General features: G+C 44.8%; 1 long non-coding RNA gene across 1 annotated transcript; it reads left to right on the forward strand.

The window, feature by feature from the left end:
- The first annotated feature begins 21249 nt into the window (after positions 1-21249).
- LOC123623531 lies at positions 21250-52501 on the forward strand. The gene is made up of 3 exons (XR_006729875.1): positions 21250-21428; positions 50386-50564; positions 52483-52501. It is a non-coding gene; the product is annotated as an uncharacterized LOC123623531 (long non-coding RNA).
- The last annotated feature ends 19588 nt before the right edge of the window (positions 52502-72089 follow it).

Genomic DNA, 72089 nt, shown 5'->3' on the forward strand with positions numbered 1-72089 from the left:
CTGCATCGAGACAATCATGTCACCTGCATAGAAACACTCTTGTTTCTTCCTTTTGTATGTGTGTGCATTTTACTTCTCTTGCTGTATTTCAGTGGCTAAAATTGCTGTACTATGTTGAATTAAGAACGGTGAAAGTAGACATCCTTGCCTTGTGCCTGGTATTAGGGGGATGCTTTTTAGTCTTTCAGTAAGTATAATATTTGCTGTAGGTATTTTTAATTGCTTTTTATCAAATTGTAGCAAATCTCCCTCTATTTCTAACTTGCTGACAGTTATTTTTTATCATAACTGGATGTTAGATTTTGCCAAATTTGTTTGTGTGTCAAACAATATGGTCACATGATTTTTCTTCTTTGACCTGTTGATACGGTGGATTACATTGGCAGATTTTTAAATGTTGAATGAGACACGAGTCTCAGAAATACATCCTACTTGGTCATGGTACACAATTTTAGTACATTGTTGGATTTGATTTGTTAATATTTTGTAGAGGAGCTTTGCATCTAAGTTCATGAGCAAATACAGGTCTGTAGTGTTTTTGTTTGTTTGTTTGTACTGTCTTTGTCCAGTTTTAGTATCAAGGTAATATTGGCCTCATATAATGAGTTGAGAGTTTCTTCCTCTCCATTTTCTGGAAGAGACTGTGCAAGATTGGTGTAAATTCTTATTTAAATGTTTGGTGAAATTCTCCGGTGAAGCCATCTGGGCCTGAGATTCATTGGGAGTATTGTAATCACAAATAATATTTCTTTAATGGTTAGAGGACTACCAAGGTTGCTGCTTCATCTTGGTTGAGTTTTGGTTGTCTGTTGTTTTCAAGGAATTGGTCTATTTCTTCTAAGTTGTCAAATTTGTGACTGTAAAAATTTTTGTAACATCCTCTCCTCATTCTGTCTGCAGGATCTGTCGTGATGTCCCATTTTGGTAATACTGATGATTTGTACCTTCTCTCTTTTGGTCTTTGTCTGTTTGGCTACAGTTTTATCAATTTTATCTTTTCAAAGAAAGTATTTGGTTTTATTGATTTTCTCTATGGTTTTCCTAATTTCAATTTCAGTGATTTCTGCTCTTATTTTTATTATCTCCTTTCTGCTTGCCTTGGGTTTCTCTTTTGTCTTTCTTTTTTCTTTTTTTGCTCTTAATTTTTTCAAACTTCTAAATTTGAATGAGGCTACAGAAATCATTCCTTCTATATTTGCATTAAATCACACTCAGTATGTTCCTGGGGTGTAAGCAGAAGCCACTTTTCAAATTAGAAATTTAAGCATTTAGCAGTGGAGTGTTTGTGGGGCAACAGCCAGTTACTCAGCACAGCTTCTGGTTCACTATGTGTTTTGGTCAGTTGGGTCCAATGTTATAGAACAGACAGGGTTGGTAGTAGCACCAACGTTAATTTTTAATTAATCGTTTGAACATATAATTCTAGCATGTAAAATTTAATTTTATGCCCTTTGGTTGTTCTTCACCAGGTCAATTAAATGTAGTATCTCATATTCAAACTACAGTGACATCAGGAAATGTGTGAATTTTATCATTTACTAGTTGTTTCCTCCAGTACAGACCTAAACTGAGTCAAAAAGCAGCCTGAAGGGTAAGATGTAGGCTTTCCAGAATCTTCTTGGACTTTTTACATGTCCCCAAATTATTTTGACAGCATTGTCCTGTGACTCAAATGCATACCTTATTTTTAAAAGAAATATTGGTGGTATTTTCCCGTCTTAACCCCCGTTCAAAAATATTTTCTTTTATCCAACATATTGTATTTAACTTTCATTAATTTTCTGACTCATTCATTTCTTTGTTTAGAATCTATTTCTATACTAAAAGTATTCCTTTTCTTAGTATTATTTAGGGGAAAAGAAGTCTACAAACAAAAATATCATAGCTTTTATAATATTTACAGTCTAATGAGGAAGGTAATAAAAGCAATCTGTTGTTAAATACTTACTATGTATCAGGCACCATTCTAACTTCCCAGCACATATTAACTCATTTTTAATCTTACAATAACCATATGAAGTTTGTACTAGTATTATTCCCATTTTAAAGATTAGGAAACTGAGTCACAGAGAACTTTTAATAGGCATTTAATAACCTTTGCTATTCATCTAAAGATCACTATTTTTTTAAAATTGAGTATTTAAAAAATCACGTTGCAGTAGGATATAAGAATTTCATTTTGTTTATTTTTAAATATCACTATTATCATCATTGTCTAGGCTCAAGTAACTGTTTTGTTTGCCTGTTTTGGTAAATTCATGAGGAATTTAATGAGTGGACTTTGCCGAACCCGCAGTTCTGTTTGTGCCTCGGAAGCAAATGACACCAACTGCTGCTCTGGAGCAGACGCCCCCCTGCGGGTGGCGTTATGACTCGAGCCGTCTGCCTAATGGGCTGTGCCAGCCTCCCCATTTGTCCTGCACAGAAATGCAAATATGGACATACGTGTGTGTCTCTGTGCATGGGCACAAGCTTTAAAGCAGGCTAAATTTAATACTAATCAGACAAAAGCACCAATAGATGCTTTTCAAAAGAAAAAAAGAAGTTTTAAAAAGTTAACTAGATAGCTTAAAAGAAAAGAGAAAATGATGAGAACCCTGCACACATTTACGATGTTGATGAGAACAGACCCATAGTCTTAGCACAAGATATAAACAGGCAGGGGAAGGGTTCGTCCTTCATTATGAAATAATTCCATTATAATCACTTATTCAGTCAAGTCATCTGCGAAAACAGCCACATGCAATTGATCTGGGAGAGTGATGGTGATTCGGTGAAGGCAGCTCTTGATTTCCTGGTGGGGCTGGGAGGAGGAGAAGCATTTCCCACACGAAGGGTTTTAAGGCACAAGCAGACAGAACAGTGTCAGGAGAACAATGGTGCTGCCATCAACATGGTTTAAAGGACCTCATGACATAACTGGGAAGTGAGGTGATGTAAGTCAGCTCCATGCAGTGATGATTTTCTGATTATGTCCTCAGCGTAAGGCCCTACTTACCAGACCACGAGGGACATGCAAGAACGGAAGACAGAATCAATCCACCAAATAAGGCTGCCATTTCCTTGGGGAAATGGAGCAATTATCAAATAAGTATTTCTGATCTGAAAATGAATGCTATATCTCATCAATAGCACATTAAACTCAGAATTATCTTTCTTACAATGTCATCAGTATTACACGGTATGTTTTATTAAACATGATCGCTATTCAGGGGGCTCTTAACTAAGCGTCACTTATTTCTTATGTTCCTGATATGGACCTATCACTGGCGAGTAATTTTAAAATTGCTTCGAGAGTATCTAAGCCCTCACCCTGAAATCCTGCTCTAATAACAGGCACTTCCGTATGTTAACTACATGTTATACCCAACTAAACAAACAGTGCATTCTTTCTTTCCAAAATTACTTTCTTTAAACTCCCATTTCATAATTTGAGTCTTTCATGAGGTAGTGAAGTTGTTCCTTCTCTCTCTCTCTTTCTCTTTTTTTCAGACCACAAGAACCAGAGAAATGGGGTTGGGAAGAGTTAAAATTTATCTCAGGTTTGTCATTTTATTAAAGACTTGCATGTGGCTCATCTTCAAAAACCTTTCAGTGGACTTTTTCTCCGTGTGAGTCAGTGTGCTGTCATCGGGCAAGAGCTGTGCTTTTCCTGACCACGTAGAATTGGGATCATGGGAGAAACATAGACCTGTTAACATGCCAGAGTCCGTCCGACTCTCAGGGCAGCTTGGGGAACGGGGTGGACGTGATTATGTCCATAATCAGATCGTTTATTTATGTTTTATTAAGCAAACACAGGTAATACTGACCCTATGCCAGGCATGGGCCTCAGCTCTGGGAGGTGTTAGTGCATCATCCTCCATAACAACCCTACACAGCAGGTGCCCCTACGACCCCACTTTGCCTAAGATGAACTGTGGCGCAGAGTGGTTGAGTAACTGCCCAAAGTCACACAGCCTCAGAGTCCACGAGTTTGACCACTGTGCTACGCTCCCCGACCTATCTTTTCTAACCCGGAAAGCGGTCATCTTAACTACGTCAGTGGACTTCACAATAGATATACCTATGTCCCTGATCTCTCCTAAAGAAAAAAAGATATCAAAACTCAGATTTACAGGAAAAAATGTTACCTACTTGGCAGAGTATATTTACAAGGCAAGGAGAGAGGCATTATAAATGAAAAAAAGTTTTTTTGATTTGTAACTGGAAAAGGTTTTCAAAGAAGTTCTCAATCTTTCAAAATGCTTTCAATGCTTTTCAGCAGGGCCTGAAAGTAAGAAAAATGAAACTGATGAAATTATGCTGATTGCGTTAATGCCGTCGCCAGGAGCAGGGGGGGAGCCGGAGCCAGCGTGGCCCAGGAACGTGGGGAAGACAGGAGCAGACCGGAATTCATTATCTGACAGACTTCACCTAAACCTGGTATTCTTTTTCTTTAAAAAATGCTACCCTTTCTCTTTCTTTGTGATGGAATCAATAGGAAAATATATTGAAATAGTGACATACATCATTTCACTCTTTTTCTGACAAAAGATTCTGCTAGAGTTGCAGCTACCAAGAAGTTATAATTCTCACCCTGGTTTTGAGCGCAGAGGAACTTGGTCCAGGTATCACTGACTTACGGTAAACATGCACAGATGATTTAAGATAACTGTATGTGACTTGTGAAATCAGGAAATGTTTGAAACTCTAGAGTCGTGCTTATTTCGTTTTCTGGGTTGAAGACTGGCATCTGGTTGGAAGTCAGTTTTCCAACTGTTTGTACAAAGGACAAGCAGAAGAGGCTGCGCAGGGAGGTGGGACACCTTCCCACGTGGGGAGGTTCCTGTCCTCGTGGGGACTTTCCCCAGTTACTGCCACTCATAATTTTTTTAAGCTCTGTTGTATATTTATATGAAAAGTTTTGAATTTTTTCTTTTTCTATACCTTGTGGTTCCAATGCATCTTCACATCTTTAGTAATTTTGGCCAGGATACACTATAAGACGTTTGATTCATGTTCTCATGTTTATATAGTTTGTTTCTTAAAGTTCAGGACTATTCCGGGTGTTTCAGATTTCCACATCTTTGGGATTTCTATCTGCTGTGGATGGGAAGGGTTTTCCGCAGACACGCACTCATGCATGTGGGGAAGGGTGGAGGGAAAACCACTGGAATCTTGGGCAGAGACCTTGGCTCAGACTGGAAGTCAGCAGAGTGCCAGCTAGAATACTGGTCACATTTTTAGTCTTTGCCATGGTTTGTTTTGCATGCCTGACTTTAAACAGTATATTGTACAGCAGTACACACCCCATTTACCTCACGGGGCCATTGTGTAAATCAAATGAGATTGTGTATGTGAAGCTACCGCTAACTGGAGGCCAGAGGCATGTGTGTGCAGGCATTCATGTATAATACATGGGTGCATGAGTGATCTTTTTAATGATCCACGAAGGATGCAGAGGCCTGCAAGAACGCATGAAGTAAGATGATTAATCAAGGCAGGATGACAGGACAGGGCTGGGTGCCTGGCAGGCGGAGTGAGGGATGACAGACGAGGTGAGAAGGGCACCTTCCTGGCCTACACACCTGCCCAGGGACACCAGGGCCCCAGGGCCGCCTTGCCTCCTGGTGGTGCAGTCCTCGTTCCTCCCCTTGCAGAGCCTGGGCTTTGTTTCGGAGTCTCTTGCTTGTGACGCAGGCAGGGCAAACCTTGTCTCTGACTGCCCTGAACCAAGAAGGGTGCCGCTGTGTCCCTGTCGGTAACTGGACAAGGAGAGCTGGGGCATGAAGGACCCTAGATGGAAATCCCAGAAGAGATGGAAGCCATTTCCCCGGGATGTCGCGTGTGACTCCTGGGACCGTCTCAGTCACTTCCACACAGGCTTGAGGATGCAGCCAGCAAGTGCAGGAGGGGTGGCGAGAGGTCTGCTGACCACATGTCCAGGCAGCCTGTGCCCGACTCTGGGAGACAGATCCTCATTGTCTGAGCTGATTTGAGCTGAGGTTTTCTTTTACCTGTAGCCAAAAAAATACTTACTGATTCAGTAGCAGTCCTGATGCTTTTGGTTGGATGGTTCACAAAGTCCATGAAACACAAACCAAAGACTACCCTGCACTCTGAGGAAGTGCCACTGTGGCCAGACTGAAATTTCTCCCGTGGGTTCCGAGAAGAGCACCGAAATGCTGTGCCGACATCCTTACCGTAGACATGTTGGTGAGGTGCACAGGGCTCTTCTACACTGAGCCTCCCCGTAGACACCAGCACCCCCCACACCCAAGCCGAGACCACCTGCCACCACTGCCAGGGGTCAGTGCAGTCCTCCCGGCTTGGCGCCATGTGTACAGCCCACACCCCTCAACCTTCAGCCAAGCAGTGGTGTCCACGTCCGCCCTGGAAGTCGAGGGACCCTGACGTGTGCTGGGATCCAAGGTCTCCCTCTCAGGACGTGGGGGAGAGGGGGATTCTCAGGCCGCTTGGAGGTGAGCGCAGGAAACGCCCAAGCCCTGAGCAGGATTCTCCTCGGAGAGATTTTTGGCTTCTCCTCAGTGTAGACAGGCACTGCTGGCGTACTGTGTGCAAAGTAGAGCATGTCGTGAGACACGTATGTCGTGTTACCCATGTGCCTACAACGTGCATATGTATTAGTGTATACCTGGAGAGCTAACAAGGGAAGCAGCCAGAAAAATAATAATAGTTATTCCTTTGGGGCAGGGAGGAACAGTGATATTTCCAGTGATTTCTGTTTTCTTCTTGGTACTTGTTGATGCTATTTGCATTTTTGAAATGAATACACATCCCTTTTATATTAATAAACTGAATAGGATCCTATTAGAACTTGGGCGACTTATGAAGTCTACATATTTTGGTTTTGGGATTTTTACTTAGAGCCTTCTTTGTGATAACGCATCTGGCAAAACAGCCAGTTGGCTGTTCAGGATATTCATAGGTTGAAATAACAAATCCGTGTAGTTTGGGAAAATGAGGATCTTGCCTTTGTGTTCTCTATCATGTGGTGAGGTGCACAGATCCAATTAAGTCCACGGCAGTATCTTATTATGAGGACAAGCCGGGCTTTATTAATGATCAGGACATGATGCGAAATCTATCCCCTTGACCTTAAATAGCTAGATGACTGGAAAGAAATCCAATTTATTTGCTAAATCAAGAGATTGATTGTATCACAGCAATATTTTGTCTCTGTATCCTAAACCTAGTGTTTATGATAATTTATTTTGAAAAATTAGCACATAAATATAATGTCGAGTTTATTTGTCGAGAGCTCAGTTGTCCTGATATATTTTCACTTGCGTTGCGAACGCAGGTATGCTGTAAATTCAGATGATATCGTTGAAAATTTCCTGTCATGACGGGACATCACCAACCTTCACAGGGCAGCCCTTCCTCCCCTCTCTCTGTTTGGCCCACAATTACTGGCGAAGCTGCAGTCTCTAAGTCATGCCACTTTCTGTTTCCGTAGGTCTGTGCTCGCCTGTATCTTGGAGGAAAACAATTGCTTTGGAGAGAGGCAGATCTGGTTTAAACCCAGTGTCATTACTTTCCATGCCTGTAACCTTGGGCAACCCGTTTAATCTCTCTGAGCCTTCCTGTAAAATGTTGATAATGACACTATTTGAAGATGGATGATAATGTATGTCTTTTGTCTGCAACAGCATATGTGATCAATAAGTAGCAGCTATTATTCCTTGCAAAAAAACCCAACTGATGATGGGATATTGGATTAAAAATCAACGGACAAGAATTGAGTAAATAGCTCATTTTCAGACAAAGGGAAAAAATGCCATCTAGGGCACAAACGCCCATCTTGTCTGAGGCAGGAGAGGATATCCTGGCAGACCTTCCCAACAGAGGAGGAGCGTGTGGGAAACAAGACGGGGGAGGGGACACGTAATTTTGTGCCAGAGCAAATTGCCTTTGCTCTTGGATGCGGAACAGTTAACATGCTTTTTACAAACTCGGTATTGATAAAACTATGGGTTTTACACAGTTTCAGAACAAATGGAACTGCGCCTTATGTCTTGTAATTTATGTAGTTGATTTCACGTTCTGTTGTGTTTTAAGAAGATGTGTCATTTTTCCCCCTGTTGCAGAACAGTGGCTTTGACCCTGCAGCGTACGGGAGGCGGCAACCTGGTGAGCCCCTCGCAGGGACCCTCCGACACACTGCAGGGTCCTAGACGCATCTCTGCTTTTCCAGTCTCTTTGTGAAACTGACTCTTACTTTCCTTCAACTTATCCAGCACCAGCCAGGACTCCTTCAATGAGATACACGTGAACCTCATGGGTAGTCCTTCTGCCCAGACGTGCAGCAGATCTGGGTGGGCACCTCATGCCTACCCTGCCCAGAAGCTCGAGGGCCCGGGAAATCTCCCCGGCGTGGCAGAGTCCGTCGACAGCCTCGCTGCACACATGGGCCCTTCCCTTGGCCGACTCCTGCCCGGGGCCCCTCCCCCAGGACTCTTCCCTGTCTGCCTTAGTCCAACCCCGTTCCGCATCCTGCTTCCGCACGGCGATGCCACGGGACCCCACGCCCAGCTCCACAGTGCTGACGAAGCCGAGCTGCAACCTCCTGTGGACGACAGCGCTGGAACTGAGTCCCTGGAGGGTGAAGATGCCGTCGTCTTGCTCGTCTTTGTGTTTCCAGCGGCTGGACGGTCACCAAGCACGTTGACGCAGCCCGGTAATCCTCTAGCCACGGGATGGACACAGTCTGGAATCCTGCACTTGGCGGCGGTGCCCTCACGTGGCGAGGACTGAGGCAGCTAGAGTCCGGCATGTGTGGGAAGGAGACAGCTGGCCTCTGCACACGCAGGTGGACACACAACTGACCGTGGAAACCCAGATCTCCTGAGAGTGAAACCACGCACTGGGACGACAGGTGAGTCCAGGGACTACTCCAGGGAGACTGGACACATGGTCACCCTAGTCACAGGGCACGGTAAAGACTGGAGGCAAAGACACCATCCACCTGGGCCGGGTAAGAGCAGCAATTTCCAACAAGTGAGGGGCGGGGAGCTCAGAAAACCCGGCTGAAGTGTTTTTCTCAAAACCCAGCTCTGCACGCCTCAAGGGGGTCGAAGGGAGAAAGTGAATGGAGACACCCAGGTGTGAACATAGGTAGACACACCAGGAGGAGGTCCAGGTGTGAACATGAGTAGAAACACCAGGAGGAGGTCCAGGTGTGAACATGGGTAGAAACACCAGGAGGAGGCCCAGGTGTGAACATGGATAGACACACCAGGAGGAGGCCCAGGTGTGAACACGGGTAGAAACACCAGGAGGAGGCCCAGGTGTGAACACAGGTAGAAACACCAGGGAGAGGCCCAGGTGTGAACATGGGTAGAAACACCAGGAGGAGGCCCAGGTGTGAACACGGGAGGAAGCCCTGCGGGTGGTGCAGCAGCAGGAACTGTCTCGTCTGGGTGGGGACTTCAGATAAACCCTTGCTGTTTGAGCCCCTCTGTTTCTCTGCTCCCCAAACTCTAGCGACAGTGTTAAAGCAGCCCTCTGGCCTCGCTTGGGTCCCTGAAGCGGCCTCCCCGTTTAGCCAGGTGAGGGCAGCCACCTGTCGGATATTCCGTCAGACTTCACGTCAGGGAAAGAGGTGATTTCCCCAGAAGGACTTGGGGATGCTGTGGACTCTCGTTCAGCCTCCCCCTCCTCCTCCTCCTGGGAATGCGCTTGGGACTCTAACCGTGAGCAAGAGTAACAACAAAACACGCATTCAACCCCTTCTTGCCTATTTGTACCTCTTAATCTCTCTCCCTCATCACGGCAGCAATACTAATCCTATAAACATAAACAATAATGATACCCAACCCCAGTAGTGCACAGCTGTTGGCTAGGACCTCCTTTAACAAAAGTGCAAATGCTTTCCCCAAGAAGCAACTCCATGTTACCAACCTGAGGACATTACTGAAGAGTTAAAATCAACTTTATATATTAATATATACATTTTGTCCCATAAATGATTGCGTTTTGTGTATGTGTCATCAGCTGGTTATATTTCAGAATAAATATGTTGATTAAGTTAAAATGCACAAATGGGAAGTAAAAATTATGTAAATTTCCTTTGTTTTTCTTGGGCTTTTTTTGTTAAAGAAGAAAACATTTTTCATGAAAATGCATGAGTTGACACTATCGTCTAATCATACTTTATCATGTAAATGCGTATTTACAATATTTTAAAAAGGTGGATTATGCAAATCATTTTAGGGACATACAAAAAATGTGGATTATTTACCATCCAGAAAATTATGCATTTAGAAACATATTGAAAAGCCTATTCTTCCAATGAGAGATCCTAAGTGCTCATCTTTGTTGGAATGGTTGATCACACCAGTGTGTGCTTTATTTAGACAAAATACGCAGAGAGAATTCTTATGCAGTGAGAACCTAAATGTGCAAAACAGCGGCCAATTTCCAGTGTGCAACGTGATCATTGTTTTAAATTTCCCACAAGACTTTCTTTCACATCATCAGCCCTGTTCTTGGAGACTTTTCTAGGATTTCTTCCCCAGAGTATGGAAAAAGCCATTTACGCATTTGGGGGAATATATGATATTTAGGGATGAGCTTCCCCTGAACTGCTCTGCCTCAGTGTTCCCAGGTGTAGGGGTTTGGTTTTCCATACTCCCTGGACATTTGCTAACTCGGAAGTTCCCCCGGGAGGCCGGGAAGGCAGGAACCTGCTGGCTGCGGTCTGATCCTCACGCCACCCTCTCCCGCACGTGGGCCTTCCCTGCGGGTGGGTAGTTGAGCTGCCTGGCCTGAGCTGACAGCTGTGCGAGGAGCAGAGGTCAGGTCTGGGGGCTTGGGACAGGGCACAGTCGTGGCCTCCCAGACTCCTTCTGAGAATGGGGAGCCATGAGGGCTGGAGGACCCCACCTCCCGGCTAGGGGAGAAACTTCCTAAGCTGAGCATTCCGAGAGCCTGCCTAAAGGTTTTCCGAGACCTGTTCTTATTGTTGGGATCAGGCAAGGGCAGCTTCCTCCCCCTGCTCCCTGCAGGAAGGGAGGGTGGGGTGCTGGCCGTGCCAGGCCATGCCAGGCCATGCTGCCCTCGGGACTGTGGGTGCAGTTACGGACGGTAGCCGATGGGTGTCTGTGTATTTCAGCTCCAGATTAAAAAGCCTAACCTGCAAAGTCACAATCAACAGGCTGCACTGACCCATGGCCCAGGGGGGACCTGCCTTTAACAATCACGGTGTGGAGAGACAGAGCCGGGTGAGCGTCCCGGGGCAGCCGGTGTCCACAGTTGCAGGACAGGGCTGGTTTAGCTGCTCGTACAGAGGGTCTCCCCTGGGCAGAGGGAGAAAAACAAAGGCCTCCCCCGCAGACCCTGTCTTTGTCAGGGAGAAGCGCACGAGCACAGCGCCAGTCTGTGCGGGGAGATTGATCTCTGCCCGCAGCCCCGTGCTCTGGGGAAGGGCTGCGGAGACACTCACACAACGCGAGGCCGAGTGTCTGATTTCCGGAGATTGCAGCCCAGTCGCGGTGATAAAGTGCGGGGGCATTTAGGGAACAACTCACAACACATTATTAGCTGCTTACATGAAAGAGATGGATGGCGGGGTGCACGAGCTCAGAGACAGGGAAGCAGTGCTCCGGCAGGGTGGTGGACGGGCCGTGCCTGGACAGGACCCAGGGATGCCATGTGCCGGTGTGTGTGCACGTGTATGCACACAGGCGGGCAGGAATGAGCACCGTGTGCAGAGACTGATGAAGGCCTGGCCTGGCAGCACGGGGGTTGCCGTGGCGGAGGAAAGGGAAGTGGCGTGGACGTGGGCTGCCTGCCCAAGGCGTGGGGCCAGTGCGCACACGCCACGGTGACTGGCCAGCCGACCACGTTCTTTCTAGCTCTGCGTCCAGGTGGGAGCACCTCCCACACCATGATGAGGTCGTCTGCGCTCCCTACACCGAGTTCAGTCACAGCTCTACAAAGGATCGGCCCTGTCTGCTGCAGGGCACCACTGCTGTCTCGTGGCTTTGACAAGAGGAGAAACCAAGTCATGCCTGGCTGCCATGAGGAGTACTGGCGGGGCCTGGGTCGCGGGGACGGATGGCCTCACTGTGCTGGCGGACAGTCAGATAGGGAAAGGGGTCGGGGGACGGTGTTGGCGAGAAATGGAAAAGATCATGCCGGGATGGAAGTACTATTGGAAAATTCCGGCTGTCTAGACAGTGTCAGGAGATATCTGACGAAGACTGGGCTTGGGTGGGATTTTCTTATGCGATCTCCACACCTAAAGTTTACATCTCCTCACGACTCACACTTTCCACAACCCCGTGTCACGTGCCTGTCACGTGCAGTGAGAGCTGGAGAGAGACAGGCTCATCCGTATCCATATCATTCTCTTAGATTCATGGATTCAGCCAGGAAATGTGTTTCAGCAGAAGTAAACATGAACACAGAGAAGAGAATCAAAGAAAAAGAAAGCAAGTTTCTGAACCAACCGAAATATCAGGTCACAGTGTAATAAATTATGCACAGTAGCTTGATGACAAGTAATAAAGCCATTACCTGAATTTAAACCCCAACTATGGAGTAAGTGCCTGCTATTGCCAAGCATGAAGTATTTAACACGGAAATGCTTGTGCCATGAAATTATGTGAAAAATAAGACAAAATTATATATGAAGTATGCTTGTAAGTACGACCATGTAAAAAATTTCCCCAAAATCTGTGCCTTGGGTTAAATAAAGAGTTGGAAGGAATACTTTGAACTGTGTGCTTATTTATTTCTCCTCCACTGTTTTTACATTTTTCAAATTCCTTTAATGAAGAAAAAATATTAAATAAATTTCTGACCTAGAGGAAGTGCTACTAGAAACCAAGCGGCATGGTCCAATTGTTCTAAATCGGTCGCAGGAGTGGGGCCCGATGAGGGACTCAGGTCACTTTTCTGTGGGCTTTGTTCTTATTCCCGATGATGTCAAGGGGGTGTATTGGGCATATTTGTCTTAAATACAGGCTGAGCTCAGCTCGGCTTGTCACAGCCAACATCGCTTGGATGATCCGACTGGCTGGGCTCCAGGGCCCTGAACTTGGCAACTGTCTTCCGTGCTCCACGTGAAATACTGCATGGATGGTGTCGATGCTCTTGTCCTAGCGGCTGAAATTGTTCCTTGAGGAAGATCAAATACTTAAAATTAAATATATACATATAGCACTATGATCTGGCACATTTTCCCACAGTGCATAAAAACTTTTGCCTGGCTTCACCCCGAGCCTCTGCTTCCTACAGAGAATGTCTGCCCACAATACATTCTGCGTCTGACTAGGGCCATCCCCGAATGCTCCTGAGCACGGCTGAGTTGAGCTGAGTTAGACCCACACGTTTGTCGTGATTTGATGCGGCCTGAGCTAGGACAGTAGGTGGGCGACAGAGTCCATACAGAAGGAAGCGTCTGCCACTCGTGATGTGATAGTTTAGGATCTCCGAAGATGGAAGGTACGTCCAACATGGTCTTCCTTGCGTCTGAATAAGCTACACCATTAAGGAATATAAAAATAATGAAATTGCAGGAGAGTGTATGGTTGACACGTGTCTATATATCTCATCTCACACAAAGCAGGGCCTGTTGCTCTGAGTCCAGTACAAGCAGCGGCAAACAAGTCTGTCTAAATCTCCACTTTGGACAAAGTTAGCTTTCAGCGGCAGGAGACAGACAAGAGCATTCACACAAGCAAACAAGCACTAGGTGTCAGAAGTTTGTGTGCTGGGAAGTGACCGTGGCTCTTTTCATTGGTTGTTCAGGAACATCTTGTATCCTGTACTAGAAAGTGGCATTTATGAATAAGAATGAACGCGTCAGTTACGCAGGGATGGGAGCTTTCCAGCCAGGTGAGATGGTTCCTGGAAAAGCCACCCAGCAAGAGTAAACGAGATGTGGGAGAATTGTACTCCGTGCAAAAAAAAAACAAAACCAAAAAACCAAAAAAAAGCCCAAACCCCGTGCACTGAGGCTGGAGAAGTGCACGTGGACGGGTGGTGCCTGTGGACCCCAGTGCAGGTCTGGCGTCTTGTTCTGAGGCAACGGTGCCATTGCACAGTCTTCAGCAGGAGCACCGCAGGATATAGTTTCCATTTAAAGTTTCCTTCCAGTTTCTCTGTGGAGCCTGGATTGTCAGGAGGACGAGCCGAGCCATCGGGAGAGCCAGGCTGGAGTCATCCGGGAAGGGTGTGCGGAGAAGTCTGTGGACGACGTGTGTTTTCAGGCAGAGCAAACAGGATGCTCCAACCACGGATGGTGCACATGGCCAGAAGGGGAATTCACGGGACTCAGGTTTGGTCTGAGCACGGGGACGGAGGAGCTGCCGCCTCGCCGGGCTGGGAAGAAGCCAGGGGACGTCTGTGGTGGTGGGAGGAGAGTCAGCAGCTCGTTTGATCCTGACAGCCTGAGATTCCTACTAAACGCGCCAGTGGAAGTGTCGAGCTGGCGGCTGCATGGCGGAGTCTGAACTTCAGGGCCAGGTCAGGTTTAGAGATACAGAGAAGGGGAGTCAACAGAAGGCCTTGTTATTTTTAACAAGGAAAACACGGGTTATGTCATGCGGCTGAGAATAATCCAAGTAGAGCGGGACATGGACCGTGCCGGCGAGGGGCTTACGTCCGCGGGAAGGGACACGGCGAGGGGTGCGTCAGACTCTGGAGGGTGGCTGGAATGTCTCTGCATTTGTGGCGGGGAAGTGAGCTGGCCTTGCCCTGCTGTCCGGCAGGAGTGATTAGGACCCGAGTTTTGAAGACATCCCACTGGTTAAACCCTAGACAGTGGGCGGTGAGACGCCTCCCTCGGTGCCACTGTCCTGCTCCTCACTGTGCAGCCCCTGAGACTGGATGCAGCAGAGGGGACCCTCCCCCAGCCTCGAGGGGACACAGGTGCAGATGCTACCCTCTGTACATCCTCATTTTTCCTCCCTTCTCCCACGGAAGGGCCTTCAGGCATCACTCATGGAGAAGCGAGTGCGTGTGACCTCTGCAGAGGTCACAGTGGGTCTAGGAGACGCCATGCCAAGGAGTGGGCAGCTATACCCTTACCCTGGAGAGTTGGCCTGTGTGCCGGGAGCTGGGAGGGGGACCTCAGGGGTGGCAGGGAGGGATCCCGCCAGGCAGGAGCCCTGGGCAGGTGGCAGCAGCACGGACATGGGGCTGTCTGGAGTCTCCTGCCACTGAGAGCAGAGGCTCTGTCCTCCGCCTTTCCCGGCGTCCTCTCTACTCCAGCCCAGGAGACTGGCCCAGCCAGGGGGCCGTGGGGTAGCCAAGGCAGGTGATGTGCCCTCCCCAAAGTCCACCTCCTGGGCCAGATCCAAGGCCAGGCCTGAGTGGAAGTGTGGACCGTGACTGGAAATTCAAATTGGAACTTACTGCACTGGGCTGGGCCTGTTTCTACCTGCAAAGGACCAGAGAACTCCTGAGTCTACCTAAGACATTGCAGAAAATTCATCCTAACGGCTGAAGGCAGCAGTTATGAGGGAGAAAGCCCTTCCACACGCTGCTGTTTCCCCACCAGGTTGGGTGGGCGCGTCTGTGGGGGGACCACGGGGAGCCCTCGGATGCCACCTGTCTGGGCATCTGAGGAGACGGTGACAGGTAGGAGAAATCTGATGGGGAGGAGAAATGGATAAAGCTCTAAATACAAATGAAGTGAAACACAGGCTTCCTGGCCAACACCTGCACCCGCACCCCAGCGTGATTCCCGCAGGCGCACGGAGCTCCCGGAGCCTGGCTGGGGAATGGCAGCTGAGCAGCGAGGCCCGCCCTACCTGTGACACAGGTGCACCCTAAGAATCCTCACCTTTTGAATTGTATCTTGATCAACTAAAATAAAATTTAAGGCCAAAGTGAAAGATATTTCTAGAAATCATTTTACCATTTTCTCTAGCAGACCAACACACAGCATACTGACTCAGACAGCAGATTATTTTTTGACACTTTACCCCTCTATGTGATAAAATTATTTTTAGTAATAATCATAATATTAAATATAAAATAATAATGATGAGCAGAGAACATCACAGAGTGAAAATCACAAGCTTTAGTTCAGCTTCATATATATAAAATCATGCTAAGAAAAAATAAGGAAGAAAAAAGTTATAGTATGAAAATTTTAAAAAACCCATAATAGCTTTTAAAAGCTTGGACTTTAATGTTTGTATGACAGTCTGGTATAATAATATTCTCTGTGAATAATTAATTGTCTGGTAGTGAATAAATTAATTTTTATAAAACCCAAACATCACTAAAGGTGAAATGTAGGCAATAAAATCATGATTTAAGATTTTATGTTTCTGGTTTCTAGTTTTGAAAGAAGCAATTAATAATAAATTTAGATTTTAGATACGTTTTCTTATTTAGCAAAATAGGCCCTGTCTGAACTAAAATTTGCATTTGCTAAAAATAATAGCTCAAATGTAAACTGTTTCACTGTTTAAAATTCAAAACAGAAATACCCCAGGGTCCTCACAGAGGGACATGACTCACTTTCTCATCTTCCACGTCACGATGACCCAATGGCTGTTCAGCTGGAATCTGCTCTTTAACTTCGGGGACACGCAGGATCTCAGGGCCTGGAGACTGCAGGGTGCACACAGGGAGCTAGAACCGTTCGCAGCCGCTGAGGACTCACCCTGAAGCCAGTGTGTGCAGCTGGGTCCCGCAACGGGGCCGGGTTAACGGCTTTGTGGACTGCAGGGTTGAGGAAAGGGGAAGTCATAGAAATGTGTCAGTATAAAGCTTACATGTAGTAGCTGTTCAGAACATAAACCGAAAAAGATTTTCTTTTCCTGTGAAGGAGTAATGCGTTATTGGCAGTGTTTAGCCTTTCTGGGGCAGGACGATGACACAAAACAGATCAAGTTTTGCTCAATTTTGTTACTGCTTTTAAACCCCCAAAGACAGAGCACCCACTCTCTGCTCGAATCTGGTGCTGTTCCCCTGCCTGCCCTGGGAGTGCCAAGACTTCGCGAGAGACCTCACAGCCTCTGATTTTCCCAGTCATTTGATTCCTCCTGGCATTTTACACGGCGCTGCTCACGGGGTTAGGATTGAGTCGTGGGAGAACACGAGGAAGAAACTTAGAGAAACTGGATGCTGAAGTGCAGAGGGTTTCCTGAAACGCGCCCTGACAAGGCAGCCTCATCAGTATGGCCAGACAGCGCTTACTTCTCCCTTCTCCATGTCACTGGGAAATAAAATCACTTTTCAATTAGCGTGTGGTTTATATCCTCCTGCACATGGATGCTGTGTGTTCGTACTTCACGGGGGCCACACATTGACAATAGCAGAATGCAGCTGTCAGGGAAATTGATGGGGGGAATAGCATAATTTTAAAATGAATCACCCATTAACTGTATTTCTCCCACAAGCTTATCTGGAACACCAAACAACAGCTGTAGATCTAAGTACATTAATTAATACTGACTCAAGGAAACTCAGTTTTCAGGCCTCTATTGTATTTCTGAAGACACAAAGTGCTCCAAATCCCTTACCTGAAATCCTTGAGGCCAGATATATTTCAGAATTCTAAAATTTCAGATTTTAGGATGTCAGAGCTATGCCCACATTATATAATAGGTCGTATGGTAAGTGTGCAGAGAAGCACTCAGGAATCAAGCATAGTTTGTCTCCATTATTGGGAGGTTTCATGTTTATCAGTTTTCCTACTGGATAAAATTTACTTGTAACTGCAAAGTCAACACTCCCGGTGCTTTCTCGGTTATTCACAGACATGTGGAGAGCAGCAAAAAAAAAAAAAATTTTTTTTTGGAGCCATCTGTGGTCCCCGTGTTTCCAGCTGAGGTCATACCCACTGCCTTCCTGTTTCAGCTCAGACTGAACAAATTTCCTTTGTGCTGTCCCATTTCTTTGCACTTCTGTGCTTTTTGTTTGTGAAGCTGCTGTTCCCATGGCCCCCAAGCGGGCGGCTGAAGTGCTGCGTGGTGTCCTGAGCACCCGGGCTGTGATGTGCCTCATGGAGGAGACGCGTGTGCTCGATATGCTTCCTTCGGGAGTAGGTCACAGTGCTGAGTTCAAGGCTCACGAGCCCACTGTACACACTAAATGGGCATCTTTAAACAGAAACACATACAGCAAGGCCAGGTAGTGACTGCTGATGCAAACGCTGGGATCGGAGGCCTGCAGGAACCCAGCCCTGTGTCTCCCCAGGAGCGCTGGTTCTGAATCTGCCAGTTCTGTGTCACAGTGGCTTGTCGAGCAGCATTGCCCAGAGTGCCCAGAGTCAGCTGTTTGTGGAGATCTGCTCTGAGGAAAGCATCAGTATTCACGCGGTAGGAGAGAGAAAGACTTTAAATAGCCTTAGGCTGGTTTAGGTCAGGTTTTACCACTACAGCCATGCGTCATTTAAGGGCATCAACACACGCTGACAACCACTTCATGGCACAATTCCGCCGTCGTGCGACATCCCAGCGCGCACCCGCACAGCCCTAGGCCTGGGTTCACGGCGGCTCCCAGGCCGCGCCCTGTGCCGCGTCTTACTGTGCTGGATACAATCGTAACACTATGTAAACATTTGTGTCCCTAAACATAGAAAATGCACAGCAAAAATACGGTTTTCTAATCTTAGGGGACGACCACGGTGTGTGTGGCCTGTGGTTGAACAAAACACCGTTAGGCAGCACGTAACTGCAGTTTATTTCAGACTAAACCAGGTGCTGCCACCAAAGGAGTTAAGAAAAAAAAAAGGGCTGGCTTTCAAGCTTTCTGGATTTTGGAATTTCAAATAAGGGACGACTGTGATACTTTATTAGCTGGTATAAGTCCCTATAGTATCTACTTAATAAAATAGTGTGATTAATTCACATAGCATGGTATGTCTGTATAGGAATGTTTCGTTTCTTTAAATTTTTTCATTACTTAAAACATTCTTACAATTGTTTATCTTATCCTTTCGTTTAACAAATCTGTTTTTATTAATAAATCATGAGAGAGTTTCCACTGAGCACTGCTGACTTACCGCAGATGCCAAGGAAGGAAAGCACAGAGCGCGCGAGAACCGGGGACGCCAGCGCTTGCTGTCCTGTGTGCGCATGCGCGAGACAGCGCAGCGCTGTGACAACAGACGCGATTCAAACCCCTCCCAAGTTAACGGTCACGACTCCGCTTCGCATCAGGTCTCTCGTCAGAGCAGCCAATGACTGGTAAATCGGCTGATCTGAGAGTCACCTGTCTCTCTCCTGGCCGTCCCCGGGGCGCAGCGCTGATGCGAGGTGAACCGGCCACACCGAGGCTGCGGTGTCCACGCCCGGCCCGACTGACCCAGCGCGGACTGCAAACCGCAGGAAGTGGGAGTACATACACATATGTGAAGGATCCCTGTACATGTTAGGTTTATTTTAGCAATAAATATGGCAAATTTTCAAATCAAAAATAAAATTGAGATAAATTCGTATAGTAAATGTTTATTTGGAAATTAAGATTTAACGCTATAAAATTAAAAGACATAAAATCTGCTTTTGCATATTGGTTGCTTGTTCTAATTACCTTTAACTGTGTAATATATAAAATATATGTATTTTATATGTGTGTGTATATATAGAGAGAGAGACTCTTAATTTAAGAGGTGGCAACTTTGGCTACTTGAGAGCACAGAAGAGTTTAGAGAGAATCGAGAGTCCTTTCTCTTTTTTGATGAATTATATTATTTCATGCATAGCTTTAAATGCATAGCTAGGATGGTAATTCTTAGAAAAATCACTTATGAAGTAAGTTATTTGAAATATTTTTATTGTTGGAAGTCTTAAATATATGAAGTCTTAGTAATTCATATCATTAGTTAAAATTCAGCCCTAAATACATGAAGGAATAACTGTTAGAATTTGCTTGTTATGTGAGCACACAAAAGAAGGAATTGTGACATGTGCTGTTTTTTATACAGCATTTCCTAAATAGGTATTTTCCTTTCAACTTGGAGAAGACAGTATGTCTATCAATAATACATGAAATGATGACTCTGATTTTGAACACAATTCAGCATTTATTAGAACTTGGACAAATAAAAGCTGAATTGTCACAGACACACTAGTAACTAATCTGAGCAGAATGGGAGAGATCTTGGAGAATGTAAAGTTTGTCATTAAATGTCTAAAGCTCATCCATTTCCTCGGTATAAGGGAAGTTCTAAACTGAGAGTGGTCGTCTTGTGCATGACATCACTGTAAATCTCTGGTTTCCATGGCAACGCTGCAATAATCCTGGCGCGCCTGCTCTCCTGCTTTTATGACGGTATCTGCACCCTCACAAGACGGGGTGAGGGCTGGGGAGCCCCACTCTCCTGTGCGGTGGTTACTGCCGCTTCCATAAAGCTCTGCGTAGTCAGGGTCTCTTGCTCAGCTTCCTGGCCCCGGAGGCCGTGCAAGTGGTATTTCTTAGACTTTGTTAAAACGATACCGCCTTTGCGTGGCCAGTAGCCAAACACGAGGGTAGGACGGAGATGTGGGTCTGAGACCCAGCCACAGATGGTGACGTCTCTGTGAGCCCACACCTGTGAGTCCCACTGACATTGAGGAAGTGGAGAATTCAGAACAGCCGGAGAGAACGTCAGGTAATTGCCCAACCACTAAATGGGGAGGCCGAGAGAGGAGGCGCTTTCTGCGTGGCGGGTGAAGGATTCGGGCCACACAACTTCACTGACATGACAGAGGCTGGAGCGCAAAAAGTGGAGAGGAAACGTCTACAGCCGCCTGGGCTTTGGTGTAGACGGCTGCTGAGACCTCTAGCTCACTTTTTTTTTTTTTTTTTTTTTAAGCAAGCCCCTTCTATTAACAAGTTCCTCTGCCTTTTTGAGTACAAATTTCTCAGTCATGTTCCTCTTCAAGGGGAATTATGTGCATTAAATTGAGACACACGAGGGCCGTAGCTATTCATACCCTGTTAGAACAGAGTGATTTCTGCTGCTCTGATCCTCTGCGAGGTACACGCTTCCCGAGGGCACTTCCCCATGTACAGTGATCAACTCCTCCACTACTTCCCCAAGGAGTCGCAGTCTACTGGCTGTCTCTCAGCTCTACCTGACCTGTGAGGCTACTGCCTTGGGCGAATCAGGGGAAGCTCGGAGACTTCTCACTGCCTGGGGGAGTCCCACTGCCAGGCTCGGTTAGAGCACACTCTGCTGGACTTCAGTGTTGTTCACAACTGTGTCCCTCCCCTGGAGTATCAGTCCCCATCGTTGGCCACACACCCCAGTCATGGGCGTGGCTGTGTGGCTTGTTTAAACCGATAGAAGGGGAGCAGAGGCGCCCACATGAGCAGGAGGTGGCCCAGCTCAGCCTGGGGGCTCCTGCCCTCTCTCACAAGGACACCGCACCCCCTGTGTGGGTCCTGGAGTAAAAGGCCGTGCCATGTGGCCAGCTCGCGGTGGGTGCACAGCCTCGCTCAGAGCCCCAGCCAACCTGCAGCCCTCGATTAAGGTAAGAAAAAAGTGTGTGTTGTTGTGAGCCACTGAGATTTGGGGTTTGTGTGTTACACAGAGAGTATGTGTCACTGATGCACACACTAAAGGGAAGAAGAGAGGTTATCACTCTAGGTGAGGAACAGAAGAGGGTGGGACTGTATAGAAAGAGTGAAGAAGTGGGGAAATTCGCCAGTTTGCCGTGTGGAGTTCAGACACATTGAATGGGAGGAAGAGGCCAAATGCAGGTGCAGGAAGGGAAGCGTGAGCCTTTAACTGCCGGGACACGTCTGATGGCTTTCCTGTTGCCCCCTGATGTTTCTTTGCAGATGCCAGTGACAGCTCTTCTCACAGGGTCTAGTCAGGTGCATGTTTTAGTTCACGCCCACGCTGGCTAGTGTTGGTAGGGCAAAGGTTGGTGTGCGCTCTAACCCGTCCTCTCCTCAGCCCCTGAGCTCAGAGGTGACAGGAAATGTAAGACAAGGTCCACACTAGACCTGATGCCACTAACCATAGTCTAGTGACACAGTAGGGAATTTGTTACTTGGGTGTCTGAGTTCGCCTTTGGTGAGCTTTGATTAGCAATAATGGTGGCTATTACGTCGTTTCTCGTTGCTTCTAGCACAACATGGTGGGTTTGCTGCAGGAAAGACACAAAACTGAGTGGACTTCATTACGTATTTAATAAAGCACATTGAGCAGATAGTCTTTCTTCTCTCCAGAAAATAGAACTGGAGAACATGGGCTCACATTTGTAGAGTTAGTTGCAGTTAATTATAAGAAATAACCCTTCTGGTATTTCCGGGAGAGTTTGCTGGGAAAAGTCAAACACCTTATTTCCCATCAAATATTTAAGATTGGGAAGATTTAATTTTAATCCTACTCGATAGTGCCTGGGTCAAATATAAAATTATAACATTTTTTTTAAAAAAAATCACTTCAAAAGGTTTTTCTTTCATGAAGATTATCCTGCTAGGCTTAAAAAAGAAACGTATCATTATTTGAGGAATCAGTCTATTGTTATATTCACTCCACAGCTTTGCTGAAGACCATTAACCTTGTCCCAGAGACTATCCACTTGTAACATTCACTGCTAACCCTGGATCTTAGAGCAAAAGATGAGAAAATTCCTTCTTAGTTTCCTTTTTCTCATGGTTTCTTTTTAAAAAGAAAAGAATTATTTAAAAGTAGAAGTGTCTTTTCCTTTAAATTAACAAAAAATAACAGGCTAATAATGAGCCCCTAAAGCCGAAGTCAGGTGTTGGAACATACCCTGAACATCCGAGGTGGCTCAAAGTGGCCAAATCCTACAGTTCTGGGAACTAACCAACAGATTTCCAGGTCCAGCTCCTACCCAAGTTCAAAGCCAGACGAGGTAAAGTTAATCAAGTTCAAAATGGCTTAAATTAGTACATTTAAAATCGGTTTACAGATGCAGGTGAGAGCCCTGAGGTGACCCTCCAGCCTGTCGCCACACCTGCTTCCCTCCCTCCCTCTGAGCTGCGTGGGAGAGAACTGTCAGAATCACCCCCGGGGAGTCTGACTCTTGGGGGGCTCCCTGTCCCACTCCCGCCACCCACGCCCGTGGTGCCCGTGGCAGGGGCCAGCCACGCAGATGCAATTCTGCATGGACGTTTCCACCAAAATGGATTATTTCAGCCTCGTTGGGCACAGATTCTGTAGTTTTCCAGTGATTCATCTTACTATTAATAATGTCAGAGAATTTTAGGCCCTTGAATTAAATAATGACAAATAGGGGCAGGGTATGCGCCAGGCTGAGGCCACGCTGTTTATTTCAGCGCGAGGCACTGTCAGGCCTGATAAATCGGGTCCCTGGAATAGTTTATAAAGTACTGAATTGATGTGGCCGTTGGTGAGGGAGAGAATTAATGTTACGAAATAGGCCAGCAACCTAGATTGGATGAAAGCTGAGGAAAGCCTTTTATGTCAACTCTGTGTCTGTGCAGGAAATGGTGACCAACCGCCAGGGGTGAGGACGCCTGCGGGCAACAACGTGCCCCTGTGATCTCGGGCGGCAGGTCAGGGAGGGGCGGGGGCCCAGGTGGCAGCAGGAGGGCTGGGGGCTGCCCATGTATAACCCAGGGCAGGAAGGGCGAGGGTGTGTGCCAGGCCGCAGGAGAGGAGTCCGCCTGGCTAAGAGGGAGTGCAGGCCTCGGTGCCGTGTGGCTGCACCTTCCAGCTTCTCGGAAGAGAACAGCATCCCCCAGGCCCCAGGCATGCGGAGAGACCCTCCCCGTGTCCCCCAGCCCAGGCTGGGCACAGCACAGCCAGCCCACGCCAGCAGATGGCTTACAAAAAACAGTTACCCTGGGATAGTTACCTCATTAGGTCATTATACAGAAAATAAAGCTGATTTTTTTTTTTTAGCACTTCTGTAACCAACAACATTTTTCAAAATGCTTACATCACACGAGGAACAGGGGGCTTTGGAAATGTGCTAATTTTTAAGTCCTATTGAAACATTATTCCCATTATTAGTGGCATTTTCCTAAAATTTGAGCTTGGATTCCAATTTCTTTGATGTTAGAAAGGATCATTTTTTTTTTCAATGTGCCTCTAGAGCTAGTGCAGGGCCTACCAAGGTCTCCCTCCTGGCTTCATTCCTTTAAGAGACTTATACAAACGTTTCCTCTGGCCACGATTGAAGCAGATAATCAAACTCAACCCCTCGTGTTTTATACCTTCTCATATCACCATGGTATTAATAAAAAGTGAGCGGTGCTACATTTTTATCCAAGTAGGTCGACCCAAAGGCAGCATCCTGGGAGTCCCGGCCCCTGATGCAACGTTCCTTGTTTGCGAAGTTTTCATAGGGGTTTTCACGAACGCCTGCGGGAAAACGGGAGACAGGACTCCCGCTGACGAGTAACTTCGGAAAATGTGTGCTAGACACATCCATAGAGAAACAGCCAAAAATCATTAGAAATCACTGGAAAAGGACATATAACTAAATGTCGGTGTGCACACGATTCAACAGCAGGACGAGGTGGAATTTAGGTTGGAGGATTTGCTTGTTTGTTTTGTTTTTATGGAGCAACTTGTAGGATTTGGGAGAATTTTAGGAAAGAAAGAGTCTGATGCGGCTGTTACCTGGTGCCTCATTTCTCTCAAGATCGCAGCGGGACACTGGCGGAGACACGCGGCCAGAGAGGGCCCCTGTGCGCGAAGCCGTGTCTTGCCTGGCTGCTGTGGTTGTGCTTTTGCTCAGTACAAAGACACCAGGAGGCCAGGGTGTCGGGGGTGGAGGATTCCTGATGGAAGATCAGCCCACGGGAGTCTGGATCCAACTCTTCAAGGACGTGCCTTTCAAGGTGCCTGAGGCAGGTGCCCACAAAGGCCCCTGGGGCTGTTCTGTGGGGGAGGAACGGGGATTTCAAGACGCAGGAGGGAAGAAAGGGAGAGTAAGGACAGCAGACGTGGGGATGACTAGTACAGAGCTGTCTAAACGGGGAGTGATCATGCATGGCCTGTGGGCATCTTTGTGTGGCCCAGCGAGGATGAAATGTGGCAGCGAGGATGGGGCCGCTAAGTGTAATGGACACGCCGTGTCAAGAGCAATAAAGCAGCGGACGCACCGGCTTTGAGTGGCACTGCTAGGAGCACACCTAGAGCCGCAGCCGGCAGCAGTCCCAGGCGCACCAAGGCGGGGAGGACGGCAGCCTGCCGGGCTCTGAGGAGGGAGCAGAAATCTGCTCGCTTGATCTGACAGATTGAATCCCAGCTATGGCTCTAGAGTGCTGGATTGGATATCAAAGAAGGAGGAGACACACCCCTCCCTCGGAGGGGGGGGGCGTCAATAATTGAGAAGAGAGTCCAGATTTGCAGCTATAGGATGACCACAAAGCTAGAAAGAAATGACACATAAGGTAGGTAAGGATTTGTCACGCGGAGGAGTTGAGAAGCTTGAGGAAAGTCCTCTGGCCCTCAAATGTATGCTCTGTGCTAAATAAGAATAAAATCCAAACTGTGTCCCTCAGCCAGAAGGCCCGACATGATGTGGGCACTGCCTGTGTCTCTTGCAGGAAATCTCACCACCCTTGTTCAAACGCTCACTGTGTGGACACCAGGTCAGTCTTCTGTTGTTCAGTGTGCTAAGATGCTTCCTACCACAGGGCCTTTGCACGTGCTTCCCTCCATGGGCTTTCAGCATTCTTTGCCCCCACTCTTTCGGGGGCTTACTTTTTATCTTGGAAATATCATCTTAATATTGTCTTCCAAAGAAGCTGTTCCCCACCCTCACTGTATTTCTCAGGCCACCGAGAGAACACATCACTATCTGTAATGATTTTATTCCTTTACCTGGTTTTTGTTTTTGTCTGCAATGTAATATTGATGGGAAAATGTCTATTTTTAATTGTATTTTTCATCTCTATAAAACTATGACTAAGAACAATGCCTGAAACATAGTAGCCATTCAGTAAATACCGGCTAAGTGACTGAAGTGAGTATCACGTCATTCCTCTTGCATATGACACCATTTAGAGATTCAATTGGCTTCAGAGACATGACTTAAAAGGCACCTGCCAGGGGGCTGCCAGGTACCTTTAGTGCTTCGTGACAATTTGGTCCAGTCATCTTTGTCTTCCTCTAAATGCTTTTTTAGGACAGGAAGGTGAAATTAGGACACACAGAGAAAAAAGTAGAATTGTGTACTTCTTGTAAAGGCTGGGATGGAAAACTACAATAAGACAGCGTGAAAGCATCTGAGATCTCAGGGCAAAGGAGCCAGAACAGAAATGAAAACCAGAAGGTGCCAGAGACGAAGGTGCTTTATCAAAACCTTCCCTGGGAACACTCCTTCTCTCCTCTCTCTTTCCATCCTCCGTGTGATTTTTTTCAGAACATGAATAACATATTATTTTTATATTTTTTAACATTTAAAATAAGCATGTTTTTATTTTGAAATAAAAATTATATATGTGCACACACACACACACACACACACATATATATATAATATAAAATAAAAATTATTCTTATTTCTCATTCCTGCAACCTGGCTCCAATTTCACTCTCCTCTCCCAAGAGCAGTAACTGCTGTTAACAGTTTGGAAGACACATTTTCAAACAATTTTCTATCCATTTATATGGTTTCTACTGTACTTATCTATTTATATGGTTTCTATTGTATCTATTTTACTGATTTCTGCACTTTTCTTTATTATTTCCTATTGTCTATTTTCTTTGAGTCTATTCTCTTATTCTTTGGGTATATTCTGAAGTTGAATGCTTAACTCACCAATTTCTGCCTTTCCTCTTTTCTATGTGAGAAGTTAAGGCTGAATTTTTCCTAAGTAGTGCTTCTGCAGCATACCACGTTTTCTGATATTTTTTACTGCAATCCACTCCTGAGTATTTCTCATTTTCATTACAATTTCTTCTTTAAGTAATAAAATATTCATAAGTGAGTTTTAAATTTTTGAATTGTTTTGGTTTACGTTCAGGTATTTGATGATTCATTCCTTAGTTAATTGCATTGTAGCCAGAGAAGTACAGTAGATCCTTGAACTACACAGGTTTGAGCTGCGCAGGTCCACCTGTACATGGATTTCCTTCCACCTCTGCCACTTCTGGGACAGCAAGACCAACCCCTCCTCTTTCTCCTCCTCCTCAAACTACTCAAGGTGAAGATGATGAGGATGAAGACCTTTATGATGATCCACTTTCACTTAATTAATCGTGAATATAGTTTATCTTCCTTATGATTTTCTTAATAACATTTCCTTTTCTTTAGCTTACTTTATTATGAGAATACAGCATATAATACATATAATAAAGTATGCGCTAATCAACTATTTATGTTATCACTAAGGCTTCCGGTCAGCAGTAGGTGATTAGTGGTTAAGTTTTTGGGGAGTCAAAAGTCATATATGGATTTTTGACTGTGCAGTGCCAAGTGGCCACCCCGTGTTGTTCAAGGGTTAACTATAATTTGCACTCTTTGATATATGTTAACACTTGCTGTGCCTCAGTTTCCACATGTGCATAAAAGGCCTGTTGCCATCCTGAAGTGGGTTTTCAGCCTCTGTTTGCACGTCTGTCAGCTTTTCCTTTGTATATTCTGACATTTCGAGCTGTATACGCATTAGACCTGTAAGAACTTCTCTGAGGGTTCAGCCCTCACCACTACATACAGAGAAGCAGAAGGAAGCAGCAGTTTGGAATATGCGCTCTGAAGTTAGCGGTTCCAGCCATGGAACCTCGGGAAAAATATCAAACCATTCAGTATCGATGTTTCTTCATTTACAAAATATCTTGTCCAGGGCAATGTTCTGTGATTTTTCCATGTTACTCAGTGAAGTACTTTGCTCTTTTTTAAAAAATCATGGAGTAGTATTCAATTGTATAAAAATATACTACAATTCAATCTTTTCTTGATAGATACTTGTACTATTTTTAGTTTTTCGTTATCAGGAATGAATCTGCAGTGAACGTTCTTCTCCAAGTCTTTTTGTGGACATGTGTCTTAGCTCCTCTTGGGTACACACCTTACCGTGGAACTTCTGATTAATTTGGTACATACATGCATAACTACCTGCAAAACTGTCAATCTGTTTTGCAGAACATTGTTTCACACCCTTACCAGAAATGCATGACTGATACTTCCTAACTTTTTAATTTTAGCCATTCTAGTGCTGCATTTGTGGTTATAATTTCCACTTTCCTAATGATTAGTAATGTTGATCATCTTTCACATGCTTATTCACCATCAAAATATCTCTTGTGAAGTATCTATCTGTTGAAGGCTTTTGCTCATCAAAATATGGCCAGAGGTAGGGGTCTAGTTTCATTCTTCTGCATGTGGATATCCAGTTTTCCCAGCACCGTTTATCGAAGAGACTGTCCTTTCCCCACTGTATGTTCTTGGCAACTTTGTCGAAGATAAGTTCAGTATAGATGTGGATTTATTTCTGGATTCTCTGCTCTGTTCCATTGGTCTATGTGTCTGTTTTTATGCCAATGCCATGCTGTTTTGGTTACTACAGTTCTATAGTGTAATTTGAAGTCAGGTAATGCTTCAGTTTTGTTCTTTTTGCTTTAATTGCAGTGCCTCATAACATTAGTTGGGAAGTGTTCCATTTTCATCTCGTCTCTGAAAGAGTTTAACAGGATTGGAAGGATTTCTTCCTCAAATGTTTAATAGAATTTACAAGTGAAGCCATGTGGGCCTGGAGTATTTTTTTGTAAAAAAGGTGTATAATTACAAAGTCAGTTTCTTTACTAGGTGTACATTTTCTGTTTCATTATGAGATAGTTTTGGTTGTGCCTTTCAAGGAATTTGTCTCTATTATCTAAGTTGTCAATTTACTACATAAACATGTTTGTAATAGCACCTCATTATTTTTAAAATATATATGGAATTCATAGTAATGTTTCTTCTTTCACTCCTGATATTGACGATTTGTGGCTTGTCTTTTTCTTTTCAACTGATCAACTTTCTGTTTTCATTGATTTTTCTCCATATTGTTTGTCTGTTTTATTTTGTATTAGTATAAGTTTAAGAGGTGGAGTTTTGTTACAAGAATATATTGCATAGTGGCAAAATGTGGGCTTTTGGTGTACCCGTCACCCCAACAGCATACATTGTGGCATTAAGTGATTTTTCATCATCCACCTCCTCCCACCCCCTCACTTTTCTGAGTCTCCAGCGACTGTCATTCCACACTCGTGTCCACATGTACACATTGTTTAGCTCCCACTTATAAGTGAAAACATGCAGTATTTTTCTTTCTGTTTTTGAGTTGTTTCACTGAAAATAATAACCTACAGTTTCATCTATGTTGCTGCAAAAGACATGATTTCAGTTCTTATAGCTGAATACTATTCCATTGTGTACATGTACCACATCTTCTTTATTCATTCATTCATTGATGAACACTTAGGTTGATTCCACATCTTTGCTATTGTGAATAATGCTGTGATAAACATATGAGTGCAGGTACCTTTTTGATATAATGGCTTCTTTTCCTTTGGGTAGATGCTTAGTAGTGGGATTACTATTAAATGGTAGTTCTACTTTTAGTTCTTTGAGAAACCTCCATACTGTTTTCCATAGAAATTGTGATCTACATTCTTGCCAACTGTGTGTAAGTGTTCCCTTTTCTCTGCATCCTCACCAACTTCTATTATTTTTTGTCTTTTAATAATAGCCATTCCGACTGGTATAAGATGATATCTTCCCATGTGCAACTGAAAAGAATATATATTCTTTAATTGCTACAAAGTACTATCTATAAATTTCAATTATTTTAAGTTGATTAACAATATTGTTTATGTCCTTATAAAATATAAAATTATTTATAACCTTACTGATATATTTTTCCCTTCTATAAGTTATTGATAAAGGAGTGATAAAATCTCTAATTGTAATCATGAACTGATATTTCTCCCTTGAGTTCTATTAGTTTTTGCTTAATGCATTGAAACGTTGCTACTGGATACACAAACATTTAGGATTATTAGATGTTCTCAATGAATTGGCCCTTTTATCATTATAAAATATACCATTTTTATTTCTGGTAACAATCTTTGTCTTCAAGTTCACTATTCTTTAGTTTTCTGTATCCTATCTATTGCGAAGCCTGACCAGTAATTATTTTCTTTCGGATAATGAATTTTTTTAATTTTATTTCCCTTTTGGTTGTTTTTATAGTTTTCATTTCTGTACTGAGATTCTGTATACACTCAAACACATCTATCCTTCCATTTAAATACAGTAGAACTGTTTTACAATAATATTTCTGACATAACTGGGTCTATCTCTGCTTGCTGTTTTTCTTTGTGGCTGTGGGACAGTGTTTCCTGCTTATCTGGGAATTTTTGGTGGACAAAGACAATGTGGAAGCTACACTTTTAGGAGACACTGGAGTTTTGTGCTTTCCTTTAGAGAGCGATCTGTTTTGAAAAGCAGTTCTTTTATGGATGGATCATTCATTCTTTAGAGGCTTGTTTTTGTTTTGCTTCTGTTTGCTAAGAGGGGTCTGGTGCGGCCCTCCCCCTGTGAGGCGGCCTGTCTCTGGTTTCAGCCCGGTGCTCCAGTGTTAGGGGGGTCTCTGCTCTGGCTGGTGGGAATCCTGCCGAGTGGCTGCAGAAGCTCCATCCATCTCTCAGCTCCACAGGGGCTGCTCCTGTCGGGCTGCACAGGTCCCTCCCAGCACGTGTGTGCATGTGGCCCAGTGTGCTGCAAGGGCTCACGGGACTCTGTGACTGTTTTCAGAGATTCTTCTCTGTGCAGCCCTTTTCTTTCTAACACCACACCCCATAAATTCCAGTGGCCTCAGAACTCCCCAGACTCAGTCTCTGCCTCCTCAGCCTAGCACGGTCTCCATGTCAAGCTGCGGACTCTTAAGGCCGTTAACATCGCGAGAGGCTGGTCCTGCAGGTTACTCCCAAATGTCTTTTTTATTTTGTTTTTGTGTTTACATTTTCCCCATCCTATATTTGGCCAGACCACATAATTCTGTTATATTTATATCCTTTTAATGCTTAATCATGGCATTTAAACATGCATCTTTAAACACATGTAAAAGTGGGCACCAACACATCCAGGGTCAGGCGTGGAACGGAGCAGAGTTTATTGGGTGAAGGCACAGCGGGGAAGTGGCAGAGTCCACTGTCCCTCCTTCCTCCCCAACCAGAGAGCGAGTCTTGGGTCCAACACAGCTGACACAGAAAGCCCCTGAGGTCCTCATGCAAGTGTGGACGGGTCAGTAAATCATTCATGTGATTGTGGAACAATGCGACCACCCTGACTTTCCTACACAACCCCAGAAAGAATCGGGAGATTCTGAGTTAGCTAGAATGGAAAAGTTGTAGTTAGGATTAGGAAACCATGTTGAAGACAAAAGGGACTGTGGATAGAGAGCAATTTACACTGAATTGAGAAGAGGTATTTGGACACTTCAGTGGAACAGGGTCGCTGGAAAATGCCTTTCTCAGTCATATGAAAATATTTGTGCATACTTAGAAATGAACATGTCAGAATATAGAGGTTCTTGTTTAGGACAGATTTCTTTAAAAAATAGCTCATAGGTGTGTAGACATGAAATTTTGGAAGGTTACGACACACGTTTTGGCAGGATTCCTGAAATTTCACAAATCTAATGACTATTGGAAAAATACATTTACAATTGGAATGGAACCAATACGTGAGGAGAAATAACATATAAATATATGTGTTTTTGTCCTTGTATACCAATACATATACAGATACATGCATATGCATATGTATATACACACATGCATGTACACATAACTGCTTGATGCTAATCCTCCTGTGAGTAGTAGGTTTTATGAATTAAGGTAAAATGTGGCCAGTACAGAAACTGGAGATATGACAATGGCAAGTTTAGATTTAATGTCCACATTGGCTGAGAGTAGACAAACTTCAAAGATTCTGATTGACAAGACCTCACAACCAGCCTAATTTATTTTCATAGGCATTTAGGATTATGTTGCCTAAGTTTTCATTTCACGCAAACGCAATGGTTCTGTAGCAGTGCAGAAACAAAGCTAACTTCAAAACCCCTCAACTGGTTTGCTCTCGGTAAAAATGTTAATGGGGTTTAGACATTTTCCTAAAATTCCCCACATGGGAGAGATACAAAAGCAGGTATGTATTGTTTAAAGTGAATAAAAAAAAATGCAGGAAGGAGAGATTTGGGGGGTTAGATCCTTCTAGGTCTGGAGTTGGAGCCTCCACTGTGGATCATTCACTCTCTGGGAGTTTGGCTGTGGCCTCCACAAGCTTCCGGCTGTTTCCTTACCATGGCGTGTTACCAAGATAATGCGAACAGCTCATTTACCTCAGAGCAAACCATTTAAATCACGCAGAGGATTGAAAGGATCTAAGATGAGTTACATAACATTTTTCACGTTTCTGCCTACTCCACGCTGTCCTCGTCACATGAACGTCGACTGACCCAACAGCACCATGGTGCGTGTTAAGATTTTGGCCCTGGCTGCACGTCTTCCTGGCTAGCGGCTCCTCTCCCACCCAAACCACGCAAGCTGGAGATGCTTGGGCCTCAGTTCCCTTTTCTACTTCACCCTCACACATTTATCTCTGGTTACCTAATAAATTCCCACAGGATTAGAAACACCTACTCACTCGCTCCCCCAGACAACAATCACATCCAGCTGGACGCCTCCTCTGACCCGAGCCTGTCCACGCAGCCGCCTACCTGGGCTGGGTTATGGGCATACGTATTAAAACCACCTCGCTCAAATCCACGCCATGGACTCCTCTCGCCCTCCCTGTCCTTCCTTTCTTCTTCATCTTAGTAAATGGCTTCTGCATACATAGTCTCTCATGCCACATATTTGGTGTTTTTCCTGAAATATCCATCTTCATCACCATGCTCATAAAAAATGTGTGTTTTTCTTACTTCAGAATTTGTCTGGAATCCTCTGCTTTCACTTGAGTCTGAGCCATGCTGCCTCTCCTCCCTTCTCTCCATTCCTGGCCCACAGCAGGCCCTTTCCACCACAGGACTTTTGAACACGCTACTTCCTTTCTCTGAAATACTCTTCTCCCTTCTCCACTGGGAGGAAGAGGCTGGAATGTTTTGCTTTTAATTTAGCACATTACACATCAGACGGATGCAGAAAAGAGTGACAGTAAACACTCCTGGCATCCCTGGTCGGTATAAAAGCAGACACACTGAGTCCCTGCCATGCCTGCCTGATGCACGTGCCCTCTCGCCTTTAGGTGACAACTCTCCTGGCGATAGTATTAATCATTCCATTGATTTCTTCATGTTTTCCCCACATAATCACATCCCTAGGCCAGAAATTGCTTAGTTTTGCCTGGTTTTGGACTGTATGGAAATAGAATATACTGCATATATTTTTCTGTGACTTGCTTCTTTTAGGCAACATTTTGTTTTTGAGATGCATCCGAGTGTACGTATAGTTACATTAATAGTTCATTTATTTTCATGGCTCTTTTCTGTTCCATTGTGCAGTTATACTATAATTAATCTTCCCAGTCTACTATTAATGGATATTCATTGTCTCCTCACTTTTCTGGCCTATTTTGAACAATGCTATTTATGAACATATTTGTGTATGTCCCCTAGGGTTATCCTGGGATGAAACACAAAATGATGCACACCAGGGGAAGGGAAAGTCAATGCGTGCTGCTGGATCATTCAGAATGCGTGTGTGTGCATGCATGTATGTGTGTACATGTGTGTGCGTGTGTGCATGTGTGTGTGTTGGGCAGCGGTGGGGGAACAGGTGTTGTCAGAGAGGATGATGGTGGTGACCGTATCACAGAGGGTCTTGCAGGCCATTCTAAGGAGTTGGAATTCTAGCTTGAAGTAGTCTGGCACCTGCGAGAGTGCTCCAGGCTGGGCGTGTAGACTCAAGGGTCACCAATGTGCAGACAGAATTGAAGTCCTGGCTCTAGACAATCTCCTAGGGACGGTCTCTAGAGAGGGAAGGAAGCAGATTGGTCCATTTGCAGTTAATGCCATGAACATCTCTCGTGAAGACTCAAGTCCACTACACTTTCAGTGTGCTTGGACAGAGAAAGGAGCAGTGATTTTATATTTTCAAATGGGCTTTCTCACCAAAAACACAATTATAAAACTAATAATGGTGATTTCTAACCACACCATGTAGAGATGAAGTAGGAACCAAAATATGTCTTTAAAATGTATAAATATATCTGGAGAATAATAGAAAACCTTAACAGTTATTATCTCTGATTATTAAGCTGCTATTTTGACTTTAAAATATTTAATGAGAATTTCTCACATCATTAATTAGTATTATAAAATTTCCTTTTGAAAGGGTATTTATATTTCAATGTATGAATGAGCCCTCGTTTATTTAAACAATTTTCCTATTGTTAAACAAGTTGTATAAGTAATTTTATAAGGTTATTTTTGATTTTTGTCACAAAATATTGTAAATTGAGTTTTTTAGATCTCTTGCTTTTTCTCTAAGAAAGATTTCTGTAAGTGAAACTTCTGGCCCTGTGGATATAAATGTGAGGACTTTTGCACACATGTTGCGGATGCCACTCCAGAAAGCTGGTCTCAGCTGGACACCCGTCCCAGGCAGGAGCGTGTGGACCTGGACTGGCTGGAGTGGAGAGCTCCACAAGGGTCCTCTCCAGCCAGGACCTGGGTGCCTGGAAAAACCCGGAGGTCTTTCTGTGCCCCTAGCCACTGCTCCGTCTGCCCCGATGTCACTCTGCTCCAGAGAGGGCTTCTGTTTGGTACCTGTGACCTGGTCCTCTGCCTGATTCATGCTTTCACTGCTTACTCATTTGTCTTAGTCCACTGGGGCTGCCACAACAAAACGCCATAGACTGGGTGGCTTGCAAACAACATGCGCTGATGTCTCGCAGTTCTGGAGGCTGGAAGTCAAAGATCAAGGCGCGGCAGATTTGGCGTCCGGTGAGGGCACCTTCTCACTGTGTCCTCATGTGGTGGAAGGAGTGAGGTGGCCCACTGGGGTCCCCCTGACAGAGTCACAAACCCGTTCATGGGCTCCACTTCATGAATAATCACCTCCCAAAGTCTTCACCTCTCGGTACCATCACCTTGGGGGTAAAGATTTCAACATATAAATTTGGGGAGGGACACGAATATTCAGTCTATAGCATCACTCTTTCAACTTGTATTTACCACTTTCGCATTTGGGGTCAGTCAGTGCAGAAGGTGTTGGAAACACAATGGGTCAAACGCAGACATGGTGTAGGGGAAAACTGGATGTTCACCCACATGCTGCATGGGGAAGTGTGCGATCGCCATTGGTCAGGGCCACTGCCAAGGAACTTGCATGTAGATTCTGCATGCCCTGAAGAGGCAGGTGTCTGTGCTGGGGACTTAGGGTAGCTTGAAGCCAGAACTGTGGCTCACTCACCTCTGTAGAGTGGGTGCTCACCTGACGTGTGTGGAATTAGGTTCCTAGTGCTGGGTGGCTCAGTGGAGAAGGTAGCCCAAGCCTTGGGCGGGGGAGGAGAAGAAAGAATCCAAAATGTGAGGAAAGGACAGGTACCAAGAAAGCTCTCAGGGAAAAAATAGGCTCTGGCCTTTTTGGTATTCTCTGCTATTTCTTCTCCTATTTAAACATACTAAAAATTTTTTGAAAAATGCAGAGTGATATGCCACCTTTTTAGAAAGTTCTAGGGTACAGTGAAAATTGAAAATAAAAATATGCTTTGAGAACGCAACACAGTGGATGAGATGTGGATCATGCAGACCCTGAAAATGATTTCCAAATACGCATTGGTCTTGAGATGTTCATGTCTGGATGTCTTCAAAATTTAAAACATATTAGCATGCGTTTCTTCCCCGGGAGAATGACATTTCTTAGAGATATTGTTAAGTGATTTTTCCAGGAATAACCTAGTCTAAGTAGCTCTCAAAATATCTTGTTCAATTGTGGTTTGAGCTTCAATATAATTGTTACAAGGACACTTCTAACTTCAAACTATTTGTCTTGAATCCTTGTCGCTAATCAATGTGTTGCTTGAGTTCACTGGCCCATCACATACACCCAAGAGGCAAAGTTGAAAAGAAACATGACAAATCTTACTAAGAAAAGCTATTTTTTAGTGCTAGATATTAGAAAAAGAGAGAAAGAGAAAAAAATGAAATAGGAATAGCTGTCGGCCCAAATGTGGCAGTCAAGTTGTGGCAGATGGTGCTCGGCAGAAAGTTTTCGTAAGGAATGGACGAAGCTGGCAGGTTGTGGTTTGCAAATCACTGTCTGTTTAACCTTAAGAGCTGTGACTCACCCTCTCATTAGAATAGTAAATTAAGAGGTTCACAGGGACAGCTCAGTTTGGCTTAGTTTAAGTCCCTTCTCAGAAAATGTGAAGATTAAAATGATATAGAAATCAATATTTTTCAGCTACAGAGCATCTCACGTCTGGCACACTTCCTTCCTGCCTCCTTTTGCTCTGGACGTCCCGATTCTATTCCTATAATCCTTAAATCCTCAGCTTACTCCCATCACCATAGAAACACCTGCTGGTGTGATGGTTTTGATCAGTTGCAGGCTCATCTTCTACGGCTTCCACCGGCCAAACTCTTCTCAGCTTCCGCCCCTGCGACTGCAGGGCAGCGGGGGCAGAGGTGGGAGCCGGCTGCGCAAAGCTTTCTCCACTCCCATTATCCCACTGTCTCCTTAGGGAGAAACGCGCCTCTGATGTTTTCTTCTTTTGTGTCTTGGCAAGTGCTTAAGTGCTAACAGGCAGAATCACTTTTGAAATACCTTACATAAATTTGGCCAGATCTCAATCTAAATATCGACCTATCTGCCCACCTTCCCTCTCTCTTTCTGTCTCTCTCTCTCTTCAAAGTAAAGGAGTGTTCTCATTATTATTTTTCAATTTTATTTTACTGTGGCAAAATACCCATAACATAAAATGTGCCATCTTAATCATTTTTAAGTGTACAGCAGTGTTCAGTAGAGTCACATAGTTGTAAAACAGATCTAGAGAACTTTTGATGATACAAAACCAAAACTGTCTATCCATTGAATAATAATTCTCCATCCCCTCCCCACAGACCCTGGCAACCACCATTCTACTTCCTTTTTTTAAATTTATTTTTATTTTTTATATTTATTTTTTTTCCTCTACTTTCTGTCTCTATGATTGTGACTACTCTAGAAGCCTCACATAAGTGGAATCACAAAGTATTTGTCTTCTCCTGACTGGTTTATTTCCCTTAGCGTAATGTGCTCAGCGTCATCCGTGTTGTAGTATATGTCAGAATTTCCTTCCTTTTTAAGGCTGAATAAAATCCCATTGTGTGTATGTATACCACATTTTGATTATCCATTTATCTGGTGATAGACACTTGTGTTGCTTCAACACTTTGGCAATTGAGAATAATGTTATGAACATGGGTGTACAAAAGTTTTTTCAGTTCCTTCTTTCAGTTCTTTTGGATATATACTCAGAAGTTGAACTGCTGGACCATAGCACAATTCTGTTTCTATTTTTTGATGAATCTCAATGTTGTTTTTCCGGTGGCTATATCATTTCACACTCACACCAACAGTGCACAAGGGCTCCAGATATATAATCTGAAAATATTTCTTCTCATCTGCATACTATCTTTTTACTTTGATGATACTGTTTTCTATGTATAAAATTTTTAAAATTTCAAGTCCCATTTGTCTATTTTTATTTTTACTGTCTGTGGTTTTGGTGTCATATCCAAGAAATTCTTCCCAAATCTAATGTCATGAAGGCTTTTCCCTATGTCTTCTGATAACAGTTTTATAGTTTTAGGTCTTACATTTAGGTCTTTGATACATTTTGAGTTAATTTTTACACATGGTATCAGGAAATGGTCCAACTTGATTCTCTTGCATATGGATATCCAGTTTTCTCAGCACCATTTGTTGAAAATACTGTCCTTCCCCCTTTGATCTTGGCACCCTTGTCAAAAATCATTTGACCATATATGTGAGGATTTATTTCTGTCCCTTAATTCTATTCTGTTAGTCTTTACATTTCTCTTTATGCCAATGACACACAGTTTTGATAACTGTAGCTTTGTAGTAAGTTTTAAGATCAGGAGGTGTGAGTCCTCTAGCTATATTCTTCTTTTCCACAATTGTTTTAGCTATCCAGGGTTCCTTGAAATTCAATATGAATTTTAGGATTTTTTTTTCTATAAAAAATGTCATTGAGATTTTGATAGGATTGCATTAAATCTGTAGATAACTTTGAGTAGTATTGATAGCTTTACAATATTAAATCTTCTAATCCATGAACATGGAATGTATTTCCATTTATTTATATTCTTTCAAATTTATTTCAGAAATATTCTATAATTTTGATTGTGCCAGTCTTTTACCTCCTTGGTTAAATTAATTTCTAAGTATTTTCTTCTTTTTGATGTTATCATGAATGAAAATGTTTTATGATATTTTTTTCAGATTGTTCATTTTTAGAATATATAAATTCAACTAATTTTTGCATCTTGATTTTATATCTTACTACTTTGTTGATTTCACTTATTATCTCTAACAGATTCCCTTTCCCCTCCCATGGAATTGTTAGGGCTTTCCACAGATAAGATCATATCATCTGTGTAAAGAGATTATTTTACCTTTTTTTCTTTTCAATTTGTATGCCTTTTATTTATTTTTCTTGCCTAATTGCTTGCCTAGCACTTCCAGTTCTATGTTGAGCAGAAGTGGTAGAACTGGACATTCTTTTCTTGTTCTCAATCTTAGAGGAAAAGATTTTCAGATATTTTTTTGGGGGGGTTTCATAGATGGCTTTTATTATGCTGAGGTAGGTTCTTTCTATCTGTAGTTTGTTGAGTGTTTTTATTATGAAAGGGTGTTAAATTTTGTCAAATGCTTTTTCTGCATCGAGATAATCATACGTTTTCTTTTCTTGATTTTGTAAATGTGCTGTATGACTTGTTACCTTGATTGATTTTTGTGTGAGGAAACATCTTCTCATTCCAGGACTAAAGTCCTACCTGATCATGATGTATAATCCTTTACATATGCTGCTGAATTCAGTCAGCTAGTGTTTTGCAGTGCAAATGTTGTCAGGGGGGAGACAGACTCCTGGTGCTTCCTGCTCTGCCATTGTCCCCTCCTTATTCTTACATCTCTTACTTTGCAGTTTCTGCTGTCCTAAGAATACCTCTGGGTATAGAGAAAATAATCAAGGTTGAGGCAGAATTTTTTTTAATGGTTTTAGCCAAGACCTTTGTGAATGTGCACATTCTTGTGTGTTGCATCAAGGGTAATTGTAGGATGTAGAGATGGGGAGGTAGGGGTTCCACTATTTAATCTCAGCTCCAGTTCCTAGAAATATATAATATGTATTTCTGAAAATTCTGAAATATATTCAACAAGTCTGAAATATGTGCAGATTAAACATAAATATCAAAGGAGAAAGGAAAACTACATAGAAGCAATGACTACGTGTGGTCATTAAATTGATTTCGTCATATTAAAGATTAGATTTTTTCCTCCCATGTAATTAAACATCACAGCTAAAGCTATTTAAAAGGCATAATGGTCTCAGTAAAAAATTTGTTTCTTAATGTAGTTCTATCCACATGCTAACAAAACAAAGACAAAAACAAAACCAAAACAAAACAAAAAGCCCACAGGATTTTGTTGATGTTTCTAGTATTAGCTCTTGATTTTCAGACTGGGTGGGGCGATACTATGAATTTATTACCAAGTTCCCTGGTTAAATTAGAAAATAAATACCATTTCCTACAAGCCAACATGTTTGGAGATGCATTTCTATTGTGATTCAGTTTGTACCTATTTGTGTGACTTGAGAAGCACAAATTTATCAATTTACCATGAGTTGTTTCTATTTACCCCAAAATGTCTTTCCAACCAAACTGCCCAAAATTCCCATCATTAGCATCACCATGGTGGGTCACAATAATTTATGTAGTTGATAGATATTAAAACACAAATATTAATCAAGATGGAAGACTCCATTAACTAGTTATATGGAACTTGATTCGTTTATCAGGTTAGAGATGAGTGAGCAGGATGCGAGGAAATGAAAAACATCTTTGCTTCTCCAGGGAGGAACAGAGAGGAAAAGGTCGTTTCAGGGCACCAGAGGGCCTGCACGAGACGGGCGTGTGTGCACGCGTGTGGGCCAATGGCAGTGGGCTGCCACGCTATCCCAATCCCACAGGTTTTCATTTTTCTTAAGAACCAGACTCATCCATTACTTCCACTCCCTGGGTGTTTGTGGGGCACGGGGGTGAGTCCAGATTTTAGTAACCCGGTGTGTGTTTGTAACCCTTTACACGGGCTCTACGGGGCAGGCAAATTTTTCCAATAGTCCTGAATTTTTTTTTTTTTGTCTTCAGAGACATGAACTTAACCTGATTTTTATTCCTGGGTCTTAAAGGAAACCCTATCAGTATCTCGAGGAGAACTGCACACACTGAGTCAGCATCCCATACCCGGAAAGGCCCAGCTGGGTGATGCTCCTTCAGAGGGATCAGTCACAAAACCAATCTAGAGGTTGTGAAGCAGATCTGCGCTGGGGCTTCCTGCTGACACAGATTGTGGCAATCACCTGTATTGACCACATGGAATTATTCACATCTTGTTCTCTCAGTGGAAGTTGATGGATACCGACCCTCGAGACCTCCCAGAGATCCTGCTGCTTCCCAAACAGGATCCCTTCCTGAGCCCACTCAGCTAAGGAGGCGCTAAATGAAAAGGCTGACGGTTGAAGCTAACACCACAAACTGAATTTCAAACACCTAATAAGATCCTGAAAATTACCTCAAGCTTTCAAATGTCACATACTGTAAAAATACAAATTAGGCCGCAAATGCAGCCCAGCCACGATTAACACCGAGATACGTCCAAATAATCGGGTTCTCCTCTGCGGAGTCTACTGATGGAGATTATTACAAGCTATCGTTCACTAATCGTTACGTGACAGCTATTTCTGTCACTTTGATCTGCTCGGCCCTGGCAGTTCTGTCACTGCTGCTCACGTGCTCTGAGAAGGGGATGTTTTCCCCACACAGAGGGAGCCCTTCCCGGACCTCTGACTGATGTCACCCTTTGCTGGTCACCGTCACCTGCACCCAGCTGGCCTTCCCCGTACATCAAGGAGCAGGGAAAATAAAACTGGATGGCTTTCACTTCCAATCACGTCTTGTCTAACCTCGCCCCGGCCAAGGCGTTATCAGGAAATAATGGATTTTTATCTGTGAAAGTGAAATAGGAGCTTTGAGATTTTCAAATTTAAAAATGTTCTCCTGCATTTTATGTGGTAAGGGGAAGGCTTTCTTTGATGGAAAGAGGAAAGTTTCATTTTATTCTCATGTAAAAGAGTTCTTTCAAGATAGAAAATCCAGTTAGTTTTTATCCTAAGAAGGCGGCGCTCACCGTGCATGGGGGTTTTGTAAGAAAAGTTGGATGTACAGTCCTAAATGTGTGGTTTTGGAAGGATGGGGGCCATGGCACCCCTTTCCCATGCAGAGCACCTGGGTCCCTTGCAGAGGCACCCCAGAATTTTCTGTGTGGACTGCACTCAGCAGGAGGTGTGGTTCTCAACCCCGAGCTCTGCCTGTTTTAACACCATGTCCTCGGCTCTCACTGATGGTCCCTGGGGAAGCGCAAACATCTTTAAATATGGATGTCTCTTTTTCTGATTTTTTTTCTTACAACAACTGTCCCCCAAGATTAACCCTTTTCTATGGCTCTAAACTCACTCCATGCAGAGCGACTGCTCCTCGGTTAGTGGCCAGTCCTGGTTCTCACAGTTCAGGGACGTAGCACACTGCACTTCCTGCGGACTCTTACCTAGGGAGCCGCTGGAGCCGTGGCAATGAGGCTAGAATCTCTCAGGGTGTCGTCCATGGCTCCCCCTGCAGGTAACTAATCAAACCCAGACTTACTAACTTGGCCTTCCAAATCCTCGAGGCTCACACTCAAGCTGCCCCTCCGGACATGCCCGGTGTGCCAGCCACTCTGAACACCTGGACTTCCTGCCTTCCTGTTGCTGAAGTTCTAACCCTCTGCGGGGACAGCCGTGTGTGCAACCCCCACACTTCAAAGTTTACCTGTCGCTCGAGCCACAACCAGATATCTCAGGATCTCAGCAATATCCTGATTTTTCTTGTTCGCACAGCACAGCTTGCCTGTTAGGCAGACAGTAGATGTTTCCTTGCACATCTCCTCGAGAACAGAGACCACAGCTTGGGTCACGTGTCCTCCAGGGCCTGCTTGCTGCCTTGTAACTGGTAACTGTCAAATGCTATTTTGAGTATGATTCATTATTTACAATTGGGAGAATACAAAAAAACTAAAGGCAAAAATATCACACTATCACCAATTATTCCATCACCTTTATATAACCGTGAGAGCCACTGTTAATTATTTGGTTTATATTCCTCCCACCTTTTGGTGGCACATACATGAATATATTAATATTTTACTATATTAGAGATAACTAAGTATATTATGTACTGTTTTTCAGGGATTATTATGCTGGCTTTATAAAATTTGGAAAATACATTAAAACCTATAAAAGAAAATTCAAATTAAGCAGAATTGTACTTATCAGAAAAGAAGCCTCTCAGTGTTTCCGTGTAGCTCTTTCACCCATAATACCACGTAGTGGTAGTATCGACACGAATGTAAAAGCTAACACGGAGAAAGGGACAAACCTGGAACAGCAGAGGCATGAGAAGAGGCTTGATACCAGAGAATATCTTCTGCTACAACATGTATTAGATTTTCTCCAGTTGAAAATGTGACTTAGCCAGTAGAGTGTAAATTTTAAACATACAGAACGATTATGCGATTTCTTTGCCAAGGAGAGCAGCGGGTAAGATGTTCTTTGCGTATCCATGTTGGTGTGGAGAGACACTGTTGCCATGACTTTGCACCTCTGAGTCACTAATTTTCCCAGTGAAGTGATACAGTGGGGTCAGTAACTTAGCCATAGTTATAAAATGCTGCAAGGAAACAGTACTAGCCATAGTTTCAGGTGAGCTTGAAACATGGCAAGACCACCAGTACCACCAGGTTAAGAAAGGTGAATTCACTTTTCTTAGAATCCAGCAGGCAGCAGCGGCAGAGGAGCAGGTCTCTCGAAGCCATGCAGGGACCTCAGGCCACCAAGGCCCCTGAAAGCCCAGAACTCCTGGAGTGCTGACTGCATGCCCCGCACTCATACTACCTGCAGAACCTCCACCTGTAAAGTATCACCCATTTTGGGGGGTGCCCAAAATATATGTTCATGAAGGATATGCAGATGGAATATTCCTGCAATTTTACATGTCTGGGAATAATATTCTGTTTCATTCATTTTGAAATATGTTTTGATTGGATTGTGCAATTCTTAGGTCTCCAACATATCTTTCTGATGATATGCTATTTCATTGCTCCTTGCATTTAGTATTGCAGAGAAGTTTAAGTTAGCTTGCTTTTACTCCTTTCATAAAAATCTCTGAAAAAGCTGTTGCTGTAGAGTGCTCATTTATGGTTGCAGGAACAAGAAATACGTGTTTTTTTAGAAAGATAAGTCATAAGTTTACGCAGATACAGCTGACTCACACTGAAGGTTAGAAGGCTTTCCTCTGACTTCTTTGACTTGGTATTGTAACTTTTTTCTCTTAACATGAAAATTTCCTTCCTAATGGCATTAACATAATTACTCATTTGCTTATCCGAAGAGTTTTTAAATAACATTCAAACTAGTCTCCAAATAATGTTACTATTGGTACTGCCGGTCAGGATACTGAATGAACCTCATAAATTCTTTGTGGTTCTTTTTGTGCTGTTATCACGCCAGGGATGTGCAGTTAGAATACTGCCTTGTAAAGTCATGGCAGTGCCTCTCTTCGAGGTTAAACTTACTACCTGAAATACATCACTCAATTGTTTCAATCTGTGTTCAATTTTTTAAGATATTGCTTAAGCATATTTTTCCTTTATTTGATTTAATTTGATTTTTTAAAATCCAGTAACATTTTTACATGTTTCCATATTCAATATTATAAACCAAGATAAATCTAGTTTCCTTCCCATTCTTACCTTCCCTCCCCGAGAGGCCACCCTTTTAAGTTAATTTCTAGGGTTTTTTTTTTTTTCTGATTATTGCTTCTTTTGTAAAGAAGTTTAAATACTTTGTGGCAAACAGCAAGAGCTCAGTGATGGTTAGTTGCTCTCACTCCCTTACTTATTGTACAGATGAGGCCACAGAGGCCCGGGAAGGTGGAGTCATTGTCCCAGAGACCTGTGGTGGTCCAGCCAGTGCCCAGGTGGTGCCCTGCTTCCGGATCCCACATCCAGGCCTTCCCGCGGATGCAAGTCTCTGCTCCCCTGCCGGGCAGGTGTTGTTGACTCTCTTGTTCCTGGTGGCCGCGGGCCCAAGCTTGCCGAGTGTGAGTGACGCCAGGGTCTCTCTGATCACAGTAATCCACTATTTCCTCTTTCGGTTCACATGCAAACCTACATGATTTCTATGACAAGTGGTGAGCGGGTGAACATTTCTTGTAACATTCTATTTCACATATATTTGATATGTAGGAATAGAGAGTGGAAATTGCTCTGAACTAAGTTCAAGCCTGAAAATTGGTCATTTTTGACAGTTGAGTTAACTTCAGCTCACCGCTTTGGTTAATAAATCGTCTTCAGCTCTTGACAGACAGGAGAAAGCCGCCGTTGTAACCGCATAACCACCTTTGGTAATTGCGTTTTCCTACTTGCTGTAACTCTGCTCTCCCTGGCCCGCGAAGAAAAGATAATACGTGATATTGCTTTTCCCATCTTTCTGCAGGGCAAGGTGACCTTTTATGACATGATCTCCAAATTAATTTCATAGTCAGATGGCAGAGTCACAAAGGCTTTTTATCTCTATCTCTTCCTTTGTTTTTTCCTGTTTTATTCCCTTCTCTCTTTCTTGAAATTAAGGTACAACAGTAGTCCATGTTTGTAACTAATAAATGGCATTTTTCTGCAAAATATTCTAACCCACTCAGTTGTACCCGAGGAAATTTAGCACTAGAGTCTTACAGTGTATTTCCAGCACATGTGAATTTTAAAGAGTAAGTATAAAAATGGTTCCACTGGTCTGATGTTGCAGCTCAATCACACACACAGAGCTCGCTCCACGTCTGGGTCCTTCCTCTCTGTCATCCTCGTCTTCCTCACGGCCAGCCCACCCTGAGAGGCCTGCCTTCTAATTATGTCTCCAAACGCTGTAACATCTGCATTGATTATTCTCCTATTGCCACTTCTTTCAGTCCTCTGTTTCACTTTGCCCTCTCCCCACCCCATGATTCTAACTTTAACTAATTTGAGAGTATGGACTTGGATTTATGTAGGGTTTTTTTTTTTTTTTTGGTCTGTTTTTCCTTGGGAAGTCATCACCTACCTTTTGTTGTTATTTTCTCATTCTCCATTTTATGTATTTCCATTTATTTTTTATAGTGTTCATAGATCCCATGATAGCTCCTTTCTGGTTATCCTAGGAAGGGACGTTGTTACTTCTGCTCTTGGCTTAGGCATCCTGTTGTTTGCAGGAGGCGCGAGTCGCACGAGGTGTGCGTGGGGACTGTAGGAGTGCCGACGGGGCATTTCTCTCGCAGCGCTGGGCCCACCAGGTCCCCACGTGTCTGTCCCACCAGTCCTAAGTGCCGTGAGTGCCGTGTCTAACAGGAGATCACCGCTTTCCGTGTAAACAGCGACTACGCCGACGTGGCCACCACGCCACCTCCCACATGGGTCATTCCAGCAGTCTCCAGCCCGTCTTCCATTCCTCTCTGCCTGCTTCAGGCAGCACGATTCTTCCTAACGTAGGCCAGAACACACTGCCCTTGGGCCCAAAATCTTTTAAAAATTTCTACTGTTCCAAGGATCCAGTCCAAACCCTTCAATGTGGCCTGGAAGGCTCTTCTTTTTTTTTTTTTTTTTTTTTTTTGAGATTGAGACAGAGTCTCACTCTGTCCCCCCAGGCTAGCGTACCATGGAGTCAGCCGAGCTCACAGCAACCTCAAACTATTGGGCTCAAGCGAGCCTCCTGCCTCAGCCTCCCGAGTAGCTGGGACTACAGGCCTGTGCCACCATGCCCGGCTAATTTTTTCTATTTTTAGTTGCCCAGCTGATTTCTTTCTAGAATTTAGTAGAGACGGGGTCTCACTCTTGCTCAGGCAGGTCTCGAACTCCTGACCTTGAGTGATCCTCCCGCCGCAGCCTCCCAGAGTGCTAGGATTACAGGCGTGAGCCACCACACCCGGCCCCAGGAAGGCTCTTTTTGGTTCTTGCACCGCTGATTTCTCCAGAGTCATCCACACATCTCCTGTCATCTCATAAAACACCCCACGCCTCTCTGTGCCAGGTGAAGCTCTCTCTGTTCCTCAAAGGTCCCGGGCTTGCTCGGGCTTCCGGGCCTTTGCACATTCTGTTCTCATTGTCTGGAAATGTTTCCCCCACACAGTCTTTCCCTCCTGCTCCTCCTGAGACCAGCTGCTGCCTCTCTGGCAAGGTTCATCTGACCCAAATCAACATCTCTCCTGCATGATCCTGCCTCCCCTTTACTGAATCTAACAGGTTATAGAGTTAGAACTTGCTTGATGTTGGTCTTTTATATTAGAAAAGCTTGGTGAGGGCTGGGTGTGTATCTGTCTTTTTCTCTGCACCAAATACTCAGTCATAACAAACACAGGCTGACTCTGTCACAGACGGATGTGGACAGTAGCAAGAGGTGACCTGAGTAGCCAAGCAGGGGCCGGATCACAGAAGCCCTGCGTGTCGTGTAGTAGATTTTTAGGTTTTATTCTACACAGGATGCCACTGAGAGCTTGAAGCAGAAGAATAACATGAGCGGGTTTTCATTCTATGAAGGTCTTTCCAGCATCCTTGTTAAGAAATACATTTGAGGAAAATGAAGTCCTGGGGAGACCCGTGAACAGAGCACCATGATGCTGTCCCCGTGGAGGGTGCGGCTCTGGGGTGCACAGTGAGCACAGGGAGCTGAGAGGTGTCAGGGAGCAGGATCCAGAGAGCCTGACCATCAGCAGGATGCAGGGACTGAGGTGGGGGAGAATCTGCAGGCCTCTCTGCCCCCCAGCGTGGGGGCTGCAGGGAGAGACGTTGTGCACCGAGACATGGAAAGTGGGTGGGGAGGGGACACCTGGGGTGCGGCAGCCTCAGGAGGGGCTGTGAAGTCTCGGGGCTGGTGTGGGTGGGGAGGGTCCCAAGGAGGAAGGACGTGCTGGGGAGGTGGGGAGCAGCGGAGGCAGAGGATGTGAATGGGTTGGATTCCTGGCCCCACCTCCCACCAGCCGTGTGCCCCCTGCACAATGATTGACCGCCGCAAGCCTCGGTTACTTCTTCTGCGTGACGGGCATAATAACAATAACAACAACAACAACAATAATAATACCACCTCATCCACAGGAAAGATTACTGATAGAAACAGCGACACGTGCAAAGGCTTTGGCCATGTCTGTTGACAATCAGTGCTCAGGAAAGCTAATGACTGTGAACTGACGCTGAAGATACACGTTCAGGGTCACCTGTGGAGGGGTGACAGCTGTAGCAATGGGAGTGGGTGAGAAAACTTAGCCAAGGTGTGAGAATAAGAGCACTGACGAGAATTCCATGGGACGATAACATGTAAGGGCGAGTGCGAGAGAGAGGTCGACAAGGGAGACTGATCGTAGTTCTCAGTAGCACAGAGACAACCTGGAGACCCTGGGATGGAACCGCCGGGGGCAGAGGGTCTGAGCTGCAGAGAAGCTCCTGGGATGGAGGCAGGAGGGGAAGACGGAAAGACAGCCCAGGGTTCAGGATTCAGCAGCGTGGAGGCGAATTTGATAGGAGCAGGAAGACGGAAGAATTGGATGGGCCAGACTTTAGATACAATGATGGAGAACAAAGGGTACATTTACCAGATGGGGGTTTTGGGGTGATCTCAAGGTCTCTTCTGTAGCCTGGGGGTTGCAGGGCTGCTTGGCAAAGCCCCACCAGCCAAAAAACGACATGCTTTTAGATTTTCCCATCTTTACTGGGTGGCTACACCTTCACTTTGAAACAGCCTGCTTGCAGTCTATAATGTCACCATGAACTCGTGCGGCCGTTTTCCTGCTATTTGTTTTGTGGAAATAAGCTTTCCCATTACGTGTCAGCCTCATTTCTCTCCTGTGGACTGATGCTGTCCGAGTAGTTAGTCAGGGTGGAAAAAGACACACACGTGAAGGTGTTTGCTGTGAAGGTCTACAAGTGGGCGTCTGGGAATTCTTTCAAACGCCCAAATCAATGTTTAATAACCAATTTAATAAGAGCTATATTGAGATTCTACATGTTTTATCTTATAGTTATACTTTGCATGGCTTTAAGGGAGCTAAAATGATTTATTTAGTCAATAACTATACTTTGAAACACTGGTCTTTCATATAAAATAAATTGATTGGACTGATAAAAACTGTCATTTTTTTTGAAAACTTAAAATATCTCCCTTTTTCTAATCATTTCCACTTGGACAATAAGCTCAAGTTTTTTAAAAAATGAAATTTTAGAGAAAATACGATTGTAGCTTATGACAATTAAAGATATAAGGAACAGCACACTGGATTATCGGGGAAAAGTTACTCATTCAAGCTGAAATCTGCCAGTTATCAGCTGTTTATTAAAGTTGCATTAACTTCTCTGAATCTCCTTTTTCCTCTCTCATGAAATAAGTAGGTTTAATTAGATGCTATTTAAGACCCCTTCTGGTGCCCTGCTGTATTTCTAGAAAAATAAACAGCAATGTGGTTTGAATTTACAAAACTAGCTCACTAAATTTGGGGTTGTGAAACTTAGAAGACACCTTATTAAGTGTGAATGATGTGAATTTAAGACCCAAAATGGTAGTACTATTTTGCAAAATGAGTAACAACCTTGGGAAACTCATTATTTCCACACATGATCATATTTTCTCCCTCTTTCCTGGGGTACCTACTAGTGTGATAGTAAAATAAAAATAAAAAGCTCAAATTCACAAGGACAGAGCAAACGCAAGAAGAGAGGTCATGGTAATAAATCTCAGCTCTGCTGGTGGAGAGGAGGGAACTGTGTCTGCAAAGAGGAGAAAGCCAAACCCCAAGCTGCTGCGTGGTGGGGTGTTGAAAACAACGGAGGGGCCCGTGCTGTCTGGGAGGTGGCGAGGCAGACGGAGACGGGAAGGTTACGCTCTGGAGAAACTGAACAGAGATGCTCAGAGTCCCTGGGACAGGGGTGGGAGGAGGCATGAAAACTTGTGCAGCGGATTGGGCCTCCAGCCGCCTTCCCTACCGTAAGCCTCAGTTTCCTCTTCTACATCATGGGTGAAATATCAGTGCCTCATCCACAGGGATTATGGATTAAAGGGGATGATATGTACAAAGGATTCAGCCACGTCTGGCAATAGTAAGTGATCAAAAAGGCCAAGTACTATTAATATCAACTGATGCTGGAGCTATTTATCCAGCACGATTCAGCAGTCAAGCAAACGTTTCTCAAGGAGGAGACTGTAGAGATTCTCCTCTGTAGAAAGCTTGGAATGGCCCCAGGGAGACATTCCAGTACTATCTGTCGAAATGCCCCAACCTGCTCACACTCATCAACTTATCTACAAAGCCCAGAAGTTCAAAAAGCTGTGCCACATACACAGCCCATCTGACCAAGGGTTAGTAGTGAACAGACAGCCAAAGGTGACCAGACATGAAAAGACTATTTCAAACATGGAAGGGAAAGCCCAAATTAAACAGAGAAAGTAACCCACAGGACACAGAGATTATAGAGGGAGAAGAGAACCCCAAAATTTTTATGCTTAGAGAAATGAGATGAACAAGATGCTATAAAATAAAAGAACAATTAGAACATATGAAATATCTCTTTGGCATTTAAAATATGATAGAGAAAATAAAAGGAAATCAGTGTAAAAGATGGAAGATAAAAACAAGGATATCTCTCATACTGTAAATAAGGGAGATAAAAAGTAGAAAATTAGAGGAGCAGTGCAGAAATTCAAATTCTAACTAATGGTAATTCCAGAAAAAGCGAAACAAGAAAAGGGATAGAAAGGAAATGATTAAAGTTTAATACAAGAACTCAGTGTCAAGAACCTGAGTCTTCAAACCTGAAAGGGCCCAGTGGGTACTCAGCACACTGGAAGAAAAAGAGACCAACTAATTATAAATAATTATAAAATTTTAGAGCTTCATTGATAAACAGAATATCCTCAAAGCTTCTAGGGAGACTTTAGTGTTGGAGAATAGCCCACACAAATGCTTAGAAATCAGCATGGAATTGGACATCCCAGAATTAATTTTGGATTCTATAAACGAAGGACTTTTAACCAAGAATTCTATACCCACATAACTATCATTATGTGATATAGCATGAGAAATGGATAAAGGTATTTTAAAGTTGCCAAGACGTACTTTCATTCACTTTTTCTTATGAAGCTGCTGAATCATTTGTTTCAGAAATAATACACATTGATCCATGGAAAACTTGGAAAGAATGGCCCTTACTCAGGAGGGCAGCAGCAGCCACTCCCGGGATAAGAGCCGTCTGGCACCTGCAAGTCCCAGCTGGAGAGAAGGAAGAAACCACATGGAATCGATCAATTATCTGATATACCTGAGTATTCTGGAAAATATTGGTAAGCATGGGCTACTCTGATGGGAAAAGAATAACAGGTGTATAGAAGACTCAGTGAATAAAAATTAGGAGGCAATTATTAACTTTGGGAAGAACAAGCATTGTAAGAATTCAAATATAATCATAAGTCACCACTGGTGCTGCAAGTATCACCACTCACATGACTAAAGTAATGTAAACACGGCCTACTGTTTTAAGCAAAGGTTGTCACATAATTGTAGGGAAAATAGAAAAGGAGAGTGTGAGTGTAAAAGATCCACATTTTCGTGTACCATTAGAAGAATCAGTCAATAATCATTAAATTGGAAAATCAAGAAATAACGGTGTAAGTGTCTTATGTAAAATTAATGAGGACGGGTGCGGTGGCTCACGCCTGTGGCATGGGAGGCCGTGTGCAACCCCTTAAGTCACGACATACACGCGGTGGTGCCATCTACATGGTGCTTGGCGGACCCTCCCCTGCAGGGAAGACACTTGTGACACCGTTACATTGTCAGAGCCTCCGCCTACATCCAGCTGCCACTACTGTTGTCTCTGCCTCCAAGGGTTCTCAGTGACAGTGGCATTTATTAGCCAACAGGATGCTGCTCCTTTTTCTTTTGAAGAAAGATTCAGCATTATCATTTGCATAGCTTGTGTCAGAGTGTCTATATATAATATATGAATACTGATATATAAAATTGAATGGATGACACTTTGACACATAACTATGTGTGTATCTCCTACATTTATGATGTATGTGTCTATATTATATACATTACATACACACATACATATGGAATACATGCACATACTGCTCTCATCAATTTTTAAATTGTTTTTAGGAACATGTTCACAGACAAATTATCACACTAATCATTAACTTGCTTTTCATTTAATTATGATTAAATTAATTCATATGGCAAAAGGCAGCTTTAAATGGGTTAGGATTGCAATTGAAGACACTTCAAAAGGCAATACAGAAAATATATTCTCAAAAATATTTCTTTCCGGCCCATGTATTTTCTTGTCTATGGGGATCTCTGACCCCCCACAAGCCAGGTCACCCCCATTAACCTTACCGTGTTGCATGGCAACCACATTATGCACAGGGCCATTTTTGAAGCCAGCTGTGTACTACAGTGGACTTTCAATTGGGCGTCTTCTTTCCTTATCTATGTGACCACATTTACCGAGTTTCCTTACAAGGCGGCAGGGCGAGATGAGAGGCGGGGGTACAACAGTGACACATTTCATTGCTGCTTAATGGCCTCATGGAGAAGTTCCTCTCAAGGAAGTATCTTCACAGCTGGCTAAAATGCAGACGTGGGCTGCGATGAGGATTTTCATTATTGTTGCCATTTTTGAGATCCACTGTCACTTTTTAAGATGACTTATTATAAGAAACATCTATTTTACATTTGGAGAGGCTGATAAATTGTGTGTAAGTCAAGTTTCTGTCAACTGACTTACTTTAAATTTCTATGGAAACCTTGCTCTTTGAAGTGCAGACTTCTTTAAAATGACCTGTCATTAAATACAGACCTCACCCTTTGTTACAGATTTGTTTGGTTTAGATATGCACATGTCAAAAAGATGGAACCAAGTACTGTTAGTTTATTCTGACCTATCTTACAAAATTAGCTTTAAAATGTGGTTTGATAAGATTGCAGGACCCACTGGGAGGGCCAGAGAAGCTGGACCCTGCTCTGCCCGCCCCTCTCTGACAGCGACTGCCACTGAGGCAGAGGTACGAGGGTGGGGGCTGGGCCGTTGGACCACCACGCTAACCCCCGCTCGCTCTCCTGCAATTCACTTTAATGCTCACCACCACCAACCCGCCTCCCTCCTGTTTTGAATTTGTTTTCCAATAAAGAAAAGGCATAAAGAGACTCCTCTAATGGCTCTGATTTGCTAATAATGGGTTTTGTTCGAAACAGAAATTGGCCCTGCAGAGGGGGCGACCCCTTTCCTTCTCCTGCCAGCGCGCCGCGGTGCGGCAGTGGCCCCATTTGTTCCCCGGCTCACTTCACCGGGAAAGGTAATTACAGTTAAAATTAAACTCTATGGACTGTGTCCCTCTGCCTTTCTGCCGCGCGGTGCCGGGGAGGCTGGTTCCTGTATGTTCACCTCTTGTTTAGAAGATTCATGTTTATCTAATGTGAAGTCAATATTATTGTCGGGGAAAGAGTTAGGGTTGCTAACGATCTATCAGGGGTGCGCCTCCGCGGCCCCGGCCACGCTCCGCTGGCTCAGAAACCACTTAGCGGCTCTCAAGGCCCATCTCCGTTCACCCACCATTTATCTCATCTGAAAATGTTCAACCGTGGGATATTCCACAGCGTTTAAGAATGGTAGAGCTGAAACACTGTCAAGAGAGGACTGAAGTGACAGGAGGGGGCCGGAACCAGCAGCGCCACCATCCTGTGCCCAGGCCCAGGCCTTGCCTCTGGCCAGTCGTGGGTTTGGGAATCGCCACCGTGGGGTGGGGGCCGGGGGCGGCCGGCAGGAGGGGTCCCCGCCACGGGCCGAGAGGCGGTTTGCACTTTGCAGAACCGAGACAGGTACTGCGGTGCAGTCCATGTTGCACAGCGGCGCGGTGCTGAGGCAGAGTCCAGGGGACTCGGTCAAAACTTTTTATATACGGTATTAGTCAAGTTTCTCCAGGAAAACAGAACCAAGAGGAAATTACATATGCATTAATATATATGTGCTTATATAGTATATGTATGACTTATATTTATATAATTTATATGTTCATACATTAATATATGCTTTTATATACACACATATACGGCTTATAATAAATTTATTATAATGATTGGCCCCCACAATGAGCCTCCCCCCCCACCCCCCCACCCCCCGGTCTGCAGCAGAAAGGCTGGAGCCCCAGGAAGAGCAGGTGATCCCGGTTGGGTGCAGGCAGGAAACCCCCATGTCCAGCTCTAAGACCGGCAGGCACATAGATTCTGCCCGCTCTAGGCAGGGTCAGCCTTTTATCCTGCCCAGTCTCTGGCTGACGGGACGAGGTCCCCACACCAGGGAGGGGCTCCGCCGCTCTCTGGCCACGGGTGCAGATGTGCAGCCCATCCAGAAACGCCCGCAGACACACCCAGAACATGCTCAACCAGACGTCTGGGCACTCTGGGCCCTGGGCACAAAGTTTGCACATACTATTCATCATTACAAATATATATATGTGTGCACAGAACGAGAACTTCTTATATATTATACATATAGTTATGTTTGTTTATTTTTAGACTATAAGAATATGCATATGTTCTTATAGCTCCAAAATGGATGAGAGAAAGTCTCCATGTCTCACCCCCCCCCCACTAATGTTTAATAAGAACGAGCAGGTTAGGCCTTTCCCTCGGCAATTCCGCCTATTTCAAAGCAGTTAGGAGCCTCCCCTCCCTTCTCCATCGGATCTTGCGAGCAGTCAAGAAGCAAGATTATCAGTTGGTTTTTCATGTTATTTCCCTGCCTCTTTCCCCTGTGCGGAAACCTGTGAATACCCAGTGAAAAGTTTAAAAATCATGAATACGAAGAAATGTCAAGATGCTAAGCATCCTCGTTTGGAATTACGACTGCGGTGGCAGAGTTAGAGAAGAGCTGATTTAAGATGGATTTTGGAGGCGTAACTCAGAACCAGCTGATGGCTTTGAAGGAGAGAAACGGAGCAGCGGTTTTAGATGTGAATGGCATGCATAACACGCTAATGTCCTAAAGGGTCATGACTTAGAGAAATGGGCTTGGGCCTGGGGTGGCTTAGCCCGCGCTTCACTGTACACATTCCTGGAGACACCGTCGCTGTGCTAAGCAGATCCGGAGTTCAGAGAAAGCCCCATCCAGAGATACATGTTTGAAATAATCGACAGGCGGATGATGCTCAAAGCCACGAGAGCTGGAGAGAATTTAGCCAGAAAAGGCCGAAAGCCCCCACCTGAACTCTGACACCTGAAGCTGGAGGGTAGCAGACCCACCTGCAAAGGAGGCTGAGGACACAACCCTGCTCCGCCAGGCCCCAGAGGACTCTGTCATCCCCTCTCCAGAGGGTTTGTGCCAGGGCTGAGGAACAGCATGTGGGATGGGGCCACCACTCGCCTGCCCCCCCGGGGTGTGGGGCAGCCCCTTTCACTCATCCTAGCCCGAAAGTAACTCCCCTCTGCGCCATCCTGCCTTCCACTTCCCACACAAACATGGACAACACCATCTTCCAAGGCACAGCAGCCTGTGAGCTCCCATTTCCCAGGAACAGGGACCCTGCTTTATGGCCGATTGCCAGTTGGTGTCCTGAGGCTCCCGTGTGCTGGGAGAAGTTATCTGATATTGATTTCTCTGGATGGTTAATTAATCTCACTCCCTCCTCGAGGGATCCAATATCCCATCTCTTTTCTAACTAGTGTTTGTTTCCCATGAACCTGTGGGGAAATGGGGCTTCTGTGTGTAGGGTGACGCTCCCTTTCCTGGGAACTCCGCGTGACCTGTCTTGGGAGAACTGCTGGACACACAAAGCCTGGGGACAGAGGCCGCGTGGAGCAGGATGATGCACTCTTTGGGTTTGCACCACTTCCCACCTGGGCCAGAGTGGGCGGGGGCACAGGTGTGGCAGCAGGTGCGGCAGGTGCAGAGAGCTGGGAAGTGCAGGAGCAAGGGGAACGGAGGGGTCCCAAGGGTCATCCTACAAGTGGGAGGCCACGGCAGTCTTGCTGACATAAGAGAGACATGAGAGAAGATGGTTTATGGACGGACTGTGAGGAATATTCATGAAAGGACAACTGCAAGAAACCTCTGCCCTTTCTGTTTTCAAATAGAAGATAAGGCGGGAGCTCTGAGCAGGAAACCCCCCTACAGAGGGAAGCAGCCAGGATGGTAGGGGCAGGGAAAGAGGGTGCTCGGGGAGTGTGAGGAACAGGAAGGAAGGATGCCAGGGAAAGAGCAGAGAAGTCTTTAGGGGAAAGTATCCTCAGCAGGTCAGGCACGGGAACCAGTCCTCCCACGTGGCTGCTGAGCTCCAGAGGGCGGCCCGATGGCTCACGGTGAGTCCTGTGGTGCTGCCCACGCGGAGACGGCCACACGCACGTGCATCGCTGGGGAGATTCCAGCCCCGTCCCCACCACCTCCCCGGTGCCTCTCTGCGCCTTGTGCATTAATCATCCACGCATGGCGCTGCCCGTTTAATCACTTGGCAATTATCTGGCTTATATCTTCTGTTTCCATCTCCTAAACAAGACTTGCCTCATCAGATCTTAAAATTGCATTTGACATGGTAACGAAGACTTGAATTATTTGTTCCCTACAAATGTAATTATTTACCATGTAATTCTCAGGAAGACACAGCTTCCAAGTGTTCGTATAGAATTTACTGTGCAATTATCAGCCGCGCCACCACCCTGCCTCGCGGCTGCAATGGCCGGCAGGGGTAGGCACTGGGAGGAGAGAGACAGCGCCATCGGGGACAAAGTCCTGTGCATGGAGGTGGCTTCCTGTGAGCTGTGACTGTGCTTTACAAACATCTGGGGACATCATCTGATTTCTCTTTGTGTCACTCTCTTCATCCAGAACATGAAGTGACAAGAGAGAAGGAAGGTTGTAGTGAATCATTAGGAAGAACAAAGGAGAACTGGGAGAAAATGCAGCTGTCGCTGTGAAAGATGTTCTCCGTTTTGGTACAATTCGCCCCCAGCTCAGGCAAGGGGACAGACAGCGTTCCTGCAAGGACAGAGGAGTCGGGGCCTTCTGGGGAGTGCCTGCAGGCTGACAGTCCTGCTGTGGGGCCCGGAGGAAGACGTGCCCGGAGCTGCCTGGAAACACCAGAGGCATCTCGCCCACGCGGCAGGCGGGGCCCAGGGGAGCTGGTGCTCAGGCTGGCAGGACCCATTCAGAGGGTGGCCATGCGGCTGAACAAGGAGACGGGAACAGTTTAAGGCTAAACGTCTGAGAGACAAGGTGCAAAGTGCTGGTTGTTGAAACAGCTGATTCCAGGGCTCAGCCACCCCATCACACGGATGGGATTACCAGCCCTTATGGAAACTGCAGCCCCATCCCTTCTCCAGCTCTGTGTCTGGGTCCTGTATGTGGCCATGGGGACCCTTTGGTGGCCTCTCCGGGTGGTGCACAGGCCTGCACGTGCGTAGCACAGGAAGTGGCATAAACTGGCAGCTCAGACCTCGGGCACCCAGATCGTCCACGTCTCGGCTCCTCACCCGATGCTACTGTTTTCTAGGTCCCTGGGCTTTGGACGACCACTCAAGCACCCTGAGCTTTATATGTTCATTTTAAAAATCTTTCTATGGTTAAGGAAGGAGATCATTAGGCAAAGTGCTCATTGCAACATCAATGCTTATTAAATCTTTCAAAATGATTTCATTATTATCTTATTCGGTTTGTCATTCTGCAAGAAAAGTAGATATCGGGTTTCCACTAGCATGGACTTTCATTTTCTTTATTCCTTCCAGCCTGGTTAAAGTGCAATTTGCAAACATCTGGTTGGTTCAATGGTTTTCTCCCCTGAATAGAAATACATTTCCCACCTGCTTTCCAGCCCTGTCACCCCAAGCCCCGTCATTTCTCACGTGGTCCAAAGAAAAGCCCTAACTGCTCTCCTGCCCCGCAGTCCCTCGCCCCCGCACCAGCTTCCTAGTTATGCATTTGGGAAGCACAGCTGTGACCCCGCCCTTGCACGACGGCAGCATCCGCAGGGCGCAGGTCTGAACTACCTGGGGTAGGATTCACGACAGGTGCTCTGCGCCGGCTCCCTCAGTCCCCACCCCTTTCTTTCCTGCAGCGCAGAGGCTAAGTGGTCAGTTCAGCAGCCTCCCTTGCATGGAACATGACTCCTGCACGCAGGGTGGCCAGTGTGTGCAGCCAGGTGAGGAAGCTCTGTGGTGGCCTTCCCTTTCTTTGCTGAAAATATATCTGTTTCTGTCCACCCCTTCCTGCCATCCATCTCTCTTCTTCCCACCTGGGGTGTAGCAGCCACCCTGAGCACAAGAGGTGTCAGTGAGGAGAAGAGAAAGAGATGCTCCGATGCTCAAAGACTGGTGGACGGGACAGACACCACGAGCCTGGGTCCCGGCAGCATCGCCAAGGATGTGAACCAGCCCAGAAACTGCCTACCCAGGAATTCTTTTGTTTTTCTTTAAACAAAAAATACAATAAACTCTTTCTTTAGGCCACTCCTAGTTATGACTTGTCTTTTGCTTTTTGTTGTCGTTGCTACTTGCAGCCGATCTCATGCCCAACTGATACACTATTTGAGGTCCTCTGTGACTCAGGTAGGGAGTAACCTGTTCCACCTGCCCTTCCGTCACAGGTACGCTACATGCACCAGGCAGGAGGCTGCACCAAGAAACCCAGGGTCCCGTGCCTCCACATCTCTGCTCGCATTTCCACCAGCTGGAATCTCTCCCAGTCTCATCTCTGCCTGTCGGAATCCAGACTATTCCTCAAGGCACAGCTCTAGTGGCACTTCTCTCATGATGTATTTCTGATTTATCCCTAATGACTACGCTTCAGTCATTTTGAAACTCCACGATACTTTATTTTAATCTCTTTTGAGGAATGTATAATATTTGTCTTACCTTGTGTAAAAAGATTTGTCCTGTTTATGTAACTAGACGTAAGTGTCTTGAGGCAAGGTATGTGTGTTTTTTAGCATAGTATCTTCTTTAACTTTTTGTACTTCACATGTGTAAAACAAATTTAGAGTAAGGGCTTTGACTTCTTTACTGAAACCTGATGCCTCCACAGGAAACAGTCAAGAGAGAGCCGCGTGCAGGGAAGTGAAACCTCCATGCCTTTGCCAACGGAGGGGAGAACGGGACACACACACACACACACACACACACACACACACACACAGGTATCTTATTAACTCCAGCACTGGTGGCTTCACCATCACCATCTGCTCTGAGATCCATGAGACTGATCCTCATGCCCTTTGGTCCTTCTTTGTGTCATACTCCAAGGAAGACCAACTCCAAGGTCACTCACCATCTCCCTTGCTCTAGACTCCTGGCTCTGCACCTCCCAACTCTGAAACTTCTGGGGTGTCCTCTGGGCATCACAGGGCATCTTAGCATATTTCCCAGCATTTCTTCCTCTTCTATCAATGTTCCTTTCCTTCTTGCTCTACGCAAATTCTGAGTCTCCTCCTAGGACACTGCATGACCAAGGTCAGACCTTGGACCCTGTCGTTACTGGCATCTGCCCCACCAGAATCTCAAGTTCAGGCCTTCCACTCGCTGACCACCATCTCTCCTCCGCCCAGCTCCCTCCCTCAGTACAATTTCTCCAGCGTCCTTCTGTCTCCCTGGGAGCTGGAAGTATGGGTTCTACCACTTTCACCCTGTCTCCATGGTTAGTTATTGTAATCACTCTCTTGCTCTGCTCTCATTTCATCTGATAAGTGATATCTTGAAAAGCCACAAGTGCAGTCAGATCTCACTCTGCTTACCCCACACTCACACCAGAACAGAGGAATGTAGAATGAGAAAATGAACAAACACTCTGAATGGTCTAACTTGAGATTCATAACCACAAACTTAGCAGCCAACCGTGTCTCCAGTTGATTCACAGGTTCTCCATTCTCAAAGACTTTTGCCTGCTCTCTTCACACCCTCCGAAAGCTCAGCTTCCAGCCTCACTCTCAGTCCAGCTGGTGTCCCCGCCTGCTTGGAGAACTGAAGGAATTTGAATAAGCTCATTTCTCCTAAGCTGCTCAACTGCCAGGCCCTGTACCTGGATGTCTACTTATCTCTTTTTGTTAAAGATCAACAGTTTTCATCCTGGCTGCAATTAGAAACATCTGAAAACGTTAAAAAGCACCACCAGCTCTCAAGCCACACCCTAAATCAATGAAATCAGGCTGTGTGTGGCTCTAGCCTTCAGAATGTTTTCACAACTCTCCAGAAAGTCCCAGTGTTCAGCCAGGATTGAGAACCTGCCTTAATATTCCCCGAGTCCCGCTTCTTCTCACCTGATCTGTGGAACATCACCACTCTCGTCCAACCACCTTCTGCTCTCACCTAGCGACGGCGTTCTCACAAGGCAGCCAGACTGGTCCTTCCCAAATCTGTGTCCTCACTTTGCTCAGAGTAAACGTCTGACGGAGGCTGTGTGACCAGGGGGCTCCCGCTCAGCTTCCGACAGCGTCCCCTCCTGCACCCACCACCCTGTCACTGCCCTTCAGACACACCACCCTCCTGCTCCAGGCTCTTGACAACCAGCCCCTCGGCCAGAAATGCCTTTTCTAATTATCTCCATGGCTGGCTGCTTCTCCTGCAAGCCTCCGCTCAATTGTTAATTGTCCCAGGGAGACTTTCCCTGTCAACCTGATCTCAAATTGCAACACCAGCCCCAGCATTCCCTGTCTCCTCTGCTTGCTACGTTTTCTCGTAGCATCTCTTATCTCCTGCTGTGCCAGCTGAGCTTTCCTTTCCTTTGGGTCTTTCCCGATAGAATTAAAGCTCCCTGAGGACAGGGACATTGGGGGTTTTGTTTGCTGCTGTGTTCTTGGGCCTAGAGCAGCACCGGGCTCAAATCAGTGGTTCAATGTCTATTTGTTGCATAAATAAATTGAAAGAAAAACAGAATCAATCATTCTATAAGCCCAAGTTAACCTTTTTTGGAGAAGGGTAAACTAGAAAATCCTGACTCAGCTTCTACGAGCAATGGAACCCTGGCACTCCCACCCTAGCAAGGTGGGCGGTCTGTCCCGAGATTAGCTCATTAAGATGCCACGCTTAGCTTGGGTGGAAGAGATTCTCCAGTTCATATTCCTTTTGCAAGATTTACTGAAAATTACTAATAATGCTGTAGGAAAACTAAAGACAAAAAGCCTGAGGACTGCACTGCCTCTTTTTGTTCTGTTTGCCCAGTGAATTGCTGCAGAGCCGCGGTGTTTTCATCTCTACTCTTTCTGCACACACACATTTCCTCCGTGTGGAAATATTTGCTCTGGATGGGAGAACTTATATGGGAAAGTAACTCCTTATCAATCCATCCATTTGTGGCATTTAGACTAGTCAAGAACATATATTATGTATATATAAATACATGGAGATATATATATACACATATATATATATATATAAAACCTCAATTGTTAAGAGCCTCAGGTAGTAAAAAAGGAATCAGAATGCTTTTCCTGTGTGTGTGTGTGTGTGTGTGTGTGCGTGTGTGTGTCTAGTTTTATATGTCACTTTTAAGAAACATATCTCTCATTCCACTAGCAGCTGTACCTGTTAAACACCTTTGATTTTTAACAATGTCACATTCAGGAAGACAAAGTCTTCAAACATATTATATTTGGTTAGCAAACATAAAAAGCTGTGCGATAGGATACAATGCAAACTATTTTCAAATTGGGTCCAGGAATTAGAGTGACAGAGGGAATGAATTCCAGATTTGAAGAGCAAACATGAAATGTGGCATGTTCATTGTTGGCCAACTTGATTAGATTAAATGCCATATTTTTATGCACAGTTTAAATATTGAGCTTCATCTCTATCCTTTTGATTAAAGTTGTTTGCTTGGCTCTGATGATTAAATAAGGGTTAATAAATATAACCTTTGTTTAATCTATTGTAACCAAATTTCTCGCTCTTCCTGTGTGGGAGAAATAACAGCTGGAGATGGATCTACGAGCCAGGACTATTAGGCCTATCATTTTATAAACCTGAGGATGGGAAATATTTTCCTATGTGGTGTTGCTTATAACAACAAAACATTGAGTGTAACCTAAATTCCCCAGCGATAATACAATAGTGAGAAAGTACCAGATTATTTGAAAAGAGAAAATAATATATTAAATGAGGAAATCAGGTCATAAAAATGATACCATTTTATTTTTGTAAAATTATCTACTCCTTTTACCAAAGAGTAAGTATAAATGACATTGACAGCAAAATGTCAAAGTTAGTTATTGTTCTGTGGTATGATTTTTTTTTACAATTTTATTATTTTAAAAATTTTTAAAGGAGCATGATTTTTAAAATTGGGGAAAAAATCTCCATAAAGGTACTTGCCTAGTGGGTGAAAATAATATTAATAGTTTTAATGAGAAGAATCCTAGCCCAGACTGCTGGTTCTATCACTGACTCCATTTCTTGGTTGTAATAGCCTCACCATTGTAATTTGCATGGATACTCCCACAGCTTTAAATATGTTTGTCTGTGATTATTGCCAGGACAAGGGCACGACAGCCCAACAAAGCAGCTCACCTACTGAGAAGGGAGCCTGCTAGAGTCCCGCAGAAGCCCCGTCACCAGGACGTCACTACTCATTCCAGGGGCCTTATTGTTTGCAGTACTGGAAAAGCAAACTCGGGGCTCTAGGTCTGTTTTCCTGTCTGGGAGTGGGGGGTCCAGGTCTCCCTGTGAAGCAACAAGGAACACTCCTGTGCTGGACACTCGACCGGCAGACCCTCTCTGTGAATGGCCTTGGAAGGGCCCAGCTTCCTCCGGGCTCAATGCCGCTCCCCGGGGAAGCCCTTCCCCACCGTCCTGCGAAGGAGCAACAGCCCCAGCCTGCACACATGCCACCCTTCATTTTCCTTACAACACTGTGACATCGACCTCTAAATCACCCAGATTGCTTTTCTCTATACTTTTTTATTGCCTGTCTACTCACTATAGGGCATAAGTGCTGTGAGTGTGAGGACCTTGTGTGAGTTGTTTTCTGCCAGGTAGCCAGAGCCCAAAATAATAACTGGCACAAAGTGGGTGCTCAAACACCCGCTCTGCATGAATGGAACTCGTGCACAGAGGGGGCAGGGCTGGCGCTTATGTGGGCATCTTCTCCGTGTCACCAGCTTGGGCACCGCCCACTGGCCTTCGTTTGCAGACTTGGTATGATGAGAGCTGATACGGTCAGTGTCACCTACCATAGTAAGGTGCCTAATTTTAGCATTTAACTTTTGTGTAATACTGAATACAAAACATTCTCTTATACCATTTTGTTTTATTCTCCATGCTTTTGAGATAGAATAGACCATTCACTTTTACAAATGCAGAACCTGTATCTCAGAAGCCTTCACAAATTGCTCAGTCCATTTAGTTGGTGTAAGAAGCAAAAACAATGACTGGAGTTGATGTCTTCTGGCACCAAATCTAGGAATTATCCCACATAGCTCCTGTGTTTAAGCATCACGTACAAAAATTTTCTGGGTCCATAAAATAAAATTATTGATTTTTCAAAAATGAGATAAAATGGGAAAATAATGAAAGTTGAAACAATAGCACCTATCTGGAGAAATCCAATGTTCTCTCATATTTTAGATATTATCTCTTCCACCCTCTGCTTGGTAGCTGTGATTGGGTGATTGATGATGGAAGAGATGGATATAGAAGAGAAGTTAGTGCAGAGACTTTTCTTCTCTTGCCAGTGCAGAACAAGGTGTCCTGTGTGTCAGGGGCAGGAAAGCACAGTGTCCTCTTGTGCAGTTGACAGGGCAGTCATTATAGCGTGACGTGAAGGAGACAGGGTCTGCCCTGGTTACCTGCACCCCTGGCTGCTGCTTTAGAGCATTTGCATGGGAAACCGTGCATCTACCCCAGAGTAATGCTTACATGGATGTAGGGAGAAGTGTGACCATCTTGTCAGTGCATGGAAAATATTGTGTGTGTGTGTTTTATTTTTCCCAAGGAGAGAGAGACCATACATTTCATCAAATCTATATGGGTTCATGACCCAGTAAAAAAATTAAGATCTACTATGATTTTGATTCTCTCATTCTTTGGGAGTTATTTTAGCACAACAAATAATGAGTAAAGGACTTCTACGTGTGAGGCAAGAACAAGGTGTCTGAGATCACCTGAAGAACAACAGAAAGGTCATGATCAGGGAATTTATAATTTGTGAGGAAGAGCACAAAACATGGTACAAGATAAAAATGACCCTGCTGGTGGGTGGGGGTGCAGAAAGCAGGTCAGCAGGGGACGGTGTAGCTGGGCTGGGAGCCGAGAGTGCGGTGCAGGTGAGGTGCACTTAGGCAGATGAAGGTCACAGGCAGAAGCTGGGATGAAGAAAGAAAGCAGTGACGAAAGAAGACTAAAAATAGGGAAAACTGGTGCAAAAGACAGGTTTAGAAAAGTAGGTGGAAGACAGTATATTTTTGAATGCTCTGCTAAGGTAACTCTCTTGATGATGTTGGCAGCAAAGGGACGCTGATGTTTTTTGAGCTGCAGAGCAACATGATGACATAATAATGGACGTCATGAGCATGAAGATGGGAAATGAGGAAGAAGATTAGATTACAGTAAAAAAGCTAGAAAAGCCACCTGTGAGTTACCCAATCAATTGAACTGAATTCACTCATGAATTCAATAGACATCTTTTGACCTCTTCTTTTTGTCAGGCACCGGTTAGACTGGAAGGAACCAGGAAAAGGAAGTGCTCACGGGAACTTAGAGAGAGACGCAGGAGGGCCGCACGATGCTTAGAAGGCGCGTACACAGTGGAACTCCCTGGACTCATGTTGTCTTACTGGGGCATTTAAAAAAATGTTTCTTAATTTTTCTGTAGCTTAAAATGATGCCGTCACAGGTCTCATAACGGTCTGGTTTTATTTTCCTTATTTCTGCTCTGACCTTTATTGTTTCTTTTCTTCTACTTATTTGGGACTCGGTTTGCTCTTGTTTTTCTAGTTATTTGAGATGCATCATTATGTTTTTTATTTGAAGTTTTGCTTCACCTTTTTGATGTAGGCACTTATTGCTATAAACTTTCCCCTTAGTGCTGCTTTCATCATATCCCATAGGTTTTGGTATGTTGTGTGTTCATTTTCATTTATTTCAATAATTTTTTAAAAATTTCCTTCCTAATCTCTTTATTGACTTATTGGTCATTCAGGATCATACTGTTTAATGTCCATGTGTTTGTATAATTTCCAAAGTTATTGATTTCTAGTTTTGTTCCATTGTGGTCAGAGAAAATACGTAATATAAATTCAATTTTTAAAAAAAATTTTAAGACTTGTTTTGTAACCTAACATATGGTCTGTCTTTGCAAATGAATCATGTATTGAGGAGAAAAATGTGAATTCTGCGGCTCTTGCATAAAGTATTCTGTAAGTAACTGTTAGAACCATTTGGTCTTTAGTGAAGATTTAGTCCAATGTTTCTTTGTTGATTTTCTGTCTGGATGATCTGTCCAAGGCTAAAGGTGGGGTGTTTAGGTCTCCAACTATTGTGGTATTAGGGTTTATCTCTCTCACTAGCTCTGATAATATTTGCTTTCTATATCCAAGTGCTCCAGTGTTGGGTGCATATAGATTTAGAATTGTTATGTTGTTTTACTGAATTGACCCCTTTATCACTATATAATGACCTTCTTTGTCTCTTTTTATAGTTTTTGTCTTGAAATCTATTTTATGTTTGTGGATATTTGTCAATGTCTGAGCGTTGAAGAGTTAGGTATTTATTTTAATATTTACAGTCTAGGATTGTTTGTACCCATCCTTCCTGAGAACGATTTCCAGGTATTAAAGGGAATTGAGTGCTGTTATCTAAGTCTTTGGTCACTGTAGCCGTATCAGCCCTGGGGGTGCCCCAAGCCCAGGAATGACTCCTGCAGACTCCTCGTGGTACTGCCTTGGGAAACTTGTGTAAGTGACGGGAAGATTCCTGGATTAATAGGCAAGGTCTCTCACTCTCTTCCCTCACTCTCTGGGCTGGGTTGCTGGGGTCGGTGGGGGGGGGAGGGGAGTGATGGGGGCACTCCCTTATGGCTATTGGTGCCAGGTCACCCTGAAGCCAGCTCAGTCTCATCCAAAACCCAAGTCAGACATCTTGTATCAGGGGATAGGAACTGAGAGAAATGGGCACTTTGAGTTGAGCTGATGTGGCTGGGAGTGAACTGCGGTTATTGCTGGCTACAGTTGTAGGTGCCAGAGCCTTCATATTCCTCAAATCCTTTTCCTGCTTCCCCTCTTGAATTCAGGTGTCTCTGAATCTTCCTCCTCAGAGAAAGCCTGTGTCTAGCAGAGCTGTCTGCTGTGAGCACTGCCATTACTTGGGGACCCTGATCCTGTGCTGGCACAATGTCAGGGAGGGGAGCCCTCTGTAACTTTCTGATTAAATCTCAGTGTTTTATTGGGTCTGTGTCTTGGGGAGGTGATCTCCATGAATGCTTCCCCAGAGGTAGAGACTTCTTTCCTTTGCTCCCTCCTTCCTGCCTGGCTGCCCTGTTCCTCCTGGGGACAGTGAAGCCCTGGCCCTAAAGACCGTGGTTTCTGCTTTCTGAGGACAGACAGGGAGGCTAGAGGAGGAGGGGTGGTATCCCCTGCTCAGCTGGGACCAGCCTCTGGCAATGTCTTTCCCCTAGAAAGCTGTTACAGAGATGGCTCTGGGCATCTCCACAATGCGAGATCCCTCTCAGATGTTCATCAGAAGAACTTGTGGGGCTCATGGAGGTAAATCCCATGAAAGTGGAGCTCCCCTAAGTCAGCAGCAGAGATTCTCACACTCCTGCTCATCCACACTCAGCCTCCAGCAACGCATCAGAATGACCATGTAAGGGCTGCTACCGACAGTGGCTCCAACAGCTTCTGCTCTAGGTAAGCGGTTATGGACCATCTCTCTTGATTCCTGGGTGGTGGTTGGCTCTGAGGCCTCAGTTCTCTAATGGGCACAGGAAAAGTCATTGATTCTTAATGCGTTCAGCTTTCCTCACTGCAAGGACAGTTGTGATGACATCCAAGCTCTTAATACACTGGAGCCAAAAGCAGAATATCCAATTTGGAGACTCTGTGAGATGCAAACTGCTCCAGCCTCATCAGAATTTACTTGGATATTTTGTATGTAGCTTTTACTGGAATTTGAACCCCCCACATCTTTAGCTCTTGTTCTTAACTGCTGTTGGCTTCTGATGTTGGAAATCTGGGGGCGGCCAGATCCATTGGATGTCCACGGCATCCTCTGCTTTCTCTATACAGTTACTGAATCACACAGGGTTTGTCACTGATGCTTTCTCCACCTGCCTGTATTTTGGGTTTTGTGTGGAAATCTTAACATTTAGTTTTGTTGAAGCTACTGTCCATGGATATATGGTTTTGATTTTATAGTTCCTCTCTCATTCTCTGGGGAGAAATGGGTCGATACAAAAACTAAATTGTAGCTGCTGCTCCTATTTTCCTAGACTCTCTTGACTATTTGTATTTTAATAGTGACTTTGAAGTCCACAAGACCTTCAAGATTCACAGGAATTGTTTGATTTCATACTGTATGACTGATCGTTGGAGAAAAGTATCTTGGGAACCCCAAGGGATACTCTTCAAACTGCAGTTCATTGCTGCCCATCTACTCAGTCCAGTCCTCGACTTAGCCAGTGCTCTGGGGTGGGGCAGAGCTCCTGGAATGGATTCCACCCTGTCCTTTCCCATGCAAATGATTTTAGGTCATTCTGACCCAATTTTAAGCACTGGGGTTCTTTTCTGACATGTTTCTAATGCTGATTGTTCATATTGTTCTAAGCCAGGGTAAATGTTCCCCAGAGATGGAAGACATAAAGCTTGTCACAGAATCTGCGTCTGATTCATCACCTGACCTTACGTTTCTTTGTGCAGTGCTATGCACCCTAGGGTTCGCAATAAATATTAATTGAATGGAGTTGAATTGAATTTACACTTTGCTCATTTCACAAATAGGTTAAGTGAAGATTAACAACTTCACAGCAGTACTAGCAGACTGAATTAAAGAATATCTGTGTATATCTGTAATGTCTTGAATTGGTGCAATAAAAGTATCTCACTATGGAAAAATCTATAGTTATGGGAAAAATTATTCTTTAGACCTTACCTATACTTGCTCATAGAAACAGCTGTGAACATGCACATCATGATTCTTCATTTCCCCTTAATAACAAGAGATTGCAAAAAATTCCTTAAGGACTTAACGATTTCTCTATATTATTTCCTAGTTAATTTCTGACAAGAAAACAAGGTGGAAACAGACATGGCATACCACAAATTAGAAATGTGAGGCTGTTCCATAAAGCAATCTACTGAACACTCTCCTAGGTCAGGGATTTCTGTGTGAAATGTACGACTCTAGATGTCTGCCTTCCTTCCTTTTTCTTACTTTGATTTATGCCTTTCTACAAATGAAGCAAAGGGTGAAAGACAGGCTACCTCTGACTTTTGCACATCTACATTTTATAAAGACAGCTTTCAATCTGGAGCTCCTACAACTTCCTTATTCCCATGAAAAGAAATTGTCTGGGCTTACAAAAATATCACACACAGAAAAGCTACAAAAATGTAGTACCAAGAACATTTTTAAAATGTCATTGTATTTTTAAATCTATCATTAAATTGCCTACATTTGGTTTCCTCTTACATGCACACAACCTGTAGTCCCAGCTACTCAGTTGGCTGAGGCAGGGAGATAGCTCAAGCCCAGGAGCTTAAGGCTGTAGCATCTGTGAGTAGCCACTGAACTTCAGTCTGGGTGACACAGTGAGCTCTTTTCTCCAAATAAATATCAAATATATACATATATACACACACATATATATTATATATATTTAAACAAAATAAAGTAAATTTAAAAAAATCAAACATCTTGCTAGTCAAACCCCCAAGCTTCCTATACTGAGTTATACTTTTCCTCGATTAATTAGTAGACATACATGTGCCTTGTGAAAAGTGGTCTATGATCAAGTAAGAATTGGGAAAAATGTATTATATCATAAATTTGTAGGTTCATAATACATATTGATATTTAGTGTCTCTGGAAAGTTTGACAGAGAAGAAAATGTGAAATGATTTTCCTAGCATTTGAATGGTGAACACTTTACCATGAAATATATATTGCTATTTTGGGAAGCTGTCACTTGCCAGTTGGTGAAATGTTTTCTAGGTCCATGAACTCATTAATTCTATATGGAACACTAAGCGGCAATGCACCTGCCCTCTAATTTCAACCGGGAAATTAATGTCTCGAAATTTTGAGATCCAGTGACTTCGCCTGGCCAAATAGTATTTATCTTTTTACACTCAATTTGAGTGTCTCCTATGCTGTTCCACACGGAAAAGGTGCCTTGAAGAAATCTCCTTTCTCTGCTCTTCCTTCCACGGCCTAAACATTTTTTTCCCTTTATTTTATTTTATTTTATTATTTCAGCTTACTTGGGGGGTACAAAAGTTCAGGTTATACGGTAAGCGTTCATTTTTGCCAGCGCACCCTGTCGATGAAATGTCGACATCACGAAGGGATGGCTTAATGACGGCGACTTTACGTTCTGCTTTCCTACCTTGGCACAGGAAAGAAAGGACGATTAGCTGTAAAAATAACGATTTCGTCCCTTAGAAAGTGGGACTTGGGTTGGACCCACCGCGGGAGTGTTGGGGACAGAGCTGACCCCCGCCAAATTCTCCGCAGCTGTCCTGCTAAGCGACACGGACTGGGAAGAACCGCACGGTAGGAGGACGCTAAGCCCCTGCCCTAACAGACCGCGTTCAAAGGCGGGTGCGGTACGGACGATCGACCCCAGAGCCCAGCGCGGCGCTCCTCGGCCGCTCGTCCCTCCCAGGGGCCTCCCGGGGACACACAGTAGCGCACGAGACCGACCGCGAGCGCGACGGCCGCGCCTCGGCGCTAACGATGACGGAACCGCGACGGAAGGCGCGTGGCGAACGACTTACCGGTGCTCCAGGCCAGTCTGGCGAACGCCGACTTCGGTTCTGCACTGCGTCAGGAGGCGTGACCAAGTGCCCTTGCTTCTGGAGCTTTCCTGAGCTAACCCCGCCGCTGCGGGGCCCGCGCGGCGCTACTTCGGGGCGGGGTTCTGGACCCGCTGGTCCCGCCCGCGGCTCCGGGCGCTCCGGGCAGCGGAACCGCCGTCCAGCCCGCCGTGGCGAGACCGCGGCGCGTCGCAGGGGCGCGTGTCCAAGCTGTTCCATTCGCTCAGCACAGATCCGGATATTCCTTCCACTGTATGCGGATATTTCTGTCCTCCTGGTCGGGTTAGCACCGGGGACGCCAGAGCTAAAGGGAACTTTCCCTGAGGGACGCGCCCCCAGGAGACGCTTCTGACAGAAAAGCGCGTCGCGCCTCAGTGGCAGAGCGCGGGCGCCCCGCTCAGCTGACTCAGGGCAGGCCCCTCAGAGGAGGGGACAGTCCATCCAACGTTGACAGACTGCAACTGCGCCAGACCCATCTGGCTCCACTGTCACGTGAGGAAGCCGGGAGTTGTTTCGCGTTGCCAGGGATCCCAGGTTGAAGGTCATGTAACCGAGCGTGCCTGTGCAGGTGCGTCAACCTGCCAGTGGGGGGTGGGCCCTACGTGCTCAGGCCGACGGAGGAGCGGGAACTGAAGTAAGAAGCGGACGCTGCCCTGCAGGATCCAGGATCCAATCAGATGGAGCCCTGGCATCCCCTCAAGGCATGATCCAGGTGGCGCCCTGGCATTACCTCACGGGAGGATCCAATCAGATGGCGCCTTGCCATCAGCCCCCATGGCAGGATCCAATCAGATCGCACCTCATTACCCTATGCTTATAAAACCTGACCAGCCGCCCCAGCTGGGGGAGACAGGCCAGAGCGCTCCTTCAGGTCTCCGCGCCCTGACTGACTGGCGTGATGCTGTTTCTCAGAGGCCGCTGCCGCGGTGTCCCGTCAGGCGACGAGCCCACTGGCCGCTCGGCAGCAAGACGAAGGCGCCCGTGGATCCAGAGGGGCGAGCGTCCCCGGTGGAGCCGAACATTCTCCAGGACCGGAGATGGGAGCGCGCGCGAGTCCTCAGGGAAGCAGAGGCCGGGTCGCAGGGCCCGGGGACGGTGACTGAGGCGCGGGACCCGGACCCTCGGACTGCGCTCTGGCAAGGGCACGACCCGCTCAGTCCTGCCTGGTGGCGACGAGCGCAGGCTTCCGACCTTGGAACTCCTGAGACCGCGAGCGCGCGCAAGCAATCGGACGGCGTCCTCGCATCCACGAAGGCGAGAAGGCAAGAAAATTAAATTGAGAAGAAATGACCAGAAAAAGAGAAAGCGTCAGTATCCCGGTAAGAGTCGTCATCTGAATAAAATGAGAATAACACTTGCATGAGATAATGTCGTCAGGAGTCACCGTGTCACAGGCAGAGAACACAAAACGTTTTCCGGTAACGGTGAGAGCGGCCGCGAGAGTGCCGCTCCTCAGGGCCCGCGTTCGCTCATCACTGCTACCTGTGAGCACAATAAAAAGAAAATAACCTTTCACAAATCAGTATTTTGTCGTAAAAGCGCAGTCAGCTGAAACGTAGTGAACTTTCCATTTGTTCTGCTATTGCGTGGGCATTAACTGCTTTTAATCTTTAGAGTTGACGTCTCTGTTGTAATCAAATAACTTCAGGAAAAAGTTTTTTGTAAAGTGGTAGAAGGAAATGAATGAAAGAATAAGGAGAGATGGGTCGGCGCTTGATTGAAGGCAACAGTTTTCATGTCAAGAATGCATAGTCTAGGGAGTTTAATCCTCTGCCTTAGGAAGTATATTAAAATTCTCAATGAGCTTTCAGCATCTTAAACAACTTCAAATAACTGTAAAAAAAATATCACCAAGACAGTTGCATGTTATGCTAGTTTCTGGCTAAGGGGGACAAACTTCAGTGTATGCACCCTGACACGTTAGGAACAGGCTGTCATCTTTAAGGAAAGTCTTCTATGTCACGTCATGTTGAGTGTCAAAAGATTTTGTTGTTGTTTGTACAGGGGCTGTCGGACAAACAAGGTATATGTCTCTTTTTTCTTGATACTATTGATTAAAGAGCATATTGATAGCTTTTAAATGAATGATCTACTTTGAATTTTTTTATTTGGGTGTTCTTAAAAAATAAAAACAGCAAATTTAAGATTAGGATATGTTTTAGAGTCAATAAAAATGTATAGTTAATATTAAAAAAATATACATCCAGGTTTAGCAGGTTATTTTTTTACAACAATGACTTCTTAATTGCTCTATATGTGTAAATGTAGTTTCCTTAGTAAGAGCTGTTGAAAACTGGACATCCTCACGTGTTTTTCATACACATCTGATGACTGGAAGTTATTACGTAGGTCCAGAACCCAGCTAATGGAAGGGACTTTTGCTGCTGTTCTTCCACTGAGCGCTTGTTTTCTCAACACTGTTCTGTGTGCTATCTTTGAAGGACAGCCTTATCTCCACAGGCGTCTGGTTTTGGAGGGAACCAAATGTCATTGGTGCTTTCCTGTGGACTTGACAAACAGTAGTATGACAAATAGCAGTATTTACGCAGACATTTGTATTCCTTCTTTCAGCCCACCAGTACTTACTCAACTGCCTATTCTACATCAGGCACTTATTTTCTGACCAATAAATAATCCCAAACAAAATACAAAATAAGAAGAATTGCAGTAAATAATACATTGCAAATTACTCCATCTCATATATTTCATAAGGCTATGGAGAGCCTTGTTTTCAAGGCTGATTTCATGACATGCTTGTATAAAGCAAATATAAGCAAAACTTGCATTTAAATTGTTTTGAGTACATGTAGGATTTTTAAATTAGGCTCGACCAGTTATTTCTGGTACAGGTAACCACTT

Source organism: Lemur catta, chromosome 18 (genome assembly GCF_020740605.2).
Source record: "Lemur catta isolate mLemCat1 chromosome 18, mLemCat1.pri, whole genome shotgun sequence".
Lineage (NCBI taxonomy): Eukaryota > Metazoa > Chordata > Mammalia > Primates > Lemuridae > Lemur > Lemur catta.